Source organism: Garra rufa, chromosome 2 (assembly GCF_049309525.1).
Source record: "Garra rufa chromosome 2, GarRuf1.0, whole genome shotgun sequence".
Classification (NCBI taxonomy): Eukaryota; Metazoa; Chordata; class Actinopteri; order Cypriniformes; family Cyprinidae; genus Garra; species Garra rufa.
Window position 1 is genome coordinate 22,537,591 of NC_133362.1, and position 72,089 is coordinate 22,609,679.

The 72,089-nt window shown below is 34.9% G+C and overlaps 2 protein-coding genes across 3 annotated transcripts; one reads left to right on the forward strand and one right to left on the reverse strand.

Annotated features, from left to right (window-relative positions):
• Positions 1-4,292: 4,292 nt before the first annotated feature.
• hif1an (hypoxia inducible factor 1 subunit alpha inhibitor) lies at positions 4,293-17,464 on the forward strand. Of its 2 annotated transcripts, none has more exons than XM_073834997.1 (8): positions 4,293-4,686; positions 6,189-6,439; positions 9,199-9,347; positions 9,506-9,651; positions 11,415-11,521; positions 15,949-16,012; positions 16,086-16,217; positions 16,504-17,464. In XM_073834997.1, exons 1-8 carry the CDS (start codon positions 4,495-4,497, stop codon positions 16,558-16,560), a joined length of 1,098 nt encoding a protein of 365 aa, XP_073691098.1. In that variant the 5' UTR covers positions 4,293-4,494; the 3' UTR covers positions 16,561-17,464. The 2 variants fall into 2 exon arrangements, with proteins under 2 accessions (XP_073691098.1, XP_073691099.1); XM_073834998.1 differs by having other exon boundaries at positions 16,107-16,217.
• Positions 17,465-22,833: 5,369 nt separating this feature from the next.
• Positions 22,834-31,029, reverse strand: cuedc2 (CUE domain containing 2). The gene is made up of 9 exons (XM_073834999.1): positions 30,892-31,029; positions 30,211-30,285; positions 29,972-30,115; positions 29,791-29,852; positions 26,913-27,037; positions 26,654-26,824; positions 24,208-24,272; positions 24,049-24,109; positions 22,834-23,963 (listed from the first exon to the last, which is right to left on the reverse strand). The coding sequence occupies exons 2-9, from the start codon at positions 30,282-30,284 to the stop codon at positions 23,817-23,819; spliced, it is 849 nt and encodes a 282-aa protein (XP_073691100.1). The 5' UTR covers position 30,285; positions 30,892-31,029; the 3' UTR covers positions 22,834-23,816.
• Positions 31,030-72,089: the final 41,060 nt, after the last annotated feature.

Genomic DNA, 72,089 nt, shown 5'->3' on the forward strand with positions numbered 1-72,089 from the left:
CTAACTTTAAGAAAGTTAATAATAAAGAATGTACTCACCATGCACCCCTCAGATCAACCAGCACCTCCAATGACCTTTACACACAAAAAGTAGTCCAAATAGATTTCATCCTTTCCTTAAAGGGGCGACAACCATTGTTGACAAGAATTTGGGAGACACAACTTTTTTCTTAGATATAAGAAAATATCTATTTTCTTTAAAACAACTGAATAAAATTGTACATGCGAAATAAAATCTATATTCACAGTATAACCACTTTATTTGCATTTAAAATCTTATATTGTTGCAATTACAGTCGATGATACCTCTCTGAGGTAGGGCATGCATATTTTGTTACAAATGCAATCTCCCAAACTCAATTAAATATGTATTTTAAAATAAAAATGTAACTATTAACTGTGCACAAATTGTGTTTCACCTACAGATCACAAACATGCAAAGATTTTATGGTTGATTGGTATTTAAAGTTTATTTCAATGGTTGTAAAGTAGAGGGACACCACTTGCCACCACAAATAAAGAATGACCCAGCTACAAGGTGTGAGTAGATAGGCCCCATCATTTTGAGGTAAATGTATTCAAAAGTCTGAAAATCTGTGTGTAACTTCATGGAGTGTCACTACCAAACACCGTTGCTAGCTAACCATGTGCTGATTAGCATATTTGAGCTAGGCTCAAGAGTTTCTAAAATTGTTACTACCAAAACAGTCCCGACAAAACAATTGTTTCAGTAATGACAAAAGGGAAAACCAAATCCTTTATTTGGAAGAAGTAAACCAATTTTTATTTTATTTAATTTTTTTTGTATGTTTTAGTAGTGTTGTAGTATGCGGGGTAAAATTCTGTAATGTGATGTGGTTGCTACCAAAACATTCCTGTCACTACCGAAAATGTGCAGTCACGACCAAAACATGGGGTGTTTTGTCAAAAATAAAGTATACTGAATTATCAGCTAAGATGTTATGATAGTGTTTGGTTCAGTGTATATATTCAAACGAATGAATCCTTAAGATTGAAATCAATATGATCAACTTTATGCCTTTTAAAATGAAAGATTGGATTCAACAAATACAACAAATCTTATAAATCACATTTGAAATATTGATAAAATTGTAAAAATGATTGATTTACCTCTGAATTAAAAAAAAAAAAATAGCAACAAATATATTTAGAAAGTAAATGTAAACAAAATCTTAATACATCAATATAGCCCCTATTAAATGATATATTACTGTTTCCGTAGTGGCAAATTTAGGAAGAGGACAAATATTCCAAAACGTTCTGAAAATACAATATGAGAATTAAGTGCACATTTAGAAACGTGTAGGCCTACCTTGGAAATTATACAATTTGCATACAAAATTTGTGGAAATTTCAGGAGGTTTTCCAACTCTGACTTTGAAGCAGTTCTGTAGAATGCACTACCTATTTCTAAAATGGTCAGCGACAAGGCAAACACTTTGTTTAATGAAATGAAAAATGAAGAAGAAAACATAAACAGGTGCATTTTGAGAAATAGTTGGGTTTGGCACAATAGTTCCATCTGCTGGTGAACTGATTATTGCCACTGACAAGATCACTAGGCCTATAGTTCATTATTGTGTGATATCTAGCACGCGAGCTATTCGGTAGTTTTTTAAAAGCCTGATGAGAATTAGCATTTACAGCCAGAGGCTTCCCTTTGTATTTTCTTTGTGTTTTTATAATGACTATAAAGTATTTATAAAGAAATCTGTGGTTGCATTAGGCTACTTAAAAAAACAATTATACCTTAAAAGGAAAGTGCAGCTGCCGTGTTATTATAAAACGTAGACTAGGCCCAAACTTATATTAGTTAATTAATTTAATATAGAAGCAAAAGGCGTCAAAAATCTTTCTGGAAAGACAACACTATACTGAACAGACGTGCATAGCAAGGCGACAAAGAATTCCTACTTTTTCTCCTCACAAAATTACATGTATGAAGTGACAATGATCTCAGACAAGTTTTGTGTATTTGTGTATTTCACAAGAATCCGTGAAGGTTCAAGGGAAAAGTTAAAGAATAAATAGACTCAAGTGTTCGAAAAGTTTTTTTTTTTTTTTTTGTCATTTTTCACACATACAAATTGTGAACCAGGAAGAAGCAGTGACAGGTGATTTGCTTACTCTTAAAGTCCATCATTTACTGAAGTCGGCCCCTATGCTAAACTGCTAAACACTGAGACCTTATCGAAAATGTATCCTTTTGTGTTTGACAGAGGGGTGATGAATATCCTTTAATAAGTATATTTTATCTGCAACACAGAACACAGTAACTTGCATTATGGCATCCAAGTCTGTGAATCACATTACCAAGATTTAAAGTTTTGGGGTTTATTTCCAAGATGCTAACATATTTGGGCCTGCTAGTGCTCATATAAAGATTCTAGTATGTGTTCTCTCTATAGTTTAATAAGAAAGAGTTTTTCTTCATGTGACGCATAGTGAAATAAAAAGATACATATCCAGGTAACTAGAATGAATCTACTGGAATATTCTTAGCCCCTTTATAGCACAAAAAAGTATGGCAACCAGTTGTCCAATATCCCCATCTACTGTTCAGTTCACGCTCTGCCTTTTTTCTCTTTTTCCATAGGTGTGTGCGACAGGAATGTATTCGATTTAGTGGTCCATCGTATATGGGAAAATGAGACATTTTCTTTCTTTTTTAAGTTATATAATTACTGAAAATACATTTCTTTGGAATACTTGGTTCTGATCGGTCAATCGGTCAAACACTGCAGGCAAAACCCCCTTTTTCCCCCAAGCACTTTCACTTTGGAAATTTTGGGCTACTTATTTTATCGCACTTTGTCTTTTTGTGTCTACATTTTTAAAAGCCATTTTCTCAAAATTAGGTTTTCTTCTCCTTAACTGAGCCAAACTCCTCAGTTTTATTCCTAATTCATAAAATGTGTTTTTCAAAGGCATTTGTTCATATATCATCCTGATTTATATACATACACTACCAGTTAAAAGTTTTTCGACAGTACATTTTTTTATGTTTTTTTAAAGAATTCTCTTCTGCTCACCAAGCCTGATCAAAAGTACAGCAAAAACAGTTATATTTGAAACTATTTTTACTATTTAAAACGACTGTTTTCTATTTCAACATATTTTAAAATGTATATATTCCTGTGATTTCAAAGCTGAATTTTTAGCATCATTATTTCAGTCATGTGATACTCCAGAAAGCATTCTAGTATTCTGATTTGCTGCTCTAAAAACATGTATTATTATTTTTATGTTGAAAACAGCTTTTAATCAATTTAAAGCATCCTTGCTAAATAAAAACTAACTAAATATATGACTGATAAATGCTGATATTTGGATCTTTCTATTTATCAAAGAATCCTAAAAAAATTTACTCACCTGTTTTAAATTGATAATAATAATAATAATAATAATAATAATAATAATAATAATAATAATAATAATAATAAATTATTCAAGTCAGCATATTAAACTGATTTCTGAAGAATCATGTGACACTGAAGACAGGAGAAATTATGCTGAAAATGTAGTTTTGAGTATCACTGAAATAAATGACATTTCAAAACATAACTAAATAGAAAGCAGTTATTTTAAATAGTACAAATATTTCACAATATTACTGCTTTTGCTGTATTTTGGATCAAATAAATGCAGGCTTGGTGAGCAGAAGAGACTTCTTTAAAAAACATGAAAAATCTTATTGTCCAAAAACTTTTGACTGGTAGTGTAACATTTTATTGTGATGACTGACTGCTGACAGCATTTTCAAAACTATAGCCTACAGGGACACATTTAATTTATGGAGTGATGAAACAAATGATTTTACCCTTTTAATTTGCATGTGAAATGAATAAATAATTTTGAATATGCCTTTATCTAGTGTTCAGGTTATGTTTGGGAAATGTATGAAAATTAGCGCACATTTAATTAGATGGTGCTCATTTGCATATTTAAACACATTGTTTCAGAAAACTATTGTCTTAATGTACTTATTCGACTGGGGAAGTATGGTGATATTAATGATTTTTTCATTCTGCTCACCTGTGTTGTTTTGCCTGCTTGATGACCGTAGTCATAGCTTTTTTCAGCATATCTGTGCTCGTGTCTTCCGTTTCACGTCCGATTCCTGATTATCCTGTCGAAATATTTTTAATGATTGACATATTTGAAATAGCTTCCTTATTGCTCACCTACGCATTCATTCATGAACACCGGCGTCCAACGGCTTAGACTTTTATTTTGAAAAAAAAAACCCACTTCCGGTGGGTGTTATGAAAACATCGCAAGTGTTTCTGTTTTCACGCTGCTCGTGTGACTGTGCGGGTCGCTCCGCTAGTCTGTTCGTGTTTCTGCTGGGTGTGTGAAAGGCCAGCAGCGGTTATCGCGCTCGCTGCTCCTCTCCCAGCTTAACGGCTGTGCCGTCCACCCTCTTGCGACTCTATTGTGAAGTAACAGCAATCCTCTGGAGCACTCAGAGGACATGGCAGCCGCGACCGTGGCTGAAGCGGACCCAGCAGAGACAGATGGAGCTGCCGCCGCCACCGCCTCCTTTACGGATGTACGAGACCAAGGCTGGGATGAATCGCAACTTCGACAATATACTTTTCCAACCCGACAAATACCGCGACTATCCCATACAGACCCGCGTGCCGAGATCCTCATCAATAACGAGGTATGTTGGCAGATTTATTCTGCATTGCATTGAAAGTGCGACAGATGGAGGAGTGGAGACTCTTTTGGATGGGTGCAAGGTGCACTAAAATAAAAGGATGATTTAACCAGACTCAAACAGCAGGCTGTTATAGGCTGTGCTGGAAATATTGCTGAAACTCGTTATGTGTTTAATAGAAGATACTTTTAGTACTTCAGGTTCCAATAAGCAGACACATCTAATTAACGTTAGTTATTTATTTTACGTTTATTCCTCAGTTACATTATGCATGTTTTTTTTATCTGCCATGTTAAATGTTTTAAACGTAGAAAATTAACAGGTCGTTATATACAGTATTTGCATAAAGTGAGAAGTTTATGGTACGTACTCCAGTATATCGTAAATGCAAGTTAAACAGTGCATTTCCAAAACCGTTTAACATTTTTAACTAAATTGTATAACGTTTTTTCGAACATTTATTAGATTTTTCTTTATTTAATGATAGATTAGAAGTATAAACATTTAAAGTGTTTTACATGGCATAGGGAGGGGTTTCTGCACAAAACAGAAAGGAAAAATATGAAAGACATAAAAAACACACAAAATATAATCTAAGACTTACTATGTACACACACACACACACACACACACACACACACACACACACACACACACACACACACACACACACACACACACATACTCCTGTGGTAATGGGTTATAATGAGATCAGTCGAAACACGTTGTTCATGTTGTGTTTACTGCTGTCTCGTGTAAACAGTGGCAGTGGACTATTTTAGCTGTTAACGAGTCGATGTTTTTTTTTAGAATTAATAATTAATTTTGAACAAAAACAAACAAAAAATTATATTTATATGTAAGTTTTATTTGTTGTTCTTTTAAATCCACAACATACACACACACATTCATAATCGTAATCACATCAGGAACACTTCTGACTCATACTCCAATGCTAAGTTGTTTAATAATAGTTATTAAAAAATGTTCAATATCATGTATGTAATAGTAATTTATATTTAAAAGTCTTTGTTTCCGCATGGTGTTTTGTTCCTGTAGCGGTTGTCTGGCGTAGCTGCAGCGGAGCGCGAGAACAGTCTGGCCGTGCGCGTGCTGGAACAGTCTACGTTCTTCTAGTCACGTAGCACTTGTCACTTTTTTTTCATGCTGCAGCATCAGTGTAATTCTGTGTCAAATAAACGCCGAGCCGTGTCGGGGGTCACTGCACGACTCGGACCGTATTTTTGCAGTTCTGTATAAATTAGTTTTTAATCTTTAGTCTAAATATTTGCATTTGAATGCAAACATGAGTGTGGTCTTGGGTTTGGTGCTACAGGAAACACACAGTAAAGTTAAAGGTGACTGTGCTAAAAGAATGATGAAACGAAACTATGCATGACCCACCCAGAATAGCACATTAATCCGTTGGTTTAAAAACAATTGTGTGTGTGACTGTGATAAATCTTCTAAGTAGTTCATTTGATGCATTTTTTTTTCTTTTGTAGGAGCCTGTTGTCTTAACAGACACCAGTTTAGTATATCCAGCTCTAAAATGGGACATACCCTACTTGCAAGAGAACATTGGAAATGGGGACTTCTCTGTTTACATAGCAGAAAATCACAAATTCTTGTATTATGATGAGAAGAAGATGGCAAACTTTCAGGACTTTGTGCCTAAATCTCGTCGAATAGAAATGAAATTTTCTGACTTTGTGGACAAGATGCATCAAACAGAGGAACAAGGTGGAAAAGAAAGGTATGTTGATGAGATTTGCATTAATGTATCTGATATTCATGTTTAGATATTCTGGCTGAGGTATTTTTTTTTTTTAAACATGAAGTGAAGGCACATTGATTTTTGTCTGATTTATAAGTTTGCTTCAGGGTTTCCGCGGGGTCTTAAAAAGTCTAAAATTTAAAAATCAAAATTTTAGGCCTTAAAAAGTCTTAAATAATTCGCTGTTCTAGGTCTTAAATAATTTTACACAGGTCTTATTTTTCCGATGTCCATGTAACGCTACCTCTAATGCTCATTTAAATTCTCTTTTTGTTGTTTCCGTGGTGTTGTAGTTCTTTATTTCACAATTCCAATAATAATTTGCTGTATTTAAACTACAAATGAGACCAGCATGCAATAGCCAATCAGCTTTCTGTTATTGGCGCGAGTCTCTCTCGGATTGTACCGCAGAAGTAAAATGGATTTAACTTTTTAGCTATGGGGAAGTGCAAGTTTAGCGATACTTAGCTTGAAAAAAAAAACAATATAGGGCTTGGCTAAGGCCAGTTGCTAACAACTGTAGATTTTTTTTCTCCCTCTGTGGAAGTTACTGCGTCTTCAGAATCGCAGTAGCAGAATACAGGTCAAACTACCTTTTTCTGTATATAATGTTATCAATAATAATAAGAAACATAGGTCGAGCTAGCTGACCGCCAGCCTTCGAAATACTTTTAAAATGTTTTTTTTTTTTTTTACTTGCCCGACCGAACAAACCGCCTGATTAAAACTGAAGTGACAAAAACAACTAGCGAAGCATCGAAAGGCAAGAAAGATTCCTATTTTAATACATTCAACGTAAACAGAAATTGATAATGGATAGTGTATTTCTGGTCTATTTGTGACATACTTTAAAACAAATGAATGTAACAGCACTCTAAAGAAACACACTGAGGTAAAAATTTCAAATGTATAGTTTATTTATAACATGATATAGTTCAGTAATATACCAAGTGAGCTTTTTGCTGAAAATTCTCACAATTACAAATGTTACATTAATTTTAGCTCAATAAAAAATTAGTTAGTCAAGTAGTTACTTACATATTAGACAATATGCAACATTAGCAGAAGCATTCTCCTAGCAACGTTTTGCTATAATTCAGCGTTTTGATCGAATCAGTTGAAATAACTCGCTCATGAAGTGACTTACCGCCACCTGCTGGTAATTTAGTGTGTTTAAAAGTATGCCTCCACACCCAACATTTCTAATGTACATTTTATAAATCAAGAAATGTATTTAAAACATTAATCTCACTTTTAATTTTGCAGTGTAAATTATGTAATCTCACTGCTAACAGCCATTTAGAATTTATTGATAAATTCATAAAATAAATTTCAAAGGAAATGCATACATTTCAAAAGTTAAAAAAAGGCCTTTATAAAGGTAAATCAAATATGCAGATTTAAGATGTAAAAGCTATTAGAGCACCGATGAAAATATTGCTTCAGAATTTTTTTTTTTTACGTCAGATATTTCTAGTGGTACTTTTATGGGGATATTTTGTGTGGAATAGTATCTGCTGATATGAAAAGTTCACAGTATATCGTAGTAATTTAATTTATGACAGCCATGAAATTGTGTTTACTTTTTACATTAAACACATTAAATATTACATGTATGCATGTAATATAATATCTATTTCCATTACAGGTTTCGGTCTTAAATTTCATATAAGGTGGTATTAAAAAGGTCTTAAAAAGTCTTAAATTTCACTTGTTCATATCTGCAGAAACCCTGTTGCTTTTATCTTTTTTCCGTTTACAGTTACAAATAATTTCAAAATCAAATAAGTGTACATTTATACAGTGTATATTTAAAAATTTACCTTGACTGTAAAGTTTTAAACAGTTTATGTTGACATCAACAGTAGCTGTGCGATGGAAAAGTGTTGATATGCATGAAATACAATCCAGGAAATAAAATCACACTGATGTATGACTAAGCAGATAATTATGCCAACTGGTGTCCAGGCCACATCTCTGACCTTTTGATACTCTGCTTTGGTGGCATTATCGCTGTATCATTTACAATCATCTTGTTTCTGGTTCCAGCCCATTAGCTGTTTACGTTTATTAATAAATATTAAACAAATTCAGATATTTACATAATACAGTCAAACCAAAATTTAATCAGACACCTTTAACATTTCTCACATTATCACGGTTTACTCGCTATAGTTTAGAAAATGGTAATAAAATATGACGAACTCAGGAGTTAAACAGTTTCAGAACAAATTCATCTTAATAATCACAAATGAATTGCAGTCAAACCCAAATTTATTCAGACACCTCCAAAATGGGTCACATTATCAGTTTATTAGCTGTTGTTCAGAAAATGGTAATAAAATATGACAAGAAGTCAAACTGTCAGAACATATTCATCTTGATCATTTCAGATTACTTTGATAGAAAGGTGTGTAACGAAACATAGTCAGGTCAAAGTGTCAAATCACGTTTTGGTCCCAAATGTTTATCATTTTTTCTGGTAGTGCACTGTATGAAGAATTTTTGGGTATAATATGTCACAGTTTACTTTATTTTGCTATTCTCGCTTACATAAATGAACTGTGGTGTTTTGCACCCACTAGTAAAAATAAAGATAAAAAATAATATGTGGTGTCTGAATAATTTTTGGTTTGACCGTATATGAAAATTCAAAGAGGTAGAATTGCATTTTGAAGTAACGTGATTTAATTGTTGACATTTTAACATGTGAAATGACATTGCTGTTTAATTTGTAGAGTGTACTTGCAACAAACTCTGAATGATACAGTAGGCCGAAAAATAGTTGTGGATTTCCTCGGATTCAATTGGAACTGGATTAACAAACAGCAAGCTAAACGAAACTGGGGACCACTTACCTCAAATTTGCTGCTCATAGGCATGGAAGGTACAGTTTTAGTGCACCTTACTCTTTATTCAAATTACTGGCATTATTAGTTAAAATGGGCTTTTTTCCCTTTATTGTTTACATTTAAACTGGTAAGTTGCAGTAAGCATCGTCTAATTTTTTGTGTGTTTGTTTATCCTCTCAACATGTCACATCAGGCAATGTGACACCAGCACACTATGATGAGCAGCAGAATTTCTTTGCACAAATCAAAGGACATAAGAGATGCATCCTCTTTCCTCCGGATCAGTTTGACTGCCTCTATCCTTACCCAGTTCATCATCCATGTGACAGACAGAGCCAGGTATTATATGTTTGATAACACTCTACTTGTGGTTCTCAAATTTTAGTATGTGTTCAACTGAAATAATTTTTGTTATATAGTAAGTTGAAAAACTTTTTTTTGCACGTTGACTTTTTAAGACTAAATTGTTCAATTATTGTAGACATTATATTAAAAAAGCATATTAATTGTGTGATGCAATTGAGTAGTTTTTTGCCATGAATATAGCCATTGTTGCTGGCGTTAAATTATAAATAAATAACGTAATTATTTAATTTTAGGTGTCCTTGTTACATGTTCTTACTATTATAATAACAATTAATTATGCATAATTGCATGCAAGTAACCCCTAAGTCAAGCCCTAATCCTAACCCTAACCATATAGTAAGTACATGTTGGTAATTAATATTACTCAATAGTTAATTGTATAATTACACTGCAATAAGGACACCTTAAAATAAAGTGTAACCATAAATAAATGTTGGTATGTGATGTTACCCCAGAAGTTTACAGTCTAAAAATATACATTTTAAAATTTTGTAATATTACATGTCTAATACTGTATTGCAGTACAGCATCCAAACTAATGTTAAAAATGTTGACAAAATTAACAAATATTAAAAAATATGATTAATCTGTTTCAGTCACATGACTCTTTCCACTCATCCACTATATTTATGACCATCAGTGGGGCAAAGTAATGTCAGTGAATACAAAAACTTTAAACAGACATGCCTAAAAAATATACTACCAGTAAAAAGTTTTTGAACAGTAAGATTTTTAATGTTTTTAAAGTCTCTTCTGCTCACCAAGCTTGCATTTATTTGCTCCAAAGTACAGCAGAAACAGTAACATATTAAAATATTTCTACTATTTAAAAAAAACTGCTTTCTGTTTGAATATATTTTAAAATATAATTTATTCCTGTGATTTCAAAGCTGATTTTTTTTGCATCATTACTCCCGTCACACGATCCTTCAGAAATCATTCTAATATTCTGATTTGCTGCTCAAAAAAACATTTATTATTATGTTGAAAACAGCTGAGTAGAATTTCAGGTATCTTTGATGAATGGAAAGTTCAGAAGAATAGCATTTATTTGAAATAGAAATATTTTGTAACATTATAAATGCATTTATCATTTGGTATAGTGTATAATGTAACAAAAGCTTTTTATTTAAGATTTAAGATCTTTGGATCTTTCTATTTAACAAAGAATCCTGAAAAAAAAATTACTCAACAGTTTTAAATATAATGATAATATAATAATATAATGATAAATCATAATAATAAAAGAATGATTTCTGAAGGATCATGTGACACTGAAGACTGGAGCAATGATGCTGAAAATTTAGCTTTGATCACAGGAATAAATTACATTTTAAAAAGTATATTCAAATAGAAAGAAGTTATTTTAAATGGTATTTAACATATTTCACAATATTACTACTTTTGCTGTATTTTGGATCAAATAAATGCAGGCTTGGTGAGCAGAAAATGATTCTTTAAAAAACATTAAAAATCTTACTGTTCAAAAACTTTTGACTGGTAGTGTATGTAGTGTATAAAACATCTGAATTTTCTCTAGTTAGCACAGACAAATTTTTTAATTCACAATTATTTGCCATATATATAGTGCTGGTCCACCAAAATGGACTGTGGATTGAATGTTGTTCTTGGTTTTTTAGACCCTTTAAGACTAACAATACCTTGCAAAAATGGTTTTGTATTTTTTATTTTATTTTATTGTATTTATTATTTATTTATTTATTTTGCATTCATAGGTTGATTTTGAAAATCCAGATTATGACAAGTTTCCTAATTTCAAAAATGCTGTTGGATATGAGGCTGTTGTGGGACCAGGTGATGTCTTATACATCCCTATGTACTGGTAAGATTTCTTTCAAATACACAGAAAAGACTGATCACAATGATGACTTTAAGATAAAGTGTATAATTCAACCAGTCTGACTCAACCAAACGTGGAGTTTGAGAAGGGATTATCTGTTTGACCAACCAATGGCAGAGTGCTTAGGAAAATAACATTTTAATATTTTAGCAATTCTGTTCAACAGTGCAGAAATGACACACTTCAGTTCCCATCACATTTTTGTTTTAGTACAATAAATTAATTCGGATAGAGTTCAATTGATTTTACTCATAGTTTTACATAATTTTCCCAATTTATATATAAACGGCTTGAAAATATCAGTCAGTCAGTCAAGTGTAGACCTAAAGTGACCCAGCTAGTGTTGTGTCTCTCTCTCAGCTGCGTGCCGCATTCAGTAGGCCTCTGCCATTCTGCCTCCATGGGCTGCTGACTTAGTTTCAAGCCTGTGAGAGTGACTCAGCCATGACGGCTTCCTCTTCCAACTCCTTACTCCCCCTAGTCACTGGAGGGCAAAATGATGCCAACCAGCTGTGTAATTCTACAGTCCATACTTTTTCCTCATGGCTGCCTGAGTGTGAACATCTCTTCTCTTCTTTTAACCTAGTGATACAGAAGGGGCTCCATTTGAATTAGAGAGCAAACATAGAACTTTGTACTATTTTCCAAATGTTCTCAAAATTTCCTCGTATGTATATCTGAACTCTAATCCAGCACGTAGACAAGGGGGATCATGCTGCGTATGCGAAATTTGTTGGCCTGTAATGGTGCAAGTCTCTAAAAATCTTTCTAAACAGTTTTGCATTAGCTGTGTGAAAGTGCAATTTATATGTGTAAAGTTCACATCAACACAACTGAAGACGAGTCGTGTGCTTTGCACAAGTGACTATATTAAAAGAGTGGTCACAGTGGCAGGTGTGAAAGGAATGTCCGGCGTGGGATTTGAACTGTTTTTCAGTTTGAGTTTCCTGGCTGCAGGCATGGTGCTCTTATCTTAATTGCCTCTGTCATAAATAGCGATTGAATGTTATTACGTGTGAAAAGCTTTGTGGAAGATTTTTTTTACATGTTCATTCATTTTAGAATAGTTTTAAAATATTTAGATCCAATTGCATCTGAATCAAAAATGTTAAAGCAATCCTAAAATGAGTGAACAAATATTTAAAGTCAATTATTGATTTATATATTTATACTCTCTTGTTTGAAGGTTTGGGTCTGTAAGATTGTTGAAAAAAATTTTTTTAAATGAAAGAAGTCTTTATTCTCACTAAGGCTGCATTCATTTGATAATAAAACACATTAAACAAATCTGTGAAATATTACAACTATTTAAAATAAGTTTTATAGTTTTTTTTTGTGTATATAAATATTTTTTATTTATATTTTTTCTTTTTAAAGCTGTATCTTCAGCAGCCATTACTCTAGTCTTCAGTGTGACATGATCCTTGAGAAATCATTATAATATGGTGATTTAAAGTTTTTTTTTTTTTTTTCAGGATTCTTTGATGAATAGTTCAAAATAAGAGAATACATTAGAAATATAAATCTTATGTAACAATATAGAAGTCTTTACTGTCACATTTGAATAGTTTAATGTCTTCTTGCTAGGGCTGTCACTAATGATTATTTTGGTAATCGTGTAATTGGTTATGTTGACAGACATAAATAGACCCCATAAAAGTAGGTCCAAACAAACCGTAGCCTTTAAAATCCAAAAGCAAGTATGCGTATGGTTTTACTGAACAAAACTGTTCAACGACCTGACGAATGTTTTATACTTTACTCTACGATCTAATAGGGATGTAACGGTATCAAAACTTCACGGTACGGTAATACCTCGGTATGAATGGTACGGTATTTATTGAATCATTTACAGGAAAAACAAAACTAATGAAGAGACTCGAAAAAAGTGCCAGAAGTGTTTATTAAACAGTTTACATGAACACTGAACATATCAATGGCATACAAATTAGCCATCTATCTGTAAACTTTGAAACAAAAACTTAAATATTTCAATTTTAGTAACAAAAAAATATTAAAGCATGTAAAAAACAGTCAAATCAGTTTAGCTGAATGAGTTGTCTGAATCTAGTTGTCTGCTTGAAATGAGATTTTTTTTCTTACCCCATTGGCAGATTATTTAGCTTGTTTTAAACAAAAACTCACTTAATTTTGACTTGTTTTTACTAAAAACAAGACAATAATTTTTACTTGTCTAGAAAATCCTTCTTGATTTAAGAATTTTTAGATATTTTGGCTGGAAACAAGACAAAATTCTAAGTAAGAAAAGCTTTTTTTTTTTTTTTTTGCAGTGCAGTAGGCTCTCATGCCTTTCTTTCGCATTAAATCTTTATTAAAAACAATCCTTTAAAGAACTTTTCTACCTGGACAAGTGCATCTATTATGTTGCCTTGTTTAGCCTCTTTAAAACTGCACCTTATTTTAAACCTAGCCAAAAAGCCACGTGTTGACTGTGAAATTTATATGCATTTATGGTACATTTCCGTGTCAATCCATGTTAATTTTTACAGCGAACAACGCACTGTAACATTAATTCAGCGCATACAGCGCAGCAAAAAATAGACTCGGTGCCGATCGCTGCACTGCTGCAAAGGCACCGCTTCTAGGACGTACTACCGGGCAGCAACCGCGTGCAGTGTGAACGCTCTAATCCGTTAACATGGGTGCTGAAAATAATACGTGACGCATACGCACTTCAGACGGAGCAGGTTCGACCATTTCCATCTCTTTTCCTTGCTGCTACAGTCTGTAGCGACAACAGACCGTAAAGGATGATGGCCACGCCTGGGCTGATGGGAAATGTAGTTCCCGCTACCTCCCGTTCGCTCCATTCGCCTGAGCAAACTTTTCTCAGAAGACCTATTGTTTTATCGAGTCATGCGACCACGGTAGTATCGAAAAAATTTGTTATTGCGGTATGACGGTATTCACAATACCGTTACATCCCTACGATCTAATTGTTGTTTAAAGGGGTCCTATTATGCTCTTACAAAGTCTTTATTTTGTTTTGGGGGTGCACTAGAACATGCTCTTATGCTTGCATTATTTTTTACATAATTTACATTATTACAATAGCTTTCTCCCCTGCCTGGCACAAATGGCTCGATTAGTTGCGGGTTTGATGAAGGCCCACCTTCTGAAAAACGAAATGTGTTGTGATTGGTTAGCAGTCCCACTGTGTTGCGATTGGCGAACAGCTTAGACGGCATTTCAGTCCTGCCACGCCCCTTCCCAAAGCAGCAAGTTCTGTGTACAACTGTTAGCGCAAGCTAGATTAAAGTGATTCTTATGTTTTAAATATGGATATTTTTCTTACAAAAACACATCGGTTTGCTACAGGAGGCTTTTATTGTTTTTACATCAGCCGCGGCTTCGCATGTGTTTCGACCCTCCAACAGCGCGGTTCCGACACGGCAACTGGAGGTGTTTGCGGCCACTTTAGTCAATGCTTGCGTTTATACCAGCTGCCCTCCGGCTCGCTGAAGCATCCCAAAAACGTCTGTCCATGCTACATCGCTAAATTTAAGCTAATCCCCCACCTCGTTCCTCCCCACCCGCCAACGATTTGAATTTCCATAGACGAGATTTATTTGAATGATATTCTAATGAGCTTTGTGACATCATAACATCCTGAAAACAATGCTGTGTAGTCCAAAGGAGCCGTTTGTTGTAGTTCTTAAAAAGGGATTTTTAAAAAACTAAATATCTCCCTTTGGAGTGGACTTTGAGATTTGTAAATTTGTAGATCTTTTTTATGCCCAAACATACGCACCACACACTGGTTAAAATTCAAAAAGTGAAAAAGCATAATAGGACCCCTTTAATTTTGGCTAAACAAGTTTTCATTGAAATGTCTATGTAATCTTTAATATTTGGCCATTTCTTTATGACAGAAATGCTGCAGCCACTGTAATTTCTTGAATATGTGCACATCACAAAGTGTAAACTCAGAGCGAAGGTTTAAACTTTTATTTTAAAAAGTTAGCGTTATAATTTTACCTTAGGCAGCCGGGGGCAGCCGTGGCCTAATGGTTAGAGAGTCGGACTTGTAACCCAAAGGTTGCGGGTTCGAGTCTCAGGTACAAATTCCTAGTATGGGTCACCATACTTGGCCTCACTTCACCTCCTTTCCTTTCCTTTCCTTTCCTTTCCTTTCCTTTCCTTTCCTTTCCTTTCCTTCCCTTCCTTCCTTACAAATCTGATTAAATTGCGCGATTAATTGAGTATTTGTATTGAATCGAGGAATCGTGACAGCCCTAGTTCTTAATTCACTAAAAGTATTAATACTTAGTGATTCTAAAATACTGTATACTGTATAGGTTTTTTAAAAAAACGTAGTGATTCTAAAATACTGTATAGGTTTAAGAAATTATCTTAAATGCTAAATGTTTGCATTTTTTACTTTAAAGGTGGCATCACATTGAGTCCCTGTTAAATGGAGGAGTGACCATCACAGTAAACTTCTGGTACAAGGTAAGCTTTTACAGCACCATCTCATGCATTGCATTATTTGTAAACATGATATATCTTTGCATAAATCAATTAGTATTGTACAAAATATTTGCAGGGGGCACCCACTCCAAAGAGGATAGAGTACCCTTTGAAAGCTCATCAGAAGGTGGCCATAATGAGGAACATAGAGAAGATGTTGGGAGAGGCCTTAGGGGACCCGCATGAGGTACAGAGAAGTAGAACAGTCAATCAAAGCCATTTCCGTTTTTAGGTCCTCAGATATGAATAATGCATTAAGGAATTCCCTATGTATTTCGACCTTGACAATAACCTAATTACAAGTATATTTGTGGCTAACCTGCTTTAAACCTGAACAAAATTGTGCATGCCTACATTTGACTGTGGCTAGAGCAAAAAACGAATAACCTTTTTCATCTTTAATTGAGATGTATAGGAGCTGGAGAAACCTTGAAAGAATACGTTTTGTATTGATTATTCTCTGTTTTCAACAGGTTGGTCCATTGTTGAACATGATGATCAAGGGCAGATATGATCATGGACTGAGTTAATGGCCTGAGCTGAACCCTCTTTAGTGTGCTGCTAAGACGGTCTGTTTATATGTATGTGTGGATATGAGTATATGCTTGTGTGTACATTCAGACTGTTGAAATGCCAGTGCATGGCAGTATTTTGGCAGTATAAAGACTTCCGCCTTTTGTCTGCTTTCATTTACTGGACCCATTATAGCCAGTTCTATGTTGGTGTAAGGAGAAAACCACTGGTAAGGAATCTTGATCTTGATTTCTTGATCTCTCCTTAAAAAGTCCTTAAAAATTCATACGTGTGCAGCATTACATGCATGCTAAAAAAATAGACGAATGCATTAGCAGAGCCTATAAAGCACTTTTACACCACCCAGAGCGCCTGTTGTCAGGTTTTGTCCCATGTTGGGACAAAAAAGGTGCCATATGTCATTATTAAACTCCTGTGGTTCAGAGTCCGCTCAGTGAAACTGGCAGAGTGCCTCGAGCATATCCACAAAGGAGGACGATTTACAACTTGAAACCTACCATTGACGGTTTTAAACTGTTGATACTATCATTATTGATGGTGTTTTTTGTGTTTGATTTTGAATTTGATCTCATGGCATAACAGTGTTCCTGTTAGAATAGAGGTAATGCAGAATACAATGGTCAGCCACAATGTGTTTTTAAAACCGAAGGGATTTCTTATCCTTTCGTAGCCGACTCACTGAATTAAAATTTGCATTTGTTTATGCATTTGTAATTATTTTTTCTTTCTTTTTTAGCTATGTGTACATTTAAGGAAAATGTTTTAGTTTCTTGGTGTTATATTTTTCAGTGTAACATTTATATGGTACCATTTCTGTAAGGATTGTAATTCAGAACAAACTACACTTGCCAAGTGTTAGCTGTCTCCATGAATTGAAAGGAAATAAAAGATTTTAAATGGTTTGGTCTAACTTTACATTTTAGAAAATTTTAACAATTTTTTTTTTAAATTGTGTTAACTATTTGTTTTTATCCAGCTAATAACAGTTTTATTGTTAAAATTGGTGCATTTAATGTGTGTGTGTGGTAAAAGCTGAAAGATTACGTACACTAGTTTAGGGTCAGTGAGTTCTATTTTTTTTAGCTGCATTTATTTGATCAATATTGTGAAATATTACAAAACCTTGTTGCCGTTCTTTTTCAGGATGAATAGATAGTTCAAAAGAACAGCTTTTTTTTTAATAGAATTTTTTGGTGACATTATCACTTTTCCACTTTCACTTTTTTGCTAAGGGAAGAAAACAAGTAAACAACCCAACTGGCCATTTTAATCTTTAAATGTATAGTATGTTTCAAAGTTTTCTACATAACATAAACTGGTATCCACTTTATTCTTCAATACGGAAGACTTCCGGTTCATAAGCCGCTATAGGGAAATATAGATAATACATTACAATAATATGGTAAGATGCACCAATTTGCAACATCAAGCAGCAAAACAAGCAGATAAGACAAGAAGCCAGACGCATTAAATTTACAAATGGCCGTGCCCGCTCTTATGGAAAAAATAAGGTGGATTTCATGTTGTTTCAGCTAACTTTATATTTTGCCAAAATGTCAAAGAGTGTACAATGATAGTATTCATCTAACATGTAAATCGCCTATCACAGACAAAAAATTCGTAATAAATCATAACTCTGGGATCATTTGTGTTTGGCCTTTTGACTTTAAGGGATTAGTTCACTTCCAGAATAAAAATTCCCTGATAATTTACTCACCCCCATGTCATGTTTTTTTTTTTTTTTTTAAAGAAAGAAAACATTACAGAATTTTTCTCCTTCAATGGGAGCCAACGGATTGAAGGTCCAAATTGCAGTTTCTAAGTAGCTTCAAGCAGTGGTGCCTGCAGGAATTTTTTCATAGGGTGGCCGAAAGGGGCCAGTAAAAATGTTAGGGTGGCACAAAACATTTTTTTTTTCTTTCTTTTTTTTTTTTTTTGCATGTTTAACTGAAGACAATCATTTTTGGCTTTGCCGTTATTTCTGGTATAAGTTATAGGCTTCAAAACTTCAGTATTATTCTCTGTATAGAGCAAAATAGTAAAAAAAAGTCGCTTTGCAATTCAACTGCAAGAAGTATCATGTTTATTTGGAGTGCAAATTAATTTCAAATGAGAGAAAAAAAAGAAAGCATAGATAATCTGCATATTCATCAAAATAGACACAAGCTTAATACAAGTGCAGCACGAGCCCGATGGGCAGCATCGAGCGTGCCTTCAGCGCAGTTTGAAGAGTTGCGCGATCATGCGCGCAGTAGCCAAAAGCACCGGCAAAAGTAATTACCATGAATGTGTTGGGGGAAATAGTAAGGAAATAAAAAAATAAATAAATAAAATCTGACGATCCTGACACGCCATTTCCTCATTAGATGCGCCTTAAAGAATTATGTCTTTAAGGATTTCATAGCCTAATTAAAGATTTTGCTTTCGGTTTCGGTTCATCATTGTGAAACGCTCCTGTTCAAGACCAAAGACGGCAGAAGCGCATCCTCTATGTTTTCTTTTTTATATATAAACTTATATATAAACTTTTATATATAAAAGTTTTGTTGATATTGTGAGTGCACACAAATAAACGTAGACCCTTTACAGCTCCGAATCATATATTACTCTTACCTTTATGAGCAAAAATTATGCCATATTTTAAGTTGTTTCCAGTGCAAGTGATCGCTGGTGCCTCCAAGTCCTGTAAGCCCGCTTTAGCTTTGACTTTCCACACAAACGATTGGATTTGGGTCTAACAGCGCACATTTATATAGGTTAAACATTTAAACTAACTTATATAATATGCTTGAACTGTTTAATATCTAAAGACTTTATTTCAGGCAAGTCGTGGTCATTTGAGAAGCTAAATTGATCAAACATAGGCTATGATCTACTCGCTGGTCGTTTTGAAAATCAAAAACTTACATTTAACGAAAAAAAAAATGCTCCAAACGCTTTTCTAAATTAACTTAATATAATAACGAAACGAAATATAATCACTTTGCCATTGCATACAAAACTGAACTATTTATGTATGCTTCGCGGTGCAGCTGCGCTTGTGAGTGCGCGAAGTCGGATAGTCGCGCAACTCATGTGAAGAGGGGGAGGGGTTGAGAGCGTATTCTACAGTAGCCTACACATCATACAAGTTTATTAAATTTACTTTTAATATTGTGTTTGTCAACGTCCGTGTTAATTTATAAAATAAAATTATAATTCTAACAAACTCCACTCTTTCTGGTTGGGGTGGCCTCCCTTGGAGGCGCCACTGGCTTCAAGACTCTACACGATCCCATCTGGGAAATAACCTAGTGATCTAGTGAAACAATTGGTGATGATTTTCTAAAAAAAAACATTTATACGCTCTTTTTTTTAACTAGGGTGACTATATTTAAGTTTTCAATAAAGAGGACAGGGATGGGGTGTTGTTGTGACCATATTCCATATAAAAACTCAAAATATGTAATTTCTACCAAAAGCAAAACTATTACAGTCACCGTTATGCTGATTAATCATAAACACTAAAAGGCTTCCTACCATATTGGCCATCCTTCACAAAACTTACATCTACCGCAGTTATATAGGTAGAATGCAAAATGTTTCAATATTTTAGTCAAATTTAACTCACGGGAACTGGGCTGATATATCTACTCGCCACAATGGTTTAAAATCAGCCCAATTCCGTGAAAAAAAAATGCGACAACCCTGCATCCAAAGCGATTTAAATACTCCGCATATTGATAGCGACTCCCTGATTGCATTAAAATTATATTCAATAGGATAATGTTTGCGGGAACAGGATTAAGAAACCAGTCCTGCACAAGGCTTTAATACAAAAACTCACACAATGAATGGCGACTGTAAGCAAAAGCCGAATCCCGGACATTTTGGCTGGACACATTTTTTTTTAGTTTCTGGGGAGAACTAAGTCAACGTATGGTCATTGGTCACCCTATTTTAACCACAAATGCTCTTGCACTAGCTCAGTGGTTCTCAAAGTGGGGGGCGCACGAGTATTGCGGGGGGTGGGGGCATCAGCAGAAAAATAAATATAAAAACGTAAACAGCCAAAGGACGTAACGAATGGGAGATGGATCGGTGTGGGAAAGAGAAGAGAAAACCACAGATGAATTCGCACAGACCCAGGCAGGTGCTGGTCATTCAAAAGCTCAATGCAGGGCTTCAAAGTTAAAATTATTTGCAACTTTGTCGCGTCCAGCAGAGATGTCACTGACACTGCGCTCCGCTGAACTGCGGCATTCTGGCGCCTCAGTCTCGGTATACTGTACAAATCGGCATACATTCACAAATGATAACTCAGCGGCTCAGTTCAGCTCATGCAGGGGCGTGATTTCCACTTGGGGCTTTTCAAAATCCTGTTTGTGTCCTCCCACTTTCAAATGGTTTTGTAAAAGTAATGTCTTGTATTGTAGAATGCACGCTCAGCGCCGCTGATTCGCGTGATCGTTCAAATGAAACCGAAAGTAAAACGCGCACGTGCATTCAAAAGCAATTTTACCCCACGTTTACAGAGCGACTCCACAATGCGCGCAAATTAGGCTAAATAAAATATCTAAGCTGTTATTAGTATGTGGGCTATAATAAGTTGTACAGTTGTCTATAACTCTGTATCATGGTGGGAAAATTCGGTCTATTTGCACTTTGAATATTGAAAGAGTAGCCTACTTTGATTATGGCTGCATTTATTGTCTACACGTCTAAGAAAGAACTGTGTTGTTTTTTGTTATTTATAGGCTACTGTAGATTCTTTAAAAATGCAGTGGCTGCCTCTAATTTAAATGGCTGTGCTTATAATAGAGAAAATAAACATCTTGTTCATGTTCATATTTTCATTTATTCCTGTCCCTTGCTTAAGGCGTAAAATAAATATATAAAAAAGGCTTTCAGAATCAGCCCATTTGCTTGTAAAACATCTGCAATCAGAATCAGCCATGAAGAATCAAGATAGGCACATTACTAAAAATAAATTGGGTGCTCCTGTATTTTTTTTGTGCTCGAACTTTTTTACATTTCAAGCCCTGCTATGCCTTAGGACAGCATGAAACCTACAAAAAATATATAAATTAATAAATAACATAGAGAATTATAATAATAACGGTTATTCTCCCTGTGCTATTTTTTAATATTTCAAGTGTTGCATGTGTTTTTCTCCTGTAGCTTTTTTTTTTTTTTTGTTAACTTTAAGAAAGCATTAATTTTTCATTAAGTTTAGTAAAATCATTTATTAGTCTTAGGTGGGATAGGTATTTTTGGGAGGGGGGGGGGGGGGCAGATTTTTTTAAAGGTTTAAAGGGAGGCGCGACCAAAAAAGTTTGAGAACCACTGCACTAGGTCAACCTCACTCAAAACCACACATGCATGGCATAGGCGGAAGTATCAGTGTTTACAAAACGAAATAAAGTAAAACAACGATGTTGGACGATTTTGAAGTTGAAGGAGAAAATTAAAATGGAGTTTTTTTGCCTTACCCTACCGTTCTGAACTGGACTACATAGATGAACTAACTTGGCAGTGTTGCCAAATCCGCGGGTTTTACCCTTGCTGCAGAATTGGGCTACTTTAAGACTGTTGCCAAGAGGTGTTTTTTATGTTCTCGGGCTGAGGCGACACTAATAACCTAATATTTAGTCTCTACACTGCTAATTTTAGCAGGGGAACCCTGTGTATTTTACCCCCTGAATATGATTTTTACCGGGGGTCCCCCTAAAAAGATAATTGGGCTATTGTTGGGATAGTTTTGAGTAGCAATTGGGCGTGTTTTGTTGTGAAAACCTGGCAACGCTGGCTGCATTAAAACTGCAATTTGGACCAACCCATTGAAGTCCACTATATGGAGAAAAATCCTGGAATGTTTTCCTCAGTAAACCTTAATTTCTTTTCAACTGAAGAAAGAAAGACAGACATCTTGGATGACATGGGGGTGAGTAAATGATCAGGAAAATTTTATTTTGGAACTGAAATAATCCTTTAAAAAGAATTAACAGGTGTTCTAGGGTTGTTTAATGTGCTTTAGAGCTTGATCTAAGCTGTGTAAAAATGTAAGAGAGTAAAATCTGTTACTTCAAAAAATATCTGCATAATTTTTGAAGTTCTCAGCCCTGATTTTTGAGTGGCTTAAAGTGGCTTGCATCTGTTTTTCATGTCTTTAAATTAAAACATGGATGCATATCTTTAAACACAGCCTCATTATGCTCTTCAATGAAAATCAACGTTTTCAAACCAGTTTTAAGAAATTTAAAAGTAGACAACTGAGGAAAGACACAACATTCATAAAACATCAATTCTTTACTAGTTACTCTCAAAAACATCATCAGTCCTTGAAAAATAATGTTAATATATTTGAATGTAATCACCGCACTTCAGTTTTCAGGGCCATGGTGGAGCTGGGTGGAGGTGACTGGTAATGTTGACAGCTGATACTGCAAACTATGCCACAGACAACATGGTCTACATGTAAACAGAGTACATCAAGCACAAACAAACCTCAAAAAAATACTGGTGTAATATGGATATGATAATACAGTTGTTAATAGTGAACACAAAGCACATCCATTACTAAAACTATGCAAAGCCAGCTAACTACACAACACAGAGAAACTACCTCTAGTAAATATGCAGACAAAGGTTTAGTCAATCCTAAGCTTGTCCAGTGTATGTGAAGAGCTGGCAGACCTTGTTTGTGAACTGCAACTAAAACCAACTGTTACACAGACCCTGCTATGCTTTGTCTCTGTAGGAACATATATGGAGTCTTTTTATTTCTGTATATGAAAATAAACAGAGAGTGCAAAATACAAACACTGATGTTCAACTATTTCGCATCACCGAAAATGAGCTAAACTGGCTGATTTTATAACAAAACAACCACTTAGCAGAACATTTGAATGACTTTCCATAAAATTATGTGTAAAACAGGGTTTGGCTTAAAGAAAACAGTCAAATGTAAACACCTTCATGTTTTTAGGAACAGCTTAAGGTTTTAGTAAAAAGTAGTTAAAAAATAAATACAGTAACACATAGGACTCAAAAAAAAGAGACCTGCTGGGAGACCACACAGAACAGCAAATCAAACATCAAAACTCCCAAGGAACAAAAACTCCAGCACCATGTATGTAAATGGACACACATTTGGACCAAGATACATTTAAATTAAAACAAAATCATTTGTTTCCAGTCACAGATAACCAGACACAAATATCCAAAACAAAGAGGGTTGACTTTGAACGGTCCATCAACAAGATGACTTTCATCAATGAAAGCGATATTTGCGTGCTGGTTTGAGACTAACGTAAGTCTTCTTCATGTCATCTGATTCTTCTTTCTTGACTAGATGGTAGCGCTCTCCCTTTGTGGTGACCACCTGACTGCCGTGATAGCGCACCAGTTTCTTAGGAGCCTGCAGATGATCATATAGGATTAATATCTACATGATTTATCAATGTTATACAATGCAAACACTAAAAATGACACAAAAACCTCACATCTTTTGGAGTGACTGGCCTGTGCACTTTCTTGTCTTCTTCATCATCAACCAACATGTACCTATGGAGTCCAAACATTTGATTTAACATTGTTTTCTAAATCCAATATAGCATGTTTGTGAAAGAGATTAAAAGAATGAGAGCAAGGTAACAACTTACTTTTCTAAAATGCTCGCTTTGAGTTTCTGATCAACTTCAGCAGAAACGGTCTTCCCTTGGTTTGCCTGAAAAAATGAAATATAAGGCATCAGTGTTATTTTAGTTCTTTTTTTGTCTATTGGGAAACATGTAACTATCTTCTGTAGCCTCTGAAGGGCAGCACTAAATGATAAAATATAATAGTTAGGTAAAATAAGAAAAATGTACAGATCATTCTGTTCAAAATTTTCACCCTTGGCTCCTAATGCATGGTTTTTCCTTCTGGATCATTAATGAGCATTTAAACCTTCTGTAATAGTTGCATATGAGTCCCTCAGTTGTCTTCAGTGTGAAAATATGGATCTCAAAATCATACAGTCACTGTTGGAATAGGTTCAAATACACAAAAATGCTGGAAAAAAATTTCGGACCTGCAGAATTTTTCTGAAGAACAGCGGGCAGTTTAATTGTTCAGGACAAACAAGGGACTCATGAACAACTATCATTAAAAAAAAAAACCCAAACAGCTGTGGATTATTCAGGTAAGAACACAGTATTAAAAACCTGTGTTTGTGTGCTTTTGTAATTTTTTTTTCTATTTAGCTTTAATTCATTTTTGGTAATTTTAGTACTTAAACTTTTACTTTGGCAAATATATGACAAGATTTATCATTTCTTCTTTTTTTGTTTTACTTAAAGGAACCGTATGTAAGACATTTATGTCAGTTAATCATAAAATGGCCCTGACATGTCACTAGACATTAAGAAATCATGTTCATTTCAAATACTTATATCACTGACAACAGTGGTCCGGCCAGGATACTGTCATTTAAAAGTGCAAGTTGCAGCCCTCAACTGATGTTATTGTTGTCATTTTGTGTTTTGGTCTGAGGCTCCACCCTCCAGCTATCTACCAATCACGAAGTCAGTAGAGTTTTGTCATCAGGGTTGCCAGCTCTGTTCCAGCTGCAGCTATGAATGTGTCGGATAAAACATGTATAACGTTACGAAACCTAAAAGACCTCGTTATGAATCCGAAATACGTCGTGACAAAGTCTGAAATAAAACAAGGATTTGTATAGGAGATGCCTTTGAAAGATGGAGACGGCCGAAAACGGAGAAGAATTTGAAGACCGACGCCATTGTTGCTGATTTTCTCCTGGACAGGTAAGATTCATCTATGTTTGGCTAACTTTGCTTCCGTACACAGTGGATTTTCCACGGTCGCCCATGCTAAATGCGTTCATAAAAAGCTTTGTATCGCACCACTAGCAGAGTATGAAAACAATCTATGTTCTGATTGAAATGTGGTATTACAGTACATCTTTACGAAATATTTGGCTAATCGCCATCTGTAAATTTTTGCGATACGTAATTACTTCGCAAAACATCTCTTGTGAAGCATAAACATAATTAACAGAAGAAAAACAAATTACTGTGTAGGACTCGTCACTTGCCGTTGGAAGCTCCTTGTAGCAGCCTACTCCTGCAGCTTAGCTGGCAACCTCGAGTCAGGGGGGGAGCGGGAGGGGATACACCGTTCTACAGTATTTTGAAAGTGATTGCAGTACCAGTTTTGGCCACAATCTTACATACGGTTCCTTTAATTTTTTCATCTAAAATTTATAATTTATTTTTGCTTTATTTCAATTAAAGGATTAGTTCACTTCCAGAATAAACATTTCCAGATAATTTACTTACCCAAAAGTCATCCAAGATGTTCATGTCTTTCTTTCTTCAGTCGCAAAGAAATTAATTTTTTTGAGAAAAACATTACATTTTTCTCCATATAGTGGAGAAATTTCAGTTTAAATGCAGCTTCAAAGGGCTCTACACAATGCCAGCCAAGGAATACAGGTCTTATCTAGCGAAATGATCAGTCATTTTCTGAAAAACGTATATACTTTTTAACCATAAATGCTCGTCTTGCACTAGCTCTGTCTTCATGCTTTGCATAATCACACTGGAGAAGTAAAGTGCAGTTAGTTCTTCATCTGTGTACTTTTCCAACGTTGTTGTTTTACCTTATTTTGTAAAGGCCATTTGACTTTCTTTGCACATTTGCTAAATAAACACTGGTTTAGTACTTGTGCATGTGTGCAGGATTACATAATGTGTGACATTAAACTAGTGCAAGACGAACATTTGTGGTAAAAAAACTATATAAATTTGTATTTTTCTTAGAAAATGACAGATCATTTAGCTAGATATTATTGGGAACCATAGTCCACTATACGGAGAAAAATCCTGGCATGTTTTCTTCAAAAAACTTAATTTCTTTGCGACTGAAGAAAGAAAGACATGAACATCTAGGATGACCTAGGGGTGAACTGATTTATGACATCTATTACATCTATTAAATATAAAAACAACTGATCTTGAATAAAAAAAACTATAAAGGGCAAAAAGAATATTTACATATTATTGTATCTATAATCAATTTCTTCTTCAGTGAAAGCGAACTTACATTGAGAGATGTTGGGAACGTAAGCTGGACATCTCCCTCAATAATGAGACGAACAGCTTCCTCCATGTCTCCTTTAGCAATAGACAGTGCACTTCTGGCCTCAGTCACACTGCATTTAGGAAACATCTCAAGAAGATGTTGCTCCTGTGTGTCCCACGATGATTCACTAACCTGAAAACACATTCCCAAACACATATTCATTTGCAAACCAGCTTGCCAGCATCTGGTACATTGTGAATGTGCTTAAAAGGCCCATTACCTGAGCTGTGGCTCCCTCTGCTTGTAATGCAAGGTTGTGTGTCTTTTCTCTTGAATCTCCATAGGTTAAAGAAGAGCTTTCTGAGAGGGGAAATTTACCTTCTTCTATTTTTATCTCTCCAGATTCTTAAACACAGACACAAATCACATGTCAGCGTGTAATGCAAAAAATGATTGATTCCACGTCAGACGGGTGGGGGTTAAAAAGGTTATACATTTATTCAAAGTTTTCAAAAGTTATATATATCTTCGACTATAAAAATAAATGCCAAAATGAAAAGAATAGAAGCAATAACAAGAATCACATTATTAATGACTGTTAATTCCATTAATGTAATTTTGATTAAAAGAAATAAACATATTTGTTCCTAATTCCAAGCGGTCAATAATTAAATCATTTGTCAATCTGATCAAATGAAGTCTAATTAAATATAGTCTAATTAATCAAAGTTGAATTAAAGATGTAAGCCAAATTCAAAGCTAGTCAAATTTGAGAGAAGTAAGTCTAATAGAAATATTACACTGTCTAGGTGCACCCAGGATCAGAATAAAAGATAGAGAGCGGAGAGAAAGAAGAAGTAAGAAGTGTGAAGTCTCCGATCTGCAACCAGACAGTACAGGAAGTCTATAGGACACTTATACATCTAATTTTGATTTAAGAACACATTACTTATGTGTCAGCTTGTGACCAAAAGTGTTAGTAATTTGCATGTTTGCCCACCAACCCAAACTTTAAAAAGGCACATTTACTAAGAAGTACTTCTTGTTCTAAGAACAGCGATCTGTCTGTTGAAGTTGATGATAGATATGATAAAATGTATGTGTTACATAGCAACAGCATACAGTCTCATGTCATGTCTCAAAGGTCAGTCAGGGTAAAACTGTTAGAGCATTGAATACATATTTTCCAAAAGATATAATATAATATTTTATAAGACATTCATAATACAGCTAATAATGAAAATGCAAATTCTTGTTAATTTCAGTAAGTCGACACATCAGCGACATTTTCTTATTTCTTCACATAAGTGTGTCTGTCCTGTGCATCTGCTAATAGAATGTTCAATCAATTACTGTCATGTTTTGTGCTGTACTATTCGTTCAGACCAGGAAAAAACATTTGGAGTACTATAGACTGACAAAATTTGTAACAAATTAAGAAGAAGAGTGCAAAACAAAAGGCGTTTGTGGTTGGCCAAACCAAACTAGGATTTCCAGGCAAGAATCTTGACAACATTTGTGTTTGTTCTTATCATTTCCAGCCAGGAAGGTGAAATATTTGGCTAATAACTTAATTAATACTGCTTGTATGTATCTTTACCACCTATTAACTTTAGTTTGTCAAAATATTGCGCATTTCCTGCTTACTATATGATTTAGCAGCTTCCACATGTTTTTTTCCTCCATGGTTTAGACAGCATAAATTAGCAGAACATCGTATTCAGTAGTAGAGTTGGGGTACTCGGACTTGTACTCGGACTCAAGTCCGGTCTCGAGTAGAATTGTTAGCGGACTCGGATGCATTTTGACTCGGACTCGAGCTTTTCGGACTCGGGAATTTTTGCCGAGTCCAGGGACAGTTGACGGATATTTTACTGACTCGATGCATTATTACGAAAGTGACATTCAGTATTCACACGTGTTTAAAAGTCTAGCCAGTAATTGAAAGCCTGCTGGTTTCTTTGCATACATACACCCAAAGTGTGCTCACCAAAAGCGCCTCTCAGTCAGCGTGCGAATGCTGAATTAAGTTTTCTTTTGCATGTTATTGCTACACACTTACACGACAAGTAATGTCAAAATACACCGTTTTTGAGAGTATTCATGCAAATGCATTCGGTTTTGTCTTGAGTGAATTTGAACAAAATATACGATCTGTGCGTCATATTACATTTACCTATTTGATCTCACAATTTAGATTTTTTTTTTTTAAATGTCGTTTATTTGTTGTATTTCGTACTTTAAAACTCAATTTAACTCAACCGTAGCGAGTTTGTCAGTTCTGAGGGGACAAATGCCAGAAGTGTGGGATATTTTGAGCTGAGGGGAAAAGGGAGAATGTCTTTTCTTATCAGAATTGTGAGATATAATCTTGGAATTGTGAAAGTCAGAATTTTGGAATATAAACTCAAATTTACTTTTGTTTTACTCTTTTATTCCATGGCTTCAATAGACTGCTACTTAAAACTGTCATTAACCCTTACAGCCTCATTTTCATCCAAGCATTTTTTTTAAAATGCCATCTACCCTGTCTAAGGTCTAATCATTCATCATATAAAACCCAAAACACAGCCACAATCAGAGATGAGAGGTGCATTCTGTGCTCCTCAGGCTCCATTGAATTTATACATTTACTATATAACAACAAATAAAGTCAAGTCCCGTCCTATAATTTTTCACATTCTAAAAGCTGAAATATATTACAATACATAAGCTATAACTTCTGTTACTTGACTTTAAGTTTGCTGAACAGGACACTAATTATGGTGTGAAATCAAAAATCAAAAAGGCAATATGCAATAGAGGTTTGCTTTTGTTACATTTAAATTGTCATTGCCTTATTCTAGTTGTAAAGGTTAAAACAAGGTTAAGATACTGACAAACAGTAGTGTTTAGTTGGACTCGGACTCGACCTATTTGGACTCGGACTTGAGCCCGACTCGCCCCATTTTGGACTCGGACTCAAATTAGGTGGACTCGAACCCAACACTATTCAGTAGTACATTAACTGTGCAATCCATGCAGTTGTTTACATCCGAGTATCGTCAGTATGGCTGCGCATCCGGGTAACTGACCAAACCATGACCTTTTTTTGGTTAATCTGCTTTTATGACAAAATGAAATATATAGAATAATAATAATATGAAAATGAAAATTACCTGTGTCACGGGCTGAGGCCAACTTTGATGCTAGGTTAAACATCATTTCACAAACTTTGACACTACAAGACAGACAAAAAAAATTAAATCCAAAATGCATTAAAATATTACACAGTTTGTTAAATATAAAATTACTGTAAGTCTCAATAGGATTAAACGTGAAAGATCTGCCCACAGTTACCTGTCAATTTCTGAAAAACCAGGAATGTAGGCCTCCAACATTTCAACAAACACCTCAACATCAAAGTTTTCCTCCACACTTTCTTGAGATCCCAAATCCTCCAGAACCCCAGTAATGTAGGATAATATCACATCATCTAGAGTACTGATCAAAATAAAAACAAGTCGTTGGTATATTTTAATAAGTGAAGAGAAAAAATAACTTTAATTAATTAAAGGTATAAAGTGACACGCCCTCACCTCAGATCCGCTTGAGGAATATATGACAAAATGAAGTCGTACAGCGCGTCGTGGATTATTTTTTGAAGATCCATCCTACACGCAGCCGAAACAAAAACATGAAGAGAGAACAAAAAAGCAATGACAACTTGTTAGAGAACCATATTTGAAGCTTTAAAACAGGTATGTTACGGAAAACAAATACTACATCACTGTGGCAGCGTGTTGGATATCGTGCTCAACATGTGAATAGATAACTGATATCAAAGTGAAGGTCAAACAAACAAAAGTGTGCATAGCTTTGGTTATCAGCAGTTTCAAATCCTGCGAAAAGTTGCAAATAACTTTTTTTTCCCATAGGGCCTAAATAGTCCAAAAACAGATTTTTGTTTTACGGGCTTCGACATGAAAGCAAATTGCAAACACATATTTTGAGTTCATATGTCGGAAACATGTTTGCAAAACGTCAACATTTGCACGCAATCTCCACATTGTTTTGGCGTTTAATCACACGATCAGTCTTAGGTTTTACATTTAAGAAACACGGTGAACAAATGATACGCATTCATCCGCTGTCAAATAGACTCATTTGATAGCGATATCATGGTTTGTTTATCTCTGCTCCCTGCTGCAGTTGGGTAGCCGATGGCTAACTAGCACAGTCCAATAACAGGCGCAAAGGCCTTTGGATGTTCAGCTCACCTTTGGATCAAACCGGACAACTAAAAGAATAAAAAAGGAAAAAATCAGTTCGGAGAAATTAATAAATTGTGTTGGCAAGCTGCAAATAAATCGTAAAACGTTTAGCTAATTCATTAGCCCTACGCGCGGTCGCTGAGGTTCAAAACCTTTGACGTCACGTCCGCTTTAATGTAAACACACCCTCGTGTCACTGTTTTGATTGCATTTACAGCGTCGAGCAAACGTATTTTATTCTCTCTATTCACAGAGCTGTGCTGTAGTACAGATTTATCCCTGGAGTTGAAATGTTTAATGTGTTACATGTATTGTTTTGGGCTTCTATAGTTGATTGTGCTTGATTATGATTAGTGATATATTTTAATAGAACATTTGTGTCATCATATCATTCACAAACAAAGGCCAAGGTAAGGCACCCACAGCAATTTTTTTGGGTTGTTGTCAACCAGTTGCAGGTAGAGATTGAACGTTTTGAGTAATTTTAGGTTTAAGTGTTAGAGAACAATGCAAATTTTCATTGTTTTATTTCTAAATTTGTCACAATGATAAATAAAAATTGGACAATAGCAATAAAAACATGTAAATAAATTATATGTGATGCATATTTTATAAATAATAATGATGATAGAACAAACTACGTATTTATTATTTATACTAATAATATTAAATTATTTTTATATAAATTAATACATTTAATAATAAACATATATTTTATTTATAGATTTATTTATAGATACACAGCCTTTTTATTGCTATCATAACTACTATAATAATAATTGTATTTTTGACATCATTCTTGAGCATAAAATATAAATATTTTCATTTACATTTATTTATTATTTTATTTATTGCAGGCATAAATAATAACTACCACTATAATAATAATTTTGTCATTACATATTTGTTGTTGTACACACATAATTTTTTATCTCTGTTTCTGTTTTGACCTCTATAGGCCAAAAAGCAATGGGTTGTAAAATTGATAAAAAGTGATAGTAAAGACTTCAATTGTTAGAAAAGATTTGTATTTAGAATAAATGCTGTTATTTTTAATAATTATTAATATATATATTTACATTTACTTATTATTTAATTTATTGCAGGCATAAATAACTACCACTGTAATAATAATTTTATTTATGTCATTACATATTTGTGGTTATACATTGCAAATTATTTTTTTTTATCTCTGTTTAATTTTGACCTCTTTAGGCCAAAAAACAATGGGTTTCTCACTTGAAAATGAATGGCTGTTATATGAATTGAAAAAATATGCAAATAATACACTGAATTAGTTACTTTACCTGTAAAACGCTGTTGTTTTCTGTGGAATGTGATCTAGCAAAGGATGTTATTTATTTGTAGACCCAATACTGATTCAAAAAATTAAATTGTCCGTTATTTATCTGTCTCTAATAGCTAGTACTGTCTGTGGTGTTTCACTGATCTTTTATAAGGCCCTTCCTCACATACGTCAGCATCTGTTAGCACACATATAAGGGGTAAAGCGAGCTCCAGTGTTATTACACTAGTGTATGCTGTCACGCCTCCTGATTACAAATTGGTTTCATAGATGTTTAGCGCTGCATAATTAATGCTTCATCACGCGTGTGTGTTTTATCCAGCTGCACTGTTTCATTATTAGTACGGGAAATACAGTACATGAGGCTGATAATGAGTCTAGGAGAAGACGTCTCATCCTGGCTGGACTCTATTCAACCCTCTTGGGTCAGTGGCATGTAGAATTGTCTTACAAACTGAATGCATGAATGAAAAGCATTCCTATTCCTTATATACACACACACACACACACACACACACACACACACTGGTTTACATGTTTTATGGGGACATTCCATAGGCGTAATGGTTTTTATACTGTAAAAACCGTACTTTCTATCGCCCTACACCTACCCTACACCTAAACCTAGCCCTCACAGGAGATTGTGCACACTTTTACTTCATCAAAAAAACTCATTGTGCATGATTTATAAGCCTGTTTCCTCATGGGGACCTGAGAAATGTCCCCACAAGGTCAAAATCTACTGGTATTCCTATCCTTGAGGGGACATTTGGTCCCCACAACGTGATGAATACCAGGTACACACACACACACACACACACACACACACACACACACACACACACACACACACACACACACACACACAGTCAGTATATATTAAAAATGTAGTGTTCATTTCTTAATACTAGACTTGTTAATGCAAAAACACAGCCTAATCGTATGGATAGTAGATGCTAGCTTTTAATGGGCATCAGATAATAAGCATTCTTAATTATAAATGCATATGAGGTATTCATAGGAAAAAAGGCTGTAGGGTATGATCGTGATGTTAGTTACATATTCTAGAGGTGAATTAAAACAGTACATTTGTGTTTTTACTGGGTTAAGAGAAGTCAAGTGAAGTAATCTACACTGCGGTTCAAGTGTGAGATCAGTAAGACTTTTAATGTTTTTTAAACAAATTTTTTCTGCTCATTATGGCTGCATTTATTTGATTAAAAATACAGGAAAAACAGTAATATTATGAAATATTATTGCAATTTAAAATATCAATTTTTTTTATTTGAATATACTTCAAAATAGATTTTATTCTTGAATTTTCAGCATCGTTACTCCAGTCTTCAGTGTCAAATGATCCTTCGTTCGTTTGTAAAATTGAAAAAAAAAATAATAATAATAATAAATTGGAACATCTTATACTTTTTTTCCAGGATTCTTTGATAAATAAAAACTTAAAAAGAATAACATTTATTCAAAATAGAAATCTTTCGTAACAATATAAACTACAGTTCAAAGTTTGGGGCCAGGACATTTTTTTTTCTTCTTTCTTTGCAATAAAAATTTCAGCAAGGATGTGTAAAATTGATTAAAAAGTGATTGTAAAGACTTATATTTTTAGAAAAGATTTGTATTTAGAATAAATGCTGTTATTTTTAACTTTTTATTCATCAAAGAATCCTGAAAAAAGTATTACTGGTTCCAAAAAAAAAAAGAAAAAAGAAAAAAATGAAGCAGCACAACGGTTTCCAAAACTGTTATTTTAAATTGAAATAATATTTTATAATATTATTTTTTCTGTATTTTTAAAAAAATAAATGAAACTTTGATTAGCATAAGAGACTTCTTTAAAAAACATTAAAAATCGTACTGATCCCAAACATTTAAACGGCAATGTACCTCTTATTTATTGTTAAGTAAATACAGAGGCTAATTGTTACTATAAATGGGGTAAGTTGTCACAATTGCATTTTGTAAACCAGTAAAAATATAAAAAGAAATTGTGATAAATTAATAGTTGAAATATTAAAAAAATGTGACAACTTGGATTTGAAATATTTCTAGACCTGTTAATGTTTCAGTTAAAATCTACCTAGTTTCATTGTGGTCTGTTGTTACCCAGCAGCTTTAGAAAATCTAGGTGTTTTCAATTCAGTCAGTGGGATAAATTGTGATATAGATTTGGAGATCTATTGAAAATGTCTGGTGAGATTCACGGTGTGAACGCTAGGTGGCTGCATTGAGGCGTGATACACTTTTGCATCGTTACTGTTGACTTTAACGGAAACATTGAGGCAGTTTATAAATCGGGAAATGTGATATTGTTCAGAAAAACCAACTTTACATATAATATTTAAAGGGTTTACAGAACATTTTTAAAGTCTAGTTTCTGAAAGTTCGTTTTGTATTGCTTCTAGAAATAGTGTTTTGTCTGTTGGGTTTAATAGCAAATCTTTTTCTATAGAAAAACATTTAATCAGTTAATATAATATAGCTTATTTATTTTCTGAAATACTAAAATAAATGGATGTAATTTATTTTTCATTGTAAAATCTGAAATATGAAAATGTAGTTTAAGTAATGGATATACAAAATTATCTAATCAAAATTTTCAGAACTTTATATTTTAAACTTTCATAGGGGTACTAGAGGCACTGTTATAGTTGGCCTAGTCTTTCCTTGCATTCCCTTATTTGCCATTACTGACACAAGATAACTATTTTCCAGTTGAAGGCATGATGTGTCCCATCTGCCAGTGTGCCAGAACCCTTGAGCTCAAGGTAGGCCATAGAGACCCTGTACTGAACCTGCAGGGACCCCTGTGTCATGAAGCACATCCCGTAACAGAGCTTTAACATACTGTATGAAACACAATACACTTACATATGTTAAAATGTTCTGAACAGCTCAGACGTTTGTTAAACACACCTGGTTGTTGCTCCGTGCGCTCAGAAACCAGATGAGAAGTCACAAACGTACAACTGTATTGTGAAAATCTGTTATCCATTGCGTATCAAAAGTTTAATTTAGGTTTCCGTCTAAAAATAGTTTCATTTTTAAAAAGGTTAATTTGGTAGGTGTCTTTTGATGACAGCTTTATCATTGTGTATTTTATTATATGTGACCCTGGACCACAAAACCAGTCTTAAGTAGCACAGGTATATTTGTAGCAATAGCCAACAATACATTGTATGGATCAAAATTATCAATTTTTCTTTTATGCCAAAAAATCATTAGGATATAAGTTAAGATCAGGTTCCTTGAAGATATTTAGTAAATTTCCTACCGTAAATATATCAAAACTTAATTTTTGATTAGTAATGTGCCTTGCATAGATCAATGGAAAGCTTATTTATTCAGCTTTCAGATCATGTATAAATCTTAATTTCAAAAATTGACCCTTATGACTGGTTTTGTGGTCCAGGGTCACATATCAGTATAAGTCTATTTTAGCGTGTCTTCTTAAAAATACAAATTTTTATATATATTTTACTATTTAATTATTTAATTTGCCTGTTATAAATGAATAACTACATCTAAAACATTTTGCATTTAAAACATTAAAAAGTAATTAAAAGGTTTTCAGTCCTAGTTACTGGTATGCTCAAGCATGTCATTCAGCAACGGAAGGCCAGGATACACAATGTGCATATTGTGTTAAAAGAGAAAGATTTCCATTTGATCAGACACAATGGAGGAAGACTTGATCTCTGCTTTGCAATTTCCTCTCCTTCGTTAGAGGAGCCAAACACGGTGCGAATAAATTTACTGCCAAATTAATTACCTTTTCCCCAACTTTAGACAATAATACCAGAAGCTGTCTGTCGGAACACATCTCTAATTATTTTATTAATGTTTGATTCACAGTTCAGGTACAGCGATTTCACATTTTTTATTAACTTTATTATACTTTGAAGTCAATGTGTATTATTATATATTAGATGATCTGAATTGAATTACCCAAGTGCCAAAATCAAATCAACAGATTTTTGTTTTCGTCTCACAGATATCGTTAAAAATTGAACAAATCTATTGTGTAATTGAAGCCACCGAGTTTTATTAATGAGCTTTTTCAAGCTTTCACAATTTGCCTCCTAAACCTCAAATGGTGAAATAAATGAATAGAATTTAATCACACAGTCATACTGCATGAAACTCTGCTTTCCATCAACACTTATATGAGAGGAAAAAAATTAGATTTAGTTTTAAATAATATGTTTTTTAACAGCGAACAATTTTTCACCTACATTCTGAGACGATATATACCGTTATCTTTTTTTTAAACGATTATAATTGTCCTTTTAAACTTGTGTGTTGCCAGGTGGTGATCTCTGACTCTTATCTTTATGAAAGACTAGTAGCAGGAAGCTCAATGTCAAACAGTAGCATGCATTCTGCAGGCATGGCAAACATTATTTAGACCCGCTTCTGTGGCCAGGGTATCAGGCTTGGGGGTCTGGAGCTGTATCAAGCCATCAGAGCTGGCTTATCCGGACTCCTGCAAGGCAATGCTTGCCTTCCCGTCTGGCTCCTGCTTAGATCCTGTCTCAAGGAAATAGGCACCAGACTGGCCACTGCTCCCTAAGACCCACTGCGAACAAGAGGCATAATGTGGTTTTGTGCAGTGGATGCCACTGAACTTGTCTGAATTTGTTGATTCTGAAATATATTTATTAGTTAAGCCACTACAAAGTAGCTTTCCTTAAATCGCATGTTTGTAATGTTTGGTTTCATATGAAATTATCCTGTTAATAGCGTTAACATGAGACAAACATTAAACCACCATGAGAGGTTTAGTTATGATATAAATCATTTTAAAAGGTCAGCTTGTCCTACAATGAACTCGTCTCTGCTTTTCTGAAAATCTCCTCTGGAATCGAGCACATACAGTGTATATGCATGGTACAGCATCTATATATGACAGATCTTATGGCTTATGATGTATGACGTACTTCATATCAAATGAAGACCTCGTTTCTGGCTCATACTTCTTATCAAGCCCGTTTGCGATATGACCCCGGCACTTAACTGGTTAAAGCGTGTCCGCAATCCATCTTCAGGACCCCCTGCATATTAACATTGATCTGTTGGAAATGAAGAACAGACGTGTGTTATCGTTTACAGTGGGAAAATTTTTCTTTTCATGATAGATCTGGAGAGCAACATTTCTGACAAATGGCCTTTCTAATGTGTTTTGTTTTCCGTCAATAGTGTGGCTCTTCTCTGGATTGTGGATCAATAGAAGCAAACGCTCTGTGTGGTAGGATTTAAAGGGATAGTTCAGCCAAAAGTGAAAATTCTGTCATTATTTACTCAACTTGTGTCATTTCAAACCTGTAGGTCTTTGTTTTGTACGTGAGACACAAAAAGAGTGATTTAGAAGAATGTTCAAGCTTCTCCTTTCCAAAATATGCTTTCTGAGTATCATCTTTTGTTCTCAGTGTAAGAATGAAATTCATACAAGTTTGGAATGATGTTGAGGGTGCGTAAATGATCACAGAATTGTCAGTTTTGGTTGAACTATCCCTTTAAGATTGCTCTTCAGCGGTTTCTTTCTTGCCTTTTGTACAAACTTTGGCAACGGTACTTTGCTTTTTATGTGTTAATACCCCTCTGTGTTTTTGAACAAGTCTGGAATATTCAATGGTGGGTAGTCCGTATGGGGGGGGAAAGCGTTTTTACCAGTGAACATACATTTTCAGGACTGTTTCCAGAGCTTTTGGGTGTCTCTCATGTGTGAGACTGCTCAGTGGAGAGTAGACTCCCCTCGGTAGAAACATCTGTTGTAGAAGGGCCTGTCACTTTCCCTTTTGTAGGCTCTGTCTCTTCCTCAGACTGAGACTGTCATCAGGTTTGATCATTTACGCGGCTCAGAGAATAATGTAGCAGAATTGGGCATGCGTTCATGCAGTTGAGTAACTCTGAGCATATACGGTTTTTCTCCTTCGGATTCCGTTTTTGAGCAGAGATGTTGTTTTTGTCACCAAAACCAAAATTAAAATCTTTTTTTTTTTCTTTAAATTTTAAATTGTGGCATATTTGTAACATTAGACTTTATATGCTTATGTAACGACTTGGAAAAGCCAAGAACCTTGACTTTAATCCTTCTTTATTTAGGCTTATGTCGTGATATTTATGTTGTGGCATTAACTTCAAAAATAACAGATAGACATGGGCAGGTAGGCTCATTCATTCAGCCTTATCTCAAAGTTTTCATAGATGAGATATACCTGTGTCTAAAATGGCCCAAAGGTGTGGTGTCTCTCAAGACAGACAGGAAATGTTTTGAGAGCTGCACCACAACAGTGCCACAAGGCTCCTCGCCTCCTTGTGTCTTCAGGTCAACTGCCATTTGTCTTGTGTCAGGGAGCACCTTGAAGTGATTCTTCATCTTATCTTGACATTAGAGCCACGTCAAAACATGATGTCTGTGCCACTGGAGGGAATCCATAAATAAAGCTGGAAATGCAATCTGAGCAAACAACTCAACCTTCATCTGCATTTATTAATACACTAAGGTGCTGCCATCGCTGAGTATGGAGGAGTGATTCAAGTCTAAGGACATAAGAATGAATTATGTGACATTTTGGGATAGTTAATACAGAAATATTTAGCTGTGGAATTGAAATCTTCCTCTGCGTCCCTTCTTTCATACCTAGGTACTGAAAAAGTTTTGTATGTGGTAGCTAATTTTTGTAAATGTGACTGCGACAATTGTGACTTTATTATAATTGCACCTTTATAGCTCGGCTGTATGGCTATTTTTTGTAAGTGTGACTTTATTTGTATTAACTGCAACTTTATATCTTACAGTTGTAGCTTTAATTTTGTAAATGTGACTTTATATCACAACTGACACTTAATATTGTGCAAGTTGTGACTATATTTTGTAACTGCAACTTTGTTTCTCACAACTGTAGCTTAAATTTTGTAAATGTGACTTTATATCAAAATTTAGACTTAATATTTTGCAATTATGACTTTTTAGTTACTGCAACTTTGTATTTCACAATTATAGCTTTAACTTTCGTAAATGTGACTTTATATCACAATTGAGACTTAATATTTTGCAGTTGTGACTATCTTGAGTAACTGCAACTTTGTATCTCACAATTGTAGCTTTAATTTGCTAAATGTGATTTTATATCACAATTGAGACTTTATTTTTAGTAACTACGACTTTGTACCTCACAAGTGTAGCTTTAATGGTGTAAATGTGACTATATATCACAATTGAGACTTAATATTTTGCAATTGTGGTCTTATTTTAAGTTACTGCGATTTTGTATCTCACAATTATAGAGTTAATTTGGTAAATGTGACTTTATATTTTATTTAAGACTTAATATTTTGCAGTTGTGACTATCTTTAGTAACTATGACTTTGTATCTCACAATTGTAGCTTTAATTTGGTAAATGTGATTTTATATTACAATTGAGACTTTATTTTTAGTAACTACGACTTTGTACCTCAAGTGTAGCTTTAATTGTGTAAATATGACTATATATCACAATTGAGACTTAATATTTTGCAACTGTAACTTTATTTTTAGTTACTGTGACTTTGTATCTCGAAATTATAGCTTTAATTTTAAAAATGTGACTTACTATTTTGCAATTGAGACTGTATTTTTAGTTGTAAAGCTACAATTGTAGCTTTAATTGTATAAATGTGATTTAATATTTTGCAATTGTGACTTTACTTTTAGTAACTGCGACTTTGTATCTTACAATTGTAGCTTTAATTTGGTAAATGTGATTTTATATCACAATTGAGACTTAATATTTTGCAATTGTGACTATTTTTAGTTACTGTCACTTTGTGTATCACAATTGTAGCTTTAATTTTGTAAATGTGACTTAATATTTTGCAATTGTGACTTTATTTTTAGAAACTGTGACTTTGTATCTCACAATTGTAGCTTTAATTTTGTATTTGTGACTCAATATTTGGCAGTTGTGACTTTATATTTTAGTAACTGTGACTTTGTATCACAATTGTAGCTTTATATCAGAATTGAGACTTAATATTTAGTAGTTTTAATTTTGTAAATTTGACTTAATAGTTTGCAAGTTTGATTATTATAATTGTAACTCAGAATGGTGTCTTTATTTTGTGTAAGTGTGAGTTTGTATCACAATTATGACTATATATCTAACAATTGTAAGGTTATTTCTTTTAAATGCAAGTTTATATTTCAACTTTTCAGAGCGCATTGTAACTAGTGGTTTTATTTCTCACAAAGTGACTTTATTTGTTACATTTTTACCTGTTTTATTTTCTAAAATAATAAAAATTGGGCTTCCCTACTTTGTCAAGTTGTGTGATATCGCTAATGAGCCTTTTGTACATTTTAGCTCAAACTGGCATCTGATTTCTGTTGGGAACATTTTTTCACTTCAATAAGATATTGATGAGGATTTCATTGTTACAACTATTATTGACACTTTAACAGTTACTTGATTAATAGCTCATGGCTATCTCTGTGCAGTTTAAGTAGTTTGAGTTGCCATAATTGGATTTGATTTTTTGCTCCTTTGTTTATTGTCATTGTAAATGCGGCACATATTTTTTCAGCACATGAAGTGCAGAGCAAAATGCACTTCTCCCAATTAGTTTAAGCTCAGCCAGACCTTTGCAGTTGGATGCACAGGTGGTTACAGGGTTCACCTGCCCTCTGTGAAGATTGTCTTGCTTATGAAAATACAGGTTATTTCAGGACGAAAACATGCTTGGCTTCAGCGTAAGGGCCCTGTGCCACTCTTGCCTGTCACCATATTGCTCATCTTGCACAGCGAGTGGAATTCCAGCCTCGGTCTGCCCGCTCTCTCGCCAATGTGTGTGTTTTGTTCAGAGACTGTATTCCATTCTTCTAACTTTGTTCCATTGACTGAGTTGCCCCGAGTGAGCTATGAGAGACGCTGGCTTTCTGTGCCAAAGGTACGCTAGCATTACTGTCTGAAGAAAATAAAGCTTGCTGTTTCGCTTTGCTGCCACCAGATGCAATTCGCAGCATGAAATACGGGCGGTAGTCTCTGGGCTCTGCGCTTTGTGCAAAAAAATTGCAGGGTGCATTCTACTCTAAACCCACCGTTTTCATTTTCAAATGATACAACTGTAGTCATTTGTCTTTTTTTGTGTTTGTCTTTCACTCATTGTGAAGCTCTGTATTTTTTTCTCAGAGGTGCATTAATTTATTATTTTTTATTTATTATGAAAGTGTCAGAAATTTTGTGCTCCCATAATTAAAGATGTAATAGATTTTGTCATCCAAATATAGAATGTATTAATCATGGTGTTCTGAAGTCCACATCTGTGGAAGTGTGTTGTTGTAGATTGGCTAATAATAATAATAATAATAATAATAATAATAATAAAGTGATTACAAGTTCCTGTCTGTTATCTACCGCAGACAATCCCTTGACACACAGTCTTTTTCCCATGGCCAATTACCAGATCACCTTTCCACGCTCCTGGTTTGTACGATTCCACACCTATGCTATAAAACGCAAAATGTTGTCTCTTCACCCGGTAAGACAACACCAGTTACTTGTAGTTACTGATTTGAGCTTCCCCCATCCACAAAAGCAGTTATAGCTTAAAGGTTAAAGTGTGTTTGTCCTACAAGCTGTTTTAAGAGGCATAGTTGTTTTAGCCTCACTTTTATTGACACTAACCTTTACAGTTTTTATTGTGATTTGCAGTATTTGTGTTAAGGTTTATATATATTTTGTGTATTTTTAAAGGTTATTTTGTGTTAAATGAAAGCTTCTTTAACTTAAATTTGGGATACACTGTATAAAAAAATTTTTTTTTCAAGTAAATAAAACCTATGTTTAATTCTTGTTACTTGCCGTTTGTAATTAATTGTCGAATGTACTAGCAATTTGTAAGTAAATTCGTTTCCTACACCATTTTTTTTTGTGTATGCATGTATGGACTTGTAAAAAATATATCATATATGTGACCCTGGACCACAAAACCAGTCTTAAGTCGCTGGGGTATATTTGTAGCAATAGCCAAAAATACATAGTATGGGTCAAAATTTTTGATTTTTCTTTTATGCCAAAAATCATTAAGAAATTTAGTAAAGTTCATGTTCCATGAAGATTTTTTGTAAAATTTCTACTGTAAACATATCAAAATGTAATTTTTGATTAGTAATATGCATTGTTAAGAACCTAATTTGGACAACTTTAAAGGTGATTTTCTCAGTCTTTTTGATTTTTTTGCACCCTCAGATTTCTGATTTCAAATAGATGTATCTCAGTCAAATATTGTCCTGTCCTAACAAACCATACATCAATAGAAAGCTTATTTATTGGGCTTTCATATGATGTATAAATCTCAGTTTTGTCAAATTTAACCTTATGACTGGTTTTGTGGTCCAGGGTCACATATATAAATATTATTTACAATTATTTACATTTATTTTTATAATTGACCTTATGAATTGTGTGTGTTAGATTACAAGGGCAATATAAATGTGTATGCAATGTAAGATTGTATTTGGTGCAAAAAACCCTTTTCTTATGGCATACAGTGTTGCCATTTTTGTTGTTTTTCTCCAAGATAATTAATATCGAAGCTTCCTCAAGGTGAAAAAGGCAGATCCGAGAGGCTTTTACATGCCTCCGATTTCCAGTGGAGCCCATGTCATTTTCATATTGATTAATTATCTCCCCCTCTGACGTTCCAGCAATGAACTGGCCCCTTCTCTATCTTGGAGATATATTTTATCTTCCTCCACCATTCATGTACACATTTATTGAATGTGGAGACCTCAGGATTCATCTTTTGGCCACCATAGAAGCATAACTAATGGCAACATTAGAGTGGTTTTGTGAACGAGGCGACCGGATGCAGGTTAACCAAGCAAGAAATAATCTAGGATTTTATATCCTGCATGAACGAGCATAGGATATGCCAGGAATAAATTCATCCCCCAAAATAATTTGGGAGGGTGCGTTTTCAATGGGACGGTTTTTGGGGAGTCGGATTGCCGCCGCTGATATGAAAGGAAGGGACTCGTATACGCATGTGTGGCATTTATAGGCAGATAATCGCTGTCAGTTTAATGTTTGGTCGAGGTCAAATGATCTATTTTGTCTCTGACCACACGTCTAGACAGCTGCCATTTAGAACTTCACGTTTCTTTGTGTGCATTCAAGGCTTGGCCCGTTCTACTTCTCCTGCCCAAACAAGGATTTTTTTCGAGCGGTTGACATTGCCACACAAGCTGTCTGTGGAATCCCCTTTAATTAAAGTGACATTTGAAGCTTTTCTTGGCCACTAATAAACCTGGAAACCCATTAAGATCTTCCTAATTACTCCGTTTGGGAGGAAGGAGAAACACATGGGCAGCCAGCGCAGGGGTTAGCCCGCTGGCATTTGGCCCCAGAAGCTTAGAGCCGCACAAAAGAAAATGTCCCCTCGGTTACCCATCCCTCCCAGCTGAGCTCTGCTCCCCCTTGTGTTTTTGCTCGCGATGAATGGAACTATATGACATGTCAGTCTTAGAGTGTCCATTCATGGAGTTGAGGGAATGTGTGAATGAAGCCTCTTAATTAGAGCGGCCTCCGCGAGTCACCTGACTCGTCATTAAGGTGGCATTAAGCAAGCCCTCTGTTTTAATACGACCAAGGGAGGGAGCGTCTCTCTTTGTGTGCGTGAGTCGGGCATGACAGTGAAGCGCTCGGGCCGAGATGAATTAAAGGGATAGTTCACACAAAACCGAAAGTTCTTGCGTTTTGAACTTACATTCATATTGCTGTATGACTTTCTTTCATCTGTGGATCACAAATGATAAAAGTGTTTTTTTCTATCATACAATGAGAGTGGGGTCCAGTGTTTGTTTTTTTTATCCATCAAACTTCATTGTATGGCCAAAATATTTCTCAGAATGTACTTGTTTTGGAGTTCTACAGAAGAAGTCAGTCCTGAAAGTTTAGAACAACATGATTGTGATTTAATGATGATAAAACCATTTTTAGTTAACTATTTCTATACACTCTTAAAAATAAAGGTGCTTCACGATGCCATAGAAGAACCTTTTTGTCTAAATGTTTCCATAAAGAACCTTTAACATCTGAAGAACTTTTCTGTTCTTTGTGGAAAAAGAAGGTTCTTCAGATTAAAAAAAGGTAAGAAAGAGATGGTTCTTTAAAGAACCTTTGACCGAATGGTTCTTTGTGGAACCAAAAATGGTTCTTCTATGGCATCGCTGTGAAGAACCTTTTAAAGCACCTTTATTTTTAAAAATGTGTAGGCAAGGTTTCCAAAACAGCATTTTAACATTCATTTAGGAACACAATGTGTGCTAGGTTCACTTTATTTACATCCACATAATTGCCTAAATATTCAGCCAAAATAAAAGGGATCGTTCACCCAAAAAATGCTAATTGTCTCATTAATTACTTACCCTAATGTCGTTCCAAGCCTTTGTTCATTTTTAGAACACAAATTAAGAAATCTGAGAACTTTCTACATCGTGGTACTCTCATGAATGGTGGCAGAACTGACATAAAAGAGAAGAAATTGTTAGAAGTCGATATTTCTATTTTCTTTGCGCACAAAAATATTCTCATAGCTTTATAAACATTATGGTTGAACCACTGATGTCACATGGACTATTATAGCAATGTCCTTACTACCTTTCTGAGCCTTGAATTTAAAAATAAAGGTGCTTTAAAAGGTTTTTCTCAGCGATGCCATAGAAGAACCATTTTTGGTTCCACAAAGAACCATTCGGTCAAAGGCTCTTTAAAGAACCATCTCTTTCTTTACCTTTTTATAATCTGAAAAACCTTCTTTCGCCACAAAGAACCTTTTGTGGAACAGAAAGCTTCCTCAGATGAAACCATTTAGACATTTAAAAATGTTCTTTTATGGCATCATGAAGCACATTTGTTTTTAAGAGTGTATGCAGCATTAGAAATCTTAATTTGTGTTCCAAAGATTTGGGTCTTACAGGTTTGGAACGACATGAGGGTGAGAAATGAATGACATAGCCTAATTTTCATTTTTGGGTGAACAATCCCTTTAAGGATTTGTCATGTTAAAAGCTTCAGGGTTTAAACATTTGAAACTAAATAATTTGAGATGTAGACACTTGTGTTGTGTTGAAATGTTAGTGTCAAATCTCAGGGTGTTTTACATTTAAAAAAGTTGGACTGACAAAAAATGTTTGAGAACCCCTGCTTTAAGGAGTTCTACATCTAAGAGAATTAGTAAATGGAAAAATAGTTTGTACACTCCTAATAATAAAGGTTCTTTATTTCTTTATTGGCATTGATGGTTCTATGAAGAACCTTGAACATCCATAGACCCTTTCAAATGCAGAAAAGATTCTTTACAGTCAAAATCGTTTCTTTCGATTTTTAAAATGTTCTTCACTGGAAGGTTCTTTGGGGAACCAAAAATGGTTCTTCGATGGCATCACTGGAAAAACACCATTTTGGAACCTTTATTTTTAAGAGTGTTTTTATCTTATCTGTTTTTTGTTTTGTTTTTCTCTCAGGTTGAACTGTAGGGCACCGAACGTGACTTGTGAACCCGGTTGTCTCCCAAAATGGCTGCTGCACAAACAAATAAAGATGATGAAATTCTCTTATTGTCATTTCTCGGTGTGAAGCTCAAGTCTAAACAGCCCTCTGGTGTTTTCTGGTACAAACAGGCTGATGTGTGTTTAGTGCATGTCCTAGTCGGCAGATTAATGACATTAACGAAGTTTCCATTAGGCCAGCGATGGGGGGAGACAGGGGCGTCCATGCGGAAAGCCACATGACTGAAGCACTGATAAGAGAAAATGAAACACATCTCCGTGGGCCAAGAGGGGCCAGGAAATGCCACTCCAAATTAGCCGCCGGCCCAGTTTGTTGTTACTTCATTAGCCCAACAGCCTTGGGAAAAATAAAGAGGGAGGTTACGACCTCTCCCGTGTCCAAATGGGAGGCCCAAAAGAGAGTCTCTCCAAAGTTTGCCTCTCTCCCTCACCCTGCTCTCTCTCTCTCTCTCTCTCTCTCTCCCTCTCTCTTTCTCTATCTAAAGACAGGTGGCTGGGAGGGATGTTCCTGGCACCAAACCAGAAATGACAAAAAGCACACTAGATAACAATTTATTTAGCGCTCAAACACAGGCCTGGGGATAGCCATCAGGTAGCGTGCCGCCCAGCGCCAACACGGAGCAAGAAGGCCATCGATGCAGAGCTAAGAGCAGAGCCGAGCGGCTTGCTTTGTTTCATGTTTTAGCATGCTGGGATATTTTTTTTAAAAAGCTCAAGTTCCACAACTTGGGTCCACAACTAAGCTCTTGGTGTTGCTTGTACAAAACCCCTTTACACCAGCTAAAACCCGAACAACCTTAGCCTTGAGTTGTGATCAGGTTTCTGTGTTTTTGGGTCTGCATTAGCTTAGCATATTTGTGGAAAACAAAACCCCTTGAGGCATAGTGCGGCCCTTGTTGTTGGTAACGTGAGTGCGATAGCAGCTCCTCATTTAGCCGTTGGTGACTTTATTAAAGTGTATAGTTTCAGACCCCTGGTGCCTTAGCTATTGTATTCTCACCCCTCTATAGCAGGGTTAAGTCCTCCGCTGCCTGTGAATACACAAAACACCTCTCAGCCACATTGACTGCGTTCTAATGCATTCAACTCACACTGAACGAGAAGTGATTGTCGCTCTTATTTGTCTCGGAGTTAAATGACATAAATGGAAGTCTTAATATTGGTCTTCTTTTGTGTCTGTTTCAAAATATTTGACAAATGTTGATGGTTAAAGGCGTCAATTACATTTGTGACCCTGGACCACAAAACCAGTAAGTAGCACAGGTATATTTGGCGAAAAATATATTGCATAGGTCAAAATTATACATTTTTCTTTTATGCCAAAAATCATTCAGATATTAAGTAAAGATCATGTTCCATGAAGATATTTTGTAAATTTCCTAGTGTAAAAACTTAATTTTCAATTAGTAATATGCATTGCTAAGAACTTTATTTGGACAACTTTAAAGGCGATTTTCTCAATATTTAATTTTTTTTGCACCCTTAGATTTCAGATTTTCAAATACATCAAATACAAATAAATACATCAATGAAAAGCTTGTTTTTCTAGCTTTCAGATGATGTATAAATCTGGTCCAGGGTTACAAATAGGGTCAATTTAGTGTGAGTTAGAGCCACAGAAATGGTGACTAGAAATAGTGAATAGTGACAGAAAAAGTGACTACAATATTTCCATTATTCTTTGCAATTCTGCGGTTAGTATGGGCGGATGATGCTGTGAACAACAGAATGCAGGGTTCTTAAAGTATTTTTACAGTAACTTGTTTAAATTTGACATGGTGTCTTAAAAATAGAGCAAAATTATGAGACACAATGTCAATCTGTATGTGTACATAACCCAACAATTGGTTAAAACCAAACTATTTTTTTTTTCAACCTGAAATTAATTAAATAAAACTACAACATATTAACTTACATTTTTCAATAATTTAACCTGCTATAATAATGTTTTTAAATTACCAGTAAATGCTAATGTGTGATTAATTTGATTAGTTTGGGGTCAGTGTCATTTTTTTTATTTCTTTTTTTTTTAGTCTCTTGTGCTCACCAGGTCTGCAATTATTTGATTAAAAATACAGTAAAACATTAACTGAAATATTAGTAGGCCTACGTTTAAAAAAAAAAAAAAGATTTTCTGTTGTAATGTATTTTAAAATGTAATTTATTTCTGTGATGGAGAAACTGAATTTTCAGCAGCCATTACTTCAGTTTTGAGTGTCACATTTTGTATTATTATTAATGTTGTAAAAAACTGCTGCTCAATTCTGATGAATAGAAAGTTCAAAATAATTATTTAAAATATAATGTTTTAACATAAGAGTCTTTATTGATTAATCATTGTCATTTTTATTTTTAAAAATTTTAATCATGTCATTTTTTTAATTAATTTAATGCATTCTTGGTGAATAAAATATTAATTTACTCTAAACTTTTGAAAGATAGTGTAATGCATTTTATTTTAAGGGAGACACTGCAGGTGAATAGGGTAAAAAATTAACTAATATCTATCACCTTTCTTGTCCAGTTGATTGATTACATTGATAATTGCAAACTTTTTTTGCATTACAAGTTATCTAAAAGGTTAGGTTTAAATATGCAAATGAGGCATCATATAATTAAATATGCGCTAATTTGCATACATTTCTAGTACAAAAATCTAAACACTGGATGAAGTCAGTTTCAGAATTCTTGTTTAGTTTCTTTGACATATTAGAGGCAAATGTTTGTACAGAGGGAATTTTGGGTATCTCATTTTGTTTTGCCATAATTCAGAAATAAATTAGAACAGACAGAAAACACTATATATATTTTTTTACAATTGTGGGGGGAATAAAATGTATAAAATCAAGCAATTATATATGAACAAATCCCTCTGTAAAAACCTTTAGGACATAGACAGTAATAAAAAGGTAAAGTTTGGTGTGTGTAAGTGCTACTAAAGTGGAGATTTATGGCTCAGTGTAGAAGAAAAAAAACTCATTTTGAAAAAACGGCCTTTAAAAATATGTATTGTAATTGAAATCTATTGACACAAATAGATAAAGTGCTATAAAAGAAACACTTAACAGTGTCTTGGATATTTTCTTTCCACTAGTCTAAAAAAACTCTTTAAGAAAAACCAATAAGCCCAAAATCTCAAACTTGACAGGTGCATGAAAAAACAGCATTTTTGCCTGCAGTGTCTCTCCTTAAAATAAAATTGTATGAAATCTCTAATTACATAGAAAGTAAAGTGACATAGTTACATACAATTAAAATGTGAATCTGCACATAAGGCGTAAGTCTACACTCAGACATACCACATAAATATACATGTTTCTCTGTTCTGATCACAGATGTGGTTGTCTGAGGAGGATGAGGTGTAGTTTGTACTATATTCACAGAGTTTTGCTTTGCCAAGTACCCAGTGGAGGGGAAGACACACGGCGACCTGTCTGATCTCAGGTGCTAAGTGAGCATGTAATATTCACCTCTGGGCTGAAAGGCAATCAGTGGCCAGCAGTTGGGAAATTACAGCGATGAGCATAGCAATAACGCTCTGTAACGCATGAGTGTGTGGATGCTTGTTGTATCATCGTGCGCTTGTACTTAAATAAGCTGTGGATGACTTGCTGCACTTCATGGGTTTTATCTAAAGGTGATGATAGAACTGTATTTCACTCTCTGCTCATAAATTTAGAGTATTAATGCTTTATTCTATGAGGAATCAATTTGGATGATATTTTGGATGTTTGCAAATGAGTTTGGACATAGCTCGGTCTATATGCACTATCAGTATATTGCGTATCACTTTACAGTTAACTTTTTGCAGTGTATATTAGAAGTGTGAAACACTTGCTGTGTTTTAAGCTCTTGTGTGAAAATTGTCATGACTTTGGACTACAAAACCAGTCATAAGGGTACATTTTTCTGAAATTGAGATTTATACATTATCTAAAAGTTGAATAAATAAGCTTTGCATTAATGTATGGTTTGTTAGGATAGGACAATATTTGATGAAGACACACATATTTTAAAATTTGGAATCTGAAGGTGCAAAAAAATCAAAATATTAATAAAATTACCTTTAAAGTTGTCCAAATGAACTTCTTAGCAATGCATATTACTAATCAAGTATTACGTTTTGATATATTTACAGAAGGAAATTTACAAAATATCTTCATGGAACATAATCTTTATTTACTATCCTAATGATTTTGTTGGCATATAAGAAAAATCAATAATTTTGACCCATACAAGGTATTTTTGGCTATTGCTACAAATATACCCCAGCGACTTAAGACTGGTTTTGTGGTTTTTAATACATGATATATCGAGCTTTTGGTTCACTGTTGATGCTCAATATTTTGTATCTGGTAGAGGATTGAGTTGAAATGTATGTAAAAATATTAAGATGCAATGCATATTAATATGCAAGACATTTCAAGATTCAGTCTGCAAATATCTGATGGTTGATGGTTTTATGTGTGATATATTTGGTGGGTTTGTTATAACGAGGAAGCCATTAAGAGCTGATAAAATGAAATATATTTGCTGTGGTGTACTATACAATCTTTAATCTTTTTTTGATCTCATATTCGATTTACTTAGTTACCAAACATTTTTCTGATAAAAATAACAAGCAAAACAAAAACAAATGAACCTATTTCAGAGTAAATGTATTTTAAAATATGGATTATTAATTGACAAAAGCAACAATTGATATTTATTGTACTTCAGTGTGTCTAATCCTTTATATATTTTATTTGAAAATGTATATAATAAAAGCATGGGCTATAAAAGTGCTACTATTAATATGGATATACTATTAAATATTTTACAGTGCATAATTTCCATGGTTCTCAGTTTTGGTGTTGGAAACATCATATAGTTAAGATGTCCACTGGGTTGCAAATTTGTCATTTGTTTCCTACAAGGAGGCATTTGCCCTGCAACGTTTCTGAGTCAAGCCGACTCCTAATTGTCAAGGCCATTTTGGGCAGCGGCGCTAGTATTAGTGCTGTTTTCTTTTAGTTTCATTAGCTCCCCACTGGAGCCAAAAAGCTCTTTAGTGGTGATGGCTATTGTTGGTGCCCTGGTTACAGCTCCACTGAGCACGCAATAACATTTTATGTGCTTGAGACGAGACTCGCTTCTTTGAGTGTTCCTCAGGAGCCGGTGGAGAGGTCATTTATACCCACTGCTCACTCTGGAGGTCTCTACCTCTCCATCTCAGCCTTCCTCAGCATTTTAGTGAACAAAAGCAAAGAAAACAAGTTTTTTTAAAACAGACATGGTCCTCAGACAATATCTTGAACTGAAGTCTTGGTCATGGGAATGGCACAAATTAGATTTTATTCTTGATTTTATTAGTTTTAGTTAGTTAGTTTTGATCTAAATCTTCTTCATTCAAATTGGGGTGTTACTAATAAAGCATTTTGGACTCTAACATGCGAGCCAATGTACAGTCAAACCAATAATTATTCAGACACCAGATATCATTTTTAATATATATATTTTTTACTAGCGGGTGCAGGACACTATAGTTTATGTAAGTGAGGATAGCAAAATAAAGTCAGCTGTGACATATTATACCCAATAAATTTCATACAGGGGACTACCAGTAAAATTTATAAGAATTTGGGACCAAAGATTATTCAGACACTTTGACCTGACCATGTTTTCCTTAAGTGTTTTTTCTTTAATTGCTAATGAGAGCTTTTTACACCACAGACTGAACAAAATTAAGCATTGCTTGGTAATTGGTCAACAAAGTTTTGGTAGTCGTGTAAATATTGTCATGAATTTTTGGTTGATTGTAATCCATTGCACGCCTTTCTATCAAAGTTATCTGACATTATCAAGATTAATTTGTTCTAATACAGTTTAGCTCTGAGTTCTTGTTTCCATTTATTCTAAACTAGTGAATAAACTGATAATGTGAGAAATGTTGAAGGTGTCTAAGTACATTTGGGTTTGACTGTAGTGTATATTAAAAAGTACACAGATATTCCAAGTTTCAAAATACCGTTTTGTCTTTTCAACTACCCACTGTGTAAAATAGTTAATTATTTATTTACAGAGTGCTTACCATGCTGTAATTTCCAGACACGGGTAAAGACGACTCCTACCCAAAGGGGCCTTGCAGACGCCTGGGTACCAGAGAAAATGGCCCTTCAAATTCAAAGCCGTGTGTTATTTAGCTTTGTTTGTAATGTGTGGGCTGTTAAGCGGCTGAGAGCGGGACTGTGTCGCGAGTGTTTACGGGCGGCGGAGTAAGTGTGGGATCAAGGTCATCTCTGAGCAACGTTAGAGTGATGGGCCATCAAAGAGAGCAGTGAAAGAGCTCTGACAGACACAAGAGGGCTTTTATTGACTTCAGTGGTGTTCCTCAGGTAACAGTGAGGCAGAGCCAAGATGGGAGTCTTTTATCTCTCTCCTTCTCTCTCTCCCTCTGGAGTTACCTGTGCTGTGTGGGCCTCACCTGTCCTACATATGCACATGTGTTTGCATGTTTTGCATAGAGGTCCAAAAGTTTTGAAATGTCTTTGAAATTTGTATTGAATGTTGTTAAATGTGGTCTAGTGTTGAACTAGAGAAATAACTTTAGTTTTAGCAATGGGGAAACTAGGGAACTTTTTACTTTGTGAATTTTTCTGAGGGAAGATTTATTTTTGAAAGTCCTGGACCACAAAAACAGTCTTAAGTAGCATGGGTATGTTTGTAGCAATAACCAAAAATACATTGTATGGGTCAAAATGATCAATTTTTCATTCTATTCTAACAAACCATACATCAACGGGAAGCTTATTTATTCAGCTTACATATTTTTTTTTTGGAACAAAATGTAACAAAGCAATGCAAAACATGAAACCACAAACATTTAAAGCAGTTAAAAGATAACTTTTTGGAAATTATAGACAGGATATGAACTTGTTTTTAATTGTATTTGTTTGGATATTTGTTTCTTGTACAATTTTGTACTTGTAATATGACAAATTCAAATCAAATAATATTCTATGAAAAATCGAATAATGCAAAAAATTGATTGACCTAAAAATTAAATTTTTTAAATTTATATAAATTAATTTATATATTAAAAATACCTTTCCAGTAGAGTTGAATTGTATTATTGTTTAGGTACATTTTTTTAAATTTGGTTATCTAATTACTACAATGATTTTGTTCATTTGTAGATGTGTACAATATTGGACAGTTTATTTAGTGTTTTTTACATTATATTATAAATTCTTTGTATTGTTGTTCTTTTTGTAATTGTATTTTATTTCGTCTAATTATTTAAGTGGGAAGGGTCATCGTGGGAGCAAAGAAACGAAACATTTCAAAAAATATATTTAAATAGAAAGCAGTTATTTTAAATAGTAAAAATATTTCACAATATTACTGCTTTTGCTACATTTTGGATCAAATAAATGCAGGCTTGGTGAGCAAAAGAAAATTCTTTATAAATGTAACACAGATTCCACAAAAAATATTAAGCAACACAACTGTTTTCTACATTATTAATAATAATATTAGAAATGTTTCTTGAGCAACATATCAAGATATTAGAATGATTTATAAAGGATCATGTGACAATGAAGACATCACTGAAATAAATTACATTTTAAAATGTTAAAATAGAGTTCTTTTAAACTGTAATAATACTTCACAGTATTACAGTTTTTACTGTATTTTTGATCAAATAAATGCAGCCTGAGCATAAGAGACATTTTAAAAACAAACAAACAAAAAAACTTTTGTCGGTGTGAATGTCAGTATTAACTGTGTTTAACAGCTGAAGCAAAAATATGATTTCTGTTTGTAAATGTAAATTAAAAATGTAATAGCAACATACAAAATCACTGCTGATAAAAACAAACTGGGCTTTAAACTTAACCTTAACCTAACCTAGAAGTAAAGACCTTGTGATCTTTCCCATTTGACATCTAGACCCAGGTTTGCTTCTTAAAAAATGTTTGAAGGCATAATGTTTACAACATGAAGTGAAATCCTAAAAACCTAACAATTAAGGGTAAGTGTTTGGAAGAGCCTGAAGAGCTTATTAAATCTGGCCGTCAGTGGTGTGTGTTGTAGCTCAGGTCTGGCGTGGTGTGGGTGAGACTCGGCGATTTGAGCGGCAGCGACAGATGCCGTATGGTCGGTGGTATTCCCAGCAGAAAGAGACGCCCCTGGGGTCTGTTGACATCTGACAGTACATCAGGGATCAGCAGTGACACTCTCATGTTCTGATGCCATCGTATACAGTATGTCAGTGATCACATGTACCGGCCCATGCTGAAACACACGCGAGGTGGTGTCATCTGTCTGCTGATGTGTTCGGCTCTTCACTGTTTAGTGCACATTCAGGATGTGTTATTCTGGAGCTGTGAGGTGTGGACTGAAACCTGGAATGTGTCAGTAGCAGTGATTTCTGGCAGAATGGAAACACAACAGTACATTATTTTAGTGCTGTTTAAGGCATGAGACATGCATGATTTATTGAATTTATAGCAGTGTAGAAACGTAGTTCCCATTTCAAGTGTGAAAATACTTTTTCATTATATTTTCGACCAAAACAAGATGTAACATCTTTGAGTGTCATTTAAAATAATGTTTAGGCTTGAATGTAATGGTTTGATATAAAGTGAAATATTTTAGAGGGGAGTGTTTAAGGAACTGCATTGCCTATGTTTGACCAGTTGAGGCCATGCTTTCCCCAAACTGGGCAGACACAGTGAGACCAGAGGATGGATAGTCTGCATCTGTTCTTCTTAAACAGAGAAAGCCCCTTTAAGCCCTCCTCCTCATTTTCATATCAAGCCACTGTGTTCCTGTATGAAGTCAGGTATAGACAATCACATTATTTATGCATATGGAAAATAAATATTTTTAACTTTTGATATTTTAATTAGATCTTTGATTTATTTATTATTATAAATGACAGTGTTTTGCCCTGTTGATCAGCTATGCATCAGTTTTTTTTTTGTTTTTTTTTTTATTTGTTAATGATTATCCATGAATGTGTTTTGCTTTTTTGGTCAGTTATGAATCATTTTTTTAAATTAATTTATTAATCTAATTTAATTTTACTTTTATTTGTCTTTTTTTTTTTATTGTTGAGGATTATAAATTAATCTCTTGCTTTTTTGTGAGTCATTTTTTAAATGTAACTTATTTTGTACATAGATACAATTAAAAGTTTAAATAATTAAATGTATACATTATTTATTTATTTATTTATTTCGTATTGTATTTTTATATTTTATGTTAATGATTAGAAATGAGAATTTTATTGCTTTTTGTTCAGTCATGCAACAATTTTGTTATTTTTATGTTACTTTTTATTTGTTAATGATTATCCATGAATGTGTTTTGCTTTTTGGTCAGTCATAAATCAACTTATTTATGTAATTAATTACATTTTATTTTACTTTATTTTTCTTTCTTTTTTTATTGTTAAGGATTATAAATAAATCTCTTTTGGTGAGTCATGCATTTATTTTAATTTAATTTAATTTTGAATTATGTTTTTTTATTTAATATGATTTTATGTAATTTTTGATGTTGATTAGATTTATTGATTTTATTGATCAGTCGTGCATCAATTTAATTATTTTATTTATTATTTTATTATTTTACATTTTTATTTTATCCATTTAAGTTTTTTTTATTTTATTTATTTTATTTTTTATTTTTACTCTTTTATTTTTATATTTAATGTTGATTAGAAATGATTATTTTATTGCTTTTTGATCAGTCATGCATCAATTTTGTTATTTTTATGTTTTTTAATTTTTGAATTGTTAATGATTATTCATAAGTGTATTTAGCTTTTTGGTCACGAATCTGTTATTATTGTTTTGTTTTTTTATATTTATTTAATTGTATTTTTAGTTTTGGTTGTTTACGTTTTTAATTTAATTAAGTTAATTTTATATTATATTTTATTTGTTGTCATGCATCAATTTAATTATTTTATTATTTGTAATTTTGATTTTATTTATTTTTTATTTTTACTCTTTTAATTTGATTTTTTTTATGTTGATGATTAGAAATTATTTAATTAATTTTGTTATTTTTAGGTTATTTTTTATTTGTTAGTGATTATCCATGAAGGTGTTTTACTTTTTTTTTTTTTTTTACTTTTATTTTTAATTTTTAATTTTAAAATGTGTACTTTTATGTTGATGATTAGCAATGACTGTTTTATTGCTTTTTGGTCCGTCATAAATTCCCAGCCATGGTTTTCAGGCTCAGGTATAGGACCCCCATGCAGAATAGAGGATTGGAGACAATTTCCCTGTTGAAAGGTGGTCTACCTGTGCAGGCCGGGCCAGGGGCAGCTGCATGTCATTTTTGTCCCAGCCAGCCAGGGTCTGTCAATTAAGGGAACACAGGGCAATCTGTGGCCACTGAAAGAGATCCCCTCACCCTGCTTGCTGGCAGAGAGACGGGCCTTTGTTCACTGGCATGTCTCACATACTTTCTGAGGCCAGATAAGCCCGGGCTTCATGAAACCCGGCTTTATATTTGGCCACTGTAATGTCCCCACGAGGGCAGAGCGTAGTTAAGAAAGCACAGGCAGTGAAAAGGTAATATTCCCCTCCTCATTACGGGGTCGGCAATAAAAGCCACAGGTTAGGTGGTCCTGAAGTCTGGCTCGGAATATTTGCTGAATGATGCACCCCCCTCGCACCCCCCGCCTCACCTCCTCCCCCTGGCGGTGTAGAAATAAGCTGGGAAGCTAGAGGGCGGCTTGGTTGTTTCCTGAAATCGGATTAGCAGCTACTCTACACTTAGATCTGCAGGGAAAGGGGCTTTATTTGAGCCCAGCTCAAGACCACCCATCAGGTAAACAGGTACATTAACGTGGGCCTAAAGAGAGAGAGCAAAAGTCAAGGGGAAAAAGAGCGAGCGAGAGAGGAAGAGTGAAAGATTTGGTCAGTGATAGGGGGGCGGTCTCCATTGAGGCTAATACCCATTTTTTTCCCTGTTGATTTGCACAGAATGTTTTTAATCCAGAGGGACTGTGTTATTTGACCTGCAGGGGCAGGTGCAAACATTGTCTGATTTGTAAAATTCACACAAAACAACTTTTAGAGGTCAGTTTTTCATTAAAGGAATAGTTTACCAAAAATCAGCTGAAAATGTACTTACCCTTAAATTTGAGAGATCTAGGATTACATTTGCTCACCAGTGGTTCCTCTGCAGTGAATGGGTGCCGTCAGAAAGAAAGTTCAAATGGCTAATAAAAACATCACAATAATTCATAAGTAATCGACATGACTCTGTGAAGTGAAAAACTGTGTTTGTAGTAATTGTGTCATTATTGATATATTTTTAACTTCAAACCATTGCTTCTGGCTGAAATATGAGTCCTCTCTTGCTTTCTCCAGTGAAAAAGTCATCTAGTCTGAATCAGGAGAAAATAAGCAAACTATAATACTACTTCTAAACAAATCTGTCAGTGGATTTTGATGTGAGAGGACAGGGGATGAACTTTTCACTATTATTATGGATTATTGTGCATGCATATTTTGAAGACAACAACTCCCATGATTCCACACTCTATCACAGCGTCATCAAACTACGCCTTTGTTTCTTTGTTTGTCTTGATTATGCGCCCTCTAGTAGCGAAAACGTACATATTGTGCCTTTAATTGATGAACTTTAGTTGTGTGGATTACTTGTGGATTTTTGTGATGCTTTTATCAGCTGTTTGAACTCTCTTTCTGATGGCACCCATTCACTGCAGACGATCCATTGGCGAGCCAGTGATGTAATGCTAAATTTCTACAAATGTGTTCCGATGAAGAAACAAACTCATCTACATCTTGAATGGCCTGTGGTATATAAATATATCAAAATATATCATGATTTGAGTAATTTTATTCACAGTAATGAAATATTTCACAATATAGTTATTTTTGCTTTAAATAGGTTTTTATGATATCAAACTTTTTGATAGCCATAGCAATATAAACCATACCATAGAAATTTCCTAAAAGTGTCAATATCACAAAAAACTTATACTAGCCTGAATTAAAAAAAAAAAATCAATAAGGAATGCTACATTCATTGTGTGAAGCAATCAAATGTATAAAAACACTTTCTTCACAACTTTCTTAAGCAATCAAATGTAAAAAAAACACTTTCTTCACTGTGTAAATTATGTGACCCGTGCTGATGAAGTGAAAAATGTCTGTTTTGGTTGAATTTTTACAAACATGAGTTCATTAAGCCCTCTTCTAATGATCCCAATGCTCCAAATAGTAATTAAACATCTAAAATGATCTTTATTTGTACATTTTCTGAGAGGAGTACCTATTTCTCTGCTCACTTCTGGACGACTCTTGCTACTTCTCACCACAAGCTGTAGGTCTATTTTTGCAAAGCGCAGCATTCCAGCTTTGTTAATATTCATAACAAATGCTTGATGACATGAGTCCAAACCAGTGAAATATGTTTATCAAACCCATGCTAATGAAAACAAAATGATCGCCCTGACTGACATTTGCAAAGTGCGTGCATAAGACGCGCCTTTCCAAGAGTGCACAATCTCCCTATAAAGTACATCATTATTTCTAAATATGTCTTTGTGAGATTTACACAAGCATAATCAGTAATGTCTTACACAAATTTTTAGTTAATGGTTGGGGAAAAATCTGATGTGTAACATTATATTAGATCCATGCAATACAGTAGGTCTTAATATAGATCTGTCTTAAAGTGATGGTTCGGAGTAGAATTGATTTTATTGCTATGCACTCCGAAGCCCATGTAAATACGCCATCCGAAGTTTTTTTTACCTTAGTCAAACATTAGTCAAAAGCACGTAAAAGTCCTCCTACAAGTTGACATGCACACAGATGTAGTAGGAGGACTTTTACGTGCTTTTTTCAAACCAGGGAAGTGACGTCGACTTGTAGTTTCTGAGACTAGTAGTTCTCGGGTAAAACGTGTTTTTAAAACACTCATGGTGGACTTACAAATGTTCTGATGCAGCGTTTTGTGAGTACATAACCTATTTACACTACTGTACAAGTTTGGTAAGATTACTTGTACGTTTAGTGGTGCAATTTACGAGATACATTACATGTACCATTCACTCCTGTAACAAGCAATTCGAAAAACTCTAATATCTCCATAAATGTTCGACTAAGGTAAAAAAAACTTCGGATGGGGTATTTACATGGGCTTCGGAGTGCATAGCAATGAAGTCAATTCTACTCCGAACCATCCCTTTAATGCTAATCAAACATTAAAAGAAAAGACAAACCATTCGCTGCTCTTGATTAAACTACTGTTTATTTGCATTTTTGTTTTTATTTTTAATAACAAATTAAATGTTAAAAAGCTCTATTGTGATTAATAATGTAGTAATTATTATTAAGAAAAGAGTTGGAGGAAAATATGCAACGCTGCTTAGTGATTTTGCTTTGGAATCTTCAAAAAACTTTAACTCGACTTTTCTTAAAATCAACTATATCACGTGCACTGGATTACAAGTAATTTAGTTAAGAGCAGTGATAGATTTTCTCTCTTTTGTTGTTTGATTAACATGAATGACAGACTGCTGTCACTTTAAGAGCAGCCTGGATCCTATATACTGTTACATGTTTTCTTTCACAGCTGTTTGCTTTCCCTTAAAGGAGAACTCCGGTGTGATTTTGACCTAAAGTGTATTGAATCATGATACCGAGTGTGAACGTACCTTGCATATCTCATCTCGGTCTGTGTCCAGCAGTCCGAAATCTGGGGTCAGTTAGCCGATGCTCACAACAGGTTGTCAATGAGAGTCAATAGGGCATTGAAGTAGCCATGTAAATAAATCACTGTTTTACGCCATTTACGAGGCACAAAGTAGCTCCACACTTCATTGGTAGACTTCCAAGGGCCCTGACATTTAAAACAAGACATTGAGAACTCAGAAAAAGCACCGGTAGTTTATTTACAAGAAGATTTATACAGACATTTTCCACCAGAAACAGACCGGTCGCCGCCATCTTGAATTTAGTCACGATAAGTCGAGTGTCGAGCACCAAGGAATTTATCAGGTTATCAACTTATCAGGTTGTAGCTTCCTTCGTGCTCGACACTCGACTTATCGTGACTAAATTCAAGATGGCGGCGACCGGTCTGTCTACCAATGAAGTGTGGAGCTACTTTGTGCCTCGTAAATGGCGTAAAACAGTGATTTATTTACATGGCTTCTCTGATGCCTGATTCACTCTCATTGACAACCTGTTATGAGCATCGGCTAACTGACCCCAGATTTCGGACTGCAGGACACAAACCGAGATGAGATATGCAAGGTACGTTCACACTCGGTATCATGATTCAATACATTTTAGGTCAATATCACACCGGAGTTCTCCTTTAAGAACTAAATTACTGTGTTTATGAGAATACAGAACACGTGTGTTTGCAAATCTCAAAAGTGAAAGTAAAAAGTTATCATGCATTCAAAATGGCAGTTTCAATGCCCCGCATATTAATAGCAGCTTGAGCTCCGTAATTAAATATATATTTTCCTCCATGTGTTTCCTTCCTGCTGTGTGAGAGCTAAATGAGCCGCTCTGTGAAACAGCCAATCAGAGCAGAGCTCATCATTATTATTCACGAACCTTCCAAATAAGGTAATAACAGACCAATTCATTCTAGGGACAAATCCTAGGGTTGTAAATGGACTTGTAAAACTGTTTCTGGAGAATCTTTGCCCTTACCTAAGCCATATAGCCTACCTTCTATGTAGATATCAGAGAACAATTTAAACTATTTTATTGTATCAATGCATTCTATGGCACCTTTACAATCACTTGTTTTTAAACCGCAATACTTAAAAATGCATGCAAACAATAAGTTTTCGTGACCAAGTAGCACAGCAACGTCATGTCAACGTGTAACGATAGTCTAAATTCGCTACTGGTTGACAAATTCCTACCGGTTAATCTACCAGTACATCGTCGGTGAATTTTCAGCAAATTGTTGTTTTTGAGAGAAGTATTCCTTTAAATTCTAAAAGAGAAAGCGTTTAGATATTTCTTTTGTTCAATTTTAGGTTTACAGCTTTTATTTTGGTCGTTTCTATGCAATGCTCCCCTAGATCCCTCATGTGCCATGATATCTAAAGCCTGCCATGTTGTAGCACCACCAAAGCATCCTTAGGAAATCCCTGAGTGCTCCTGAAAATGAGTTTTTGGCAAGTTGCTTGAAGACATGCTCTTCCCTGCAAGCCACCCAGGCTTTGTTAGCATTGCTGGCCTGAGCCTGGAGCCTTCAAGACACCTATTATGCCTGACTCAGTGGGGCAGAAAGTGCAAGAGCCTTTTCTGCAGTCATGTGGCCACAGTGGCATTATACACAGTTGAGTATTAGATATTTTGTGAGTCATATAAACAGTGCAGAGGACTGTGAGGCTGCCTGGAGAAGTTTTGATAATTGGGAGTTATATAAGTGCCCAAATCCTCAGCGGAGGCTTGGAAGAGTCCCCCCCCCCCCTTTCTTTCCTCCTATTATGTATTTTTGAAAAGCCAAGACGGCCTCACAGTGGAGGTGACAAATCCTTTGACATAAACTGTTGTGTAAAGGTTAGGGGCAAAGCAAAGTCCTCAGGAAGAACGCTGCTAATTGCCTCGTCCGATTAAGTTTTTTTTTTTTTTTTTGTGGTCTGTGTTTTACAAATGAAATCAGCGCTTGTGTTCACTGTTGAGCCTTGTTCGGTACTTAATGCTATTGTATCCATGCTGAACGGTTCACTCACTGATGTTGTTGTCAACATCCACAGACGAGGTATGTGCCGGTTGGGTGCCGTCCGGGAGAATGGAGATTTTATTAATCAGTGATGGGCAAACTGTAGCATGGTCAGCTGTCAGGAGGGAGGGTCGGGAGGGGGGCTTTCTTCAGGAAGCAGACAAAACGCCTCTTATTTTTCAAGATACTGTTGCTACAACATTGCACTCGGGAGCATTTGTGTTTGAAATGCGGTTGTGCGATGTCCCTCCCATGTGTGTTAATGCATGAACTGTTAGCAAACCTTGCTACTGCGATATCTGATAATGAGATTCAGATAGGAAAAGAACGCCGTTGTAATTTAGGACAGGCTTTGTTATGTTTGTAATGTGTCACAGGAGAGGGAAGCACCTGGTAGATATTTGAAAACTTTAGCATGAATCGAAAAATACAGTTTTAAAGTTCTGAAGAGTTTAGGTTGTATATTAATTCAAAACAAATTTAGCCTTTTATCTGTATTTTTGCTACTTTTAAAACATTTTAGATATATTTTTAAATGTCTATCTATCTCTATTCTATTGTATTTATTATACATTTATAAAACGGTTAGTTCCATTCCTCAATTCTGATTGGTCAGCAGCTGTGTCGTATTCATGATACGGCACTGCTATGACCTCTTCACTCAACGGTACATTACATTACATTATGTCCTAAATATGTAGTGAGACACTTAATTGTGTCCGCTTCGCGTCGTGCCTAACAACGCCCTTCAGCCGTGATTTATTCATGATACAGCACGGCCTCTCGTACCTTATTGCTTAAATATATATTTTTTATATACAATATATATTTTACTTTTTTACTTTGAATCTATACACATACATAATATACACAAAATAATATAAACACAAAGTATGAAATTTTTTAATAAACAATTAAGTGTCTCACTACATATTTAGGACGTAATGTAATGTAATGTAATGTAATATAATATAATATAATATTAAATAGTGCTGTCAAATTATTAATCACGATTAATACATGTATTTAAAAAAATAATACTTATATTTATATGCAATTTTTATATATATATATATATATATATATATAAATATTTTATATATAAATATAACATTTTTCTTAAACATTTACATCCTTGTGTGTGTATCTATGTATACATATTATAAATATACACAGTACACACATTTATATTCTGTAAACACAAACTTTAATTCTGAATGTGATTTATCGCAAAAAATCATTTGACAGCCCTAATAATATAATATAATATAATATAATGTAATAAGACCCTGGACCACAAAACCAGACATATGGGTAAATTTTTTACAATTGAGATTTATATATTATCTTATATTAAATGTTAGAATATGACAATATTTGGCCAAGATACCACCTTTTGAAAATCTGGAATCTGAGGGTGCAAAAAAAAATCTACATATTGAGAAAATTGCCTTTAAAGTTGTCCAAATGAAGTTCTTAGCAATGCATATTACTAATAAAAAGTAAGTTTTGATATATTTACCGTAGGAAATTTACTAAATATCTTTATGGAACATGATTGTTACTTGATATCCTTATGATTTTTTGGCATAAAAGAATAATTTTTTCAATAATTTTGACCCATACAATATATTTTTGGCTACTGCTACAAATGTACCCGTGCTACTTAAGACTGGTTTTGTGGTCCAGAGTCACATATGTGTAAATTAATAATAAAAAAAACTGTCCAGTCTAGGCTGAAATATACAATGCTTTAATGTTGACTGTCTTGTCTTGTTGACTTTCATTGCCCCTTTTCTTCATCCCCCTCCGGTTGTGGCCCCAATTATAAACAACATGAATTTTCCCCAAAGCGGGTGCATCCTCCTGCCCTGTACAGCTGGCCGGTGTGAAGCTCTGCTCTCTAGCTGTCTATCCCCCTGCCACCCCAGCTGTGAGAGGGGAGAGTGGCTGGAAAAGGACGGCAGGCCGAGGCACTCAGGCATGACCCTGACCATGTCAGGCCGTGTGTGCTGGGGGCATAGAACTGAGTGCCTCCAGCGGTGTGTTTTACCAAGCTCACAAACAGGGATTTAGTTGCCAGCAGAAACCACTCCACCTTTTTTCATATACAGCCCTGAGAGATCTGTTCATCTCTCACACAGCTTTGCATTTCTTGCCTTTGGGATGGGACCGACAGCAACAACAGAGCCTGTTTTAAATCCAGTATGTCTCTAACCATGTATTTATTTATTTATTTATTTTACATTGACATTGAAAAAATAAGAGGGATCATACGAAATGCATGTTATTTTTTATTTAGTACTGACCTGAATAAGAGACGTTTACATATAGTCCACAAGAGAAATTAATAGTAAAATTGATAAAAATAACCCCGTTTAAAAGTTTTCATACACGTGATTCTTAATACTGTGTTGTTACCTGAATGATCCACAGCTCTTTTTTTGTTACAGAAGGTTTAAACACTCACTGATGCTTCAAAAGAAAACACAATGCACTAAGAGTCTTTTGAACAGAATGAAGATGTGTACATTTTTCTTATTTTGCCTAAATATCATATTTTTTCATTTAGTACTGTCCTTCAGAAGCTACAGAAGATATATACATGTTTCCCAGAATAAAAAATAAGTAAAATTTACCCTGATCTTCAAATCTTAATGCATTGTATTTCCTTCTAAAGCATCAGTTAGCCTTTGAACCTTCTGTGATAATTGCATATGTGTCCCTCAGTGTGAAAAGATGGATCTCAAAATCATACAGTCATTGTTGGAAAGAGTTTAAATACAAAAAAATGCTGAAAAACCAATGAATTTGTGGGACCTGAAGGATTTTTCTGAAGAACAGTGGGCAGTTTAACTGTTCAGGACAAACAAGGAACTCATGAAGAACTATCACTAAACAACAACAACAACAACAACCAAACCCAGCTGTGAATCATTCAGGTAACAACACATTATTAAGAATCAAGTGTATTTAAACTTTTGAATGTGGTCATTTTTATAAATTCAACTATTATTTTCTCTTGTGGACTATATGTAAATGACTTTTATGCGAAATTCAGGTCAGTACTAAATAAAAAATAACATGCATTTTGTATGATCCCTCTTATTTTGGTAAAATAATTAACATTTAGCTTAACATAGCTTAACGTGAGGAACAAAATAAATTTAAGCCATTATTAAAATGGCAAGTCACTGGCTAAATTAGGTTGTAGATACAGTAGTTTTCACACATTTGCACCTTTCACACTAGATAGCATAAATGTCTTTGGTCATTGTCTAAACTATCTAAACTACCAGAGATTTGTGCATTTAAAGTGATAGTTCACTCTAAAATGAAAATTCTGTGATCATTTGCTCACCCTCCACTGGTCCTGTAGGTTTTTTTCCACATACAATGTTTGGAAAAACATGAGTGTGAGTAAACAATTTTAATTTATGTCTAAACTATCCTTTTAAAAGTCCCCATGAAATCAAAATTGAAGTTTTATGGCTTTTAGTATGAATACTTTAACCTTAAGGTTATCTATAAGCTAGTGTGCTCCAAAACAATGACAAAATTTGCATTTACAACATATAAGCATTTAAAACTTTCAGTCTCTAACTGACGCTAATATGGGTCAACGATTTTGATGACATCACCCTGCACTTCAGCTTCTCATCAAACTTTCTGTCCAATCAAATGCTCTCTAGAATCTAAAGCGCCCACCTCGTACACTATAAATAGACACTGAAGCTGCAGCTAAAATCAGTTTACAGAGTTAGTGTTTTCTATATGCCGAATGGCACGTAGTGCGATTCAGGGGATAGGGAATTTTTCAGACAGTTTAAATATGCTTTTCATTGGGGCGATAGAAGTCTGGTTCCCTTTGTGTTACACGTTAAAGCATAACTGGTGCTTAAAGGGATAGTTCACCCAAAAATGAAAATTTGATGTTTATCTGCTTACCCCCAGGGCATCCAAGATGTAGGTGACTTTGTTTCCTCAGCAGAACACAAACAAAGATTTTTAACGAAAACCGGTGCAGTCTGCCAGACCTTTAAAAGTAAACAAAAACATGCACAGACAAATCCAAATTACACCCTGCGACTCGTGACGATACATTGATGTCCTAAGACACGAAACGGTTTTTGCGAGAAACTGAACCGTATTTATATTATTTTTTACCTTTGATACACAGCCACGTCCATCTGTCATGAGCACAAGTTTAGCATCAGGCATGTCACCTGTGTGCGCACTCTGGTGTAGTATACACAAACGCCGGAAGCGATCTGTCGCGTGTATACAGCACTCATTGTTTACACAGTGCACAGAGATTGTGGGTATAGTGGCTATTCAAAATGGTAATTACTTGCGCGTATCCTGATTGTTCAAACTGATTCAAAGCTAAAAGATTACATTTACTTGTGCAAACTCATCCGGGACTTTTCACCGATTTCCCCTCACGACGTTTGCATATACTACACCAGAGCGCCTTCACATGTAACAAGCCGGATGATGACCTCGTGCTCATGACAGATGGACGTGGCTGTGTATCAAAGGTAAAAAATGATATATTGATATATATATAATGATATATAATGATAAATACTGTTCAGTTTCTCGCAAAAAAACGATCGTTTCATGTCTTAGGACATCAATGTATCGGCACGAATCACAGGGTGTAATTTGGATTTGTCTGTGCATTTTTTTTGTTTACTTTTAAAGGTCTGGTGCCCATCCACTTCCATTATTTGGCTGGCAGACTGCACCGGTTTTCGTTAAAAATCGTCGTTTGTGCTCTTCTGAAGAAACAAAGTCACCTACATCTTGTATGCCCTGGGGGTAAGCACACTGTACAAAGTTTTCACCAGTTTCAACTTAAAAACTTAAGTTCAGCAGCTGCCTTAAAATTTTAAGTTAAATCAACTCAAAACTGCAAGTCATTTCAATTCACGACAATAAAATTAGTTAAAATGACTTGTACTTTTAAGTAGATTTAACTTATGAGTTTAAATTACTCGTACTTTTAAGTTGATTTTACTTAACATTTTAAGGCAGCTGCTGAACTTAAGTTTTTAAGTTGAAGCTGGTGACAACTTTTTACAGTGCAGATAAACATCAAATTTTTGGGTGAACTATCCCTTTAACTTGCTGTTTTTTATACCTTCTTTTTTTAAATATTTACTCATTTATTGAGTTTTATGAGGTGAACGAGGATATTTTCTGTGTGGGCTTGTCTCTGCGGGTGGTTTGCCTTGGCATGGAATGCAGCTGGCGAGAAGGCCAGCCTGGGGCAGAGGCTACTGGTTAAGCATTTTCATGGTGGATGTGAAATCAGATTATAAATGGGTCTGCTCAATTGACTTAATGGATTTTAAGAGACTAGATCCTATTAATAACGGTGCCGCCCCTGAGGCCACTCTGCCACCAGTATCGCGATAATCTAGCATGCAAATTAAATCCTACCGCAGTATGCTTGTCTATTTAATGTAGTCCTTTACTTCCCCTTTATTTGTTTAGATGTAATATTGTTTCAAATAGGGGCCCCTGTACCTTCAGCCAACCCGAGGAGCAGCAGTAATTGCTCAGGAAAATGAAGTGGGTTTTGGGGCTCGGGACGCCTAAGGACGAGCCCTGATCATCATGTAGGAGCCAGTCATATTCTGTCATTTCACTTTCTTAGATCCACTCTCATTTTCCTTCTATTCACCAGCATCTCTCAGTGGGGATTAGGAAACGCCAGCCACTTAGGACTCTAATCCAAGCAAGTGCCACTGTTTGCTCTGTAACTGAGCTTATCCTGTTTTTTTCCCCCTTCCTCTCCCTCTTTCTGTCCTTTTTTAACTAATGAGAGTGTACTTTGCCTTATTTCTTTGCATCCTGTTACTGTACGCCTTGTTAGGAGTCAAAGGTACGCAGCCTCACATGCAGCGCATACGTTAATCGGCTTTGGTCTTAATGATGACGGAGATTATACAGGTGTCCCAGACCCACCTGCATGGGGTTTGAGCCACAGACACATTATACTCTGATCAGAAATTAAAGTTAAACTCGGCTGGAGGAGGAAAATCCCCAGAAACGGTAGAATAAATGGCTGCACATTATCTCCCTCTTAGTGAAATGCCTGGTTTACGTGCAATTTATTTGTTCCTTATGGCTGGGAGATGATTTCTCATGTGTTCTCTGCATCGCAAAGTAAGGGGATGTTTTTCCTAAAACGCTGTTTAAGATTTTATTTATCCATTAAGTTTCAGAAAATTGAATCGAGCAGTAAAAGTTTGGATGTTAAATGAGTTGAATCGGTTCTTTTAAAATAAATGCGTAATTAACTTAATATATACATGAGTGAGGGAGTTTATAGACATTGTCTTTCATTCTTTTCAGGTGTAATTGGGTTATGTTCTTCTTTTTGTAATTAGCCATTGGTACAGAGAGACTGTTTAGCAATAACATGTTTTGCCAATTATGTTATTACAGATGTAGATGAGCAACAAAGTGCTTCAGATACATTTCAGATATTGACAGACTGAAGTAGGCTAATCACAGCTCCGGCCCTGGTTCCAAAAAACAAATAAATAAAACAAAAAAGAGAAAAGAATATTTCCTGTTTCCCAGATATCAACATCCGGCCAAATAAAAATAAATAACCACCTTTCAAACAAAGGTATGCTCGAGAGTGCGCACCTCATTTCAAGCACAATTAACTTGAAATGGAGTGCTGTAGGATCAATAGTCCCCAGTTGATCCAAGGGGGCTGTCACTCTGTGGAAATGGCACACATATGGTAATACCCCAGCTTAACAACAACTTAGAGGATTTACTGTTGCCGTTTTCAGACCAACATGAATAACAAACAGTCGTCCACCCCCTGGGAGCCATTTTGTTTTATCCCAGCTTCAATTAATCTTTCTGGGGGAGGATACCATTTAAGATAAATAACAGGGGGAGCTAAAGAGGATATATTGAGGAACTAAACAGTAAAGTATGCTAATTATGAAAATGAAAACCTTTTTTTATGTAAATGAAATGCTTTTTCTTTTAAGCTGTACTGTGCGTCCAAGTAAGAGAGAGATTTTTCCATTGTTATGCAGAAAATAAATATTTGTAGCCTAAAGCCCTCCTCAGCATAGGGAGTATTTATACCCAGGTCAGCTTATGATAATGTATGTATAAAATATTGTACTCTTGTCTATTGTACGCAAGTTAATAGCGAAGAGTATTCAAACACTCAGAATACATGTTATCATCTTTTCAGTGACATATTAGCAGTTAGAAATGCAAATCCTAGGCTGCATTTTAAAGGTGCATTCAGTGGTTTGCTGCTAATTTTTAATAACATTTTACACATTAAGAAATAATTGTGTTTTTGTGAAGACTCATCTGAATGATGTACACTTATATGAGACTAGGAGTTTTCTTTAGACTAATTTGAAGTAGATGTCACAGTTACGCTACTTGCAGCTGCGTGTGCATTGTGGTGGCAGAAAAACACTGGTAACAAGTGGAGGGAAATTGGTAAAATCCATGGAATAAAAGGAAAAAAATGTGTTGTGCCTTTAGATGTCAGAATCTGTCAACAAAGATGCAATTTAAAGCTAAACACAGACAGACTATGGACTAAACGGACAGACGAAACCTGCTACTTTTAAAGCATACAATTATTTTAAACAATAGGTCTACATAATATTCACTCATGCAGTTCATAGAGGACATACTGTAGTATATTATTGTGCTATTTTGAATCAGTATCAGAAAGAGCTTTATTGCCAAGTATGCTTGTGCATACAAGGAATTTGTTTCAGTGTCATTAGCTTCAGTACACAGAGACAACAACAACACACAGACAATAAAAATAAGATGAGAATAAAAAAAATACACATGTAAATATAAATAGACAAAAAAATTTAATTAATTGAGAAATAAATAAACCTAAACCTATAACAGTTTACATAACATATAGCTATTTTATCTCACAATTCTGACTTTATTCTCACAAATGCAAGTTTATATCTTATTTATAATTCGATTTAACTTAAAAATAATTGAGAATAAAGTCAGAATTTTCAAAAGTTAACTCAAATTAACCTTTTTTTTGGCTTCCATAGACTGCTACTTGAAAACTGTCATTTTCTGCCACCAGATAGGCTTTGCCCACAAAATCACTGTTTGCAAACACCAAAGTGGTCTATTAAAAGTTTTTTTAATTATGGGTCACTCCTCAGTATATTATTCCATGCTCATATGACATGACCCACTGTATTTCACTAAACGTCAGAATCTTCACACTTCTTGGGTTCCACCTGTGAATCCTATATTAGTCTACTGTTGTTTGTTAACCGAGTGTAAACTGTTAATATGACAAACACAAGGTTGGAAGATATCATGAAAAATAAAGATATAATCCGAAGTAGTGATTCCTGTTGCTTCTTTTTTGTTGGACAGGTAAGGGTAGACTGTTCTCTAAAATTCAGTAGTATAAGTGTAATTTGAATAAAATAAAACTCTTGAGAAAGAAAATCATGCTTAACCACAATAAATGGCAGTGCAGCATCTAACACCACTGTGGTACTGCTACATAAAGTATGCTTAGAACAGGGACGTTAACGCTAAATGAGGACCTACTGAATGCGCTTTTAAGATATCATACAAAATGACTCAAATGCAAGCATAATTAAGCTACCTTTTAAGATGATGTTTCGTGACAAGGTCAGTTGAAAAAAGGTTGAAGTATGAGATGAGGTAAAAATATATTTCCGTCAGTATTAAAAAGTACATAATTAAAATAGTTGTTTTACTTTATTTGCTTCTATGCTTCTTACATTATCATGCTAATGCAGAACACTATTGGAGTCAATAAGCACATTTAAATGCATGCATCTGATAGCAGATCTATACAGGTGGAGCTGGGGAAGGTGGAGGGTTTCAGAGGAACTCTGAAAATTCTCTTGTGGATGCTACCCGGCCATTTAAATGTAAAGAAGCAAGCTTACTGGCTGCATATGCAACATGAATCCGCTTGTGCCAAGTATTTTAACGCTCTGAATATCATCAGTTTGCATTAACGACTCATCACTTGGCATTTATTATGTGAGTTGTGATACTAAATAAAGTAATAAATCCCCCAGTACTGCAACACACTCAGTGGGGACTTAAGTCTCATATGTGAGTAATGCTATTTTATGGGGTGCATGTGCTTGTTTAGAGTGTTCCAAATCACTTTTAAGGTTCCATTTTGCTTAGTATGCTGTCTCAAAAGGCAGCTCTCTATGTAGGCATGAGATTGCAGGGAAGCTGGGTTTTGCAAAAGGGTCATTGCGTAACCCAGGCTGATTCTGCGTGATCTTAAAGCCAGCCTGACTCCAGTACTGAGCTGTGCTGATGAGTGCAAAAGCAGACAGGCATATAAAGAGGGAATATCACCCTGGATGATGAGAGAGCTGAGGTCAATTCCAAATTGATTTCCTTCAAGTGCTGAATTGATGCATTCCATTTGATCATGAAACTTTGCCATTGCCATTGAATATCTGCTTCAGGGGCTTGTATTAGAATTGACTACGGTGTGTCGAAGCGCTCTCAAACCAGGTGTGCAATTGAGCCACGTAGCGTGTATGATCGGCTATCAGCCAATGTGCCTAACTACGTTGTCACTCGGTTTTAAAGTCATTACGTGGATACTGAGGTACTTTAAGGAGTTTAATCTAGCACTAAACCAGCGAAAGTGCAGCTTTTCTCTGTGTTTACCCGAGGCTGAGCTCCACTCTGATCTCTCGCCTTTTCGACTGATACCGCGGAGAAGCAGACATGCTACACAGGCAATTCCCTGTCCTCTTTCCCCGGGAGTATGTTAAACCAAATCTAAATTGCTACTATGATTTCCTCAGCAGCCCCTGATGGAAAGCGAGTGATGTTGGTAAAGAAATGAATAAATGAGGAGTGGTTCAGCTCTGGGGCCAGTTCTCCGAGCCCTTGCCTTTCTCATGTAAATCAGAAGAACGGGAGTGGGTTAGGAGGACAATTCCCAAGCCGCCACTTGGGTGAAATGCAACTTTCCTGTGCTTTGAGAACCCACAATGAGGAATTTATTTGGAGGATTCACTTTTAATTTAAAAGGAGTCAGCGACTCGAGGGAACGGCCGTGGCGTATGTGCGTTCAAGACAACTAGGGCAGCCACTACCGGCTTCTCCCTATAGTGCACCACCTCCGGTCCATCTATTGTGTACATGTGCGCGTATACAGCGATACGTCTGAGGTTTTTCAGGGGAGGGAATTCAGCGGGGTGAAGAAGTGCATCGGTTTTGGTTATTATGTTTTAAAAAATCTTCTCCAGCTCCCTATGAGGCAACAAAAAGGAAAAAAATTGCTCCACTAGAGGCAGTACCTTGAAATTGACAGCTGTTATCTCGCTCCAGTGTGCGGCACCATCTGCTACTGATGCCAGACAACAAAAAGGGTTAATATTCTATGATGTTTTCTGTTGGCACTGCTGCCACAACCAGTCAAAGTGTTTTGTTCTGTGCCAGCAGATTGTATCAACCAATAGAATAAAATCTTCTTTTACCTGCGTACTACCTTCAAGGATGCGGTTCACTTAAAGGGTAAGAAATGCTTGGGATAG

Excerpts from the sequence above, each read along its gene's own strand:
- cuedc2 (XM_073834999.1), bottom strand. The coding sequence starts at position 30,284 with ATGGATCTTCAAAAAATAATCCACGACGCGCTGTACGACTTCATTTTG. Across the intron at positions 30,116-30,210 it reads ATTCCTCAAGCGGATCTGAG|TACTCTAGATGATGTGATAT; the intron begins GTGAGGGCGTGT and ends TATTTTGATCAG. Across the intron at positions 23,964-24,048 it reads GGCCAGTCACTCCAAAAGAT|GCTCCTAAGAAACTGGTGCG; the intron begins GTGAGGTTTTTG and ends GATCATCTGCAG.
- hif1an (XM_073834997.1), top strand. The coding sequence starts at position 4,495 with ATGGCAGCCGCGACCGTGGCTGAAGCGGACCCAGCAGAGACAGATGGA. Across the intron at positions 6,440-9,198 it reads GAACAAGGTGGAAAAGAAAG|AGTGTACTTGCAACAAACTC; the intron begins GTATGTTGATGA and ends TTTAATTTGTAG. Across the intron at positions 9,652-11,414 it reads CATGTGACAGACAGAGCCAG|GTTGATTTTGAAAATCCAGA; the intron begins GTATTATATGTT and ends TTGCATTCATAG.